At 38.9% G+C, this 72,089-nt stretch overlaps 3 protein-coding genes across 3 annotated transcripts; 2 read left to right on the forward strand and 1 right to left on the reverse strand.

The window, feature by feature from the left end:
• Positions 1-29,171: 29,171 nt before the first annotated feature.
• Positions 29,172-40,339, forward strand: LOC107800690 (uncharacterized). The gene is made up of 12 exons (XM_075256202.1): positions 29,172-29,857; positions 31,127-31,353; positions 32,889-32,956; positions 34,374-34,448; positions 34,617-34,966; positions 35,173-35,241; positions 35,351-35,439; positions 36,363-38,438; positions 38,837-38,914; positions 39,057-39,168; positions 39,595-39,645; positions 39,781-40,339. The coding sequence occupies exons 1-12, from the start codon at positions 29,477-29,479 to the stop codon at positions 39,832-39,834; spliced, it is 3,630 nt and encodes a 1,209-aa protein (XP_075112303.1). The 5' UTR covers positions 29,172-29,476; the 3' UTR covers positions 39,835-40,339.
• Positions 40,340-41,238: 899 nt separating this feature from the next.
• LOC107800692 (small ribosomal subunit protein uS8mz) lies at positions 41,239-47,376 on the forward strand. The gene is made up of 3 exons (XM_016623916.2): positions 41,239-42,079; positions 42,256-42,416; positions 46,994-47,376. Exons 1-3 carry the CDS (start codon positions 41,950-41,952, stop codon positions 47,090-47,092), a joined length of 390 nt encoding a protein of 129 aa, XP_016479402.1. The 5' UTR covers positions 41,239-41,949; the 3' UTR covers positions 47,093-47,376.
• A 4,069-nt stretch (positions 47,377-51,445) lies between these two features.
• Positions 51,446-52,353, reverse strand: LOC107800691 (ESCRT-related protein CHMP1B-like). Its single transcript, XM_016623915.2, has one exon. It carries the CDS (start codon positions 52,220-52,222, stop codon positions 51,611-51,613), a length of 612 nt encoding a protein of 203 aa, XP_016479401.1. The 5' UTR covers positions 52,223-52,353; the 3' UTR covers positions 51,446-51,610.
• Between the last annotated feature and the right edge of the window lie 19,736 nt (positions 52,354-72,089).

The raw sequence follows: 72,089 nt of genomic DNA on the forward strand, positions 1-72,089 counted from the left end.
TATAAATTTGAATAAAGTATACATGTTTAGCATAATGTTGCTTATTTCTAATACTATATCTGATATCAGAATTATTTGTTTTCTATTATTAAATTTATTATTTGGATACGTTAATCTGATTTTTTATTTAACTTTATAATTACACTTGTTCAACCAAATATGATAATAAAAATTATACTGTCATTATGCTCTGGTAAACAAATATATCACTGTAATTTCTATACTATATAATTTACCAGAGTATGTGTTCGCAACGAATTTTCGTAGTGTGGAAAATAAACTGCAACAAAAAAATAATATGAAGAAAAAGATATTTTATTGATAAAATAATGCGGGTACAATTCTATTTGTTCCCTTGATTCTCCTCTATAAAATTCTCCGTAATTCGAGGGCTTGAGAAACGTCTTTCTCGAATGTAGGACGATGCATACCTCCTTGTGACGTATTTAATCGCCAAGAACGTCGAGCAGTACTTTGTTGTTTCGGTTTGATCTCCGGGAAGAACTTCGTTGACCACTCCTTTGTAGAAGAACTTTGCACTTGATGATTGATCTCTCTGTTTGCGGATGCCTTTACCAATTGCGGAATGCTCTCCTCCAACTCTGAATCTCCTCCAGAGAGTTATGTAACCCCTCTATTTATAATGGTAGAGGATGGACAGTCTAGCTACATATGAACTCTCTTGCTCAATTCTGATTGGTTCACGTGAATCATCAATCTTATCACATAAGCTATGTGATAAGCTTGCTTGTGATTGGCCAAGACATGTCATTTTAGACATTTGGCAACTCTTGATTGGTCACTATTTTCAACTGAGATTGCCACATAATTTAACACGTGACGTCATCTTGTTGGCTTTGAGTTGACTGGATATGCCATGTCACTTGACATATGGCATGAGCCTGGGCCTTAAGATGAAATGGACCTTGGGCTTGAAATTAAAAATGGACTTATTAATTTGTGAAGTCCAAATTATTTATTCGACCCAAAGTAATTTAGAATTTACTCCAAATTTTGTATGTACCAAATTTAATAATTTTTACATGTCCCCTACTTCAAAGTTTGTTAAAGTAGACTTGATCAACTGTAAAAAAGAAATTTGAAGTGGTAAGCAACCCCTACTTCCAACCGAGAGGTTGTGAGTTCGAGTCTCCCCAAGAGCAAGGTGGGAAGTTCTTGGAGGGAAGGATGCCGGGGGTCTATTTGGAAACAGTCTCTCTACCCTAGGGTAGGGGTAAGGTCTGCGTACACACTACCCTCCCCAGACCCCACTAAGTGGGATTATACTGGGTTGTTGTTGTTGTTGTTGTTGATAGAGCCAAGAATCTTATTGTTTAGATATTGCTCGACTCTATTTCTCACTAACTGGCACTTTAAAATTGCACACAGTTAAGTAATTCGCCGAAATTCTCTTTAAAAAAAAAATTGGCAAAGTCCCAAATACAATCCATATGTTTAGCGCATATCTGCAGGTATATGAATGTCCAACTTCCACATTAGGATTATTTGTAAGGACTTTATTAGATCATGCTTGGAACTTGTAAGTAGGAGAATTTGGCTCCACTTGATTTTAACAACAAGTCAATATCTTAGTGCACATTACAGCTCCCCACAGTAAATCAGTTGCAACAGTGGTTTAAAGACTTATATTAGCATGAGACACAACTGCAGCTTCAGAAAGATAAGCTTCTACTAAAATTGCAATTTTATCGGTTCCCAATGTGTGTGCTGTTACCGTATTTCATTCGGATTCGATTTACAAGTAAACTTCTTCTGCGCCTACAAAAGGGAGTCAGACCTATCCTGTACCATAACTCAATTTTCAGCCTTCCACAGCCACCGTCAGCCTCGTTCCATTTTTTTTCTTCTGAAGTTGGATGCTGCGCAAAAATTAAGTAGCAACCTTTATAGTTAATCCTGCTGGTTTCTTGGTTGGAGATCCCTGTTGCTGTCTATAGTCCACCGAAGAAGAATGTGACAGCCGGCTCTGTTGGAGATAAACGTGAGTTTATTGACGATGGAACTGAAGGATACATCACGGGCAAAAAAAACAGCAGTGACGGTCGATATTGAAGCTTGACGAATGTGATGTTAGGGACTTAACACATGATTTATTGGTCGAGGACAGAGATGCAGATCCTCCATCTCAACTTGACTTTATTTTCCTAATCTTAACCTTTCTTTGCTCACTTTATATTCATGCTGACTTCCCCTTCTTCTTTTTTTCAAGGTGGCCAATGGAAAATTCTTGTATAGATTTCAAACCAAAGCGGTGCTCGAACATTTGATTGCCTACAATGTGCTGCTGGCGATGTTTGCCATGACGAATTGAAGCATCGTGCCATTGGTACCGATACTTACTGACAAATTGAAACTTCATGCCGTGATTCCAATCAATCATGTGGAATCAACAGCTTCGTATCGCTGGTAACGTATCTACAGATTTGAAGGCTCATGAAAGAGTACCAGCGGTCTTCGATTTGCCTAAGAGATGCACGAGATGCCTATATGACTTGCAGCGAAACACTCGTCTATTTATTGCGGCTTGGCTAGAGAATCACATGAAGTATCCTTTCAATCTCGGCGATAAAATCCCTACTTTTGGAGGCTTCAAGAGACCGTATTTCATCATTGCCGAGCGAACATGTGCCATATCGCATCTTTGCAGGTTGGCTAGAAGGACAACTGGAGTAGGCCTTTCCAACTTCAGCGAGCAAGCACCTGGCGCGTCTCTGCTACTTTGACTTTATAGCATTTCATGCTTGCATTGAAAAAATCGTATCTCGACCTAGGAGTGTCCAAACTGCAATCCGCTTGGTTCTGCAGAATCAAAACTTGCACCACAGCGACATATCCAAAATTTAGGGCCAAATTCCATCAGGATAAGTCGAAATGAACTTTTGAAGGCGATGCACAAGTCTGTCATTTCGGCTTCACAGCACTGCATGCTGTCATTGGAACGTACATATCTCAAGCTAGGAACGTCCAAATCGCTAGCCGTCTGAGCCACTAGAAAGAAGATTCAGAGATAAGGAAATCCACAAAATATCATGGAAGGATTCCTAGCAGATTAGCCGCAGCAATATTTTGAAATTCACCCATCTGTCTGCCGAACTCGTTATTCAGCTTTGTGTGCACTCGTGGAAAAATTCATATCTTGACCTACAAGTGTCGGAATCGCAAGCCATCTATGCCATTGGAGAGAACACTACAATTACTGCAACACTCGAAGATATCATGAACGAACTCCTTTCGGATTGCCCGCAACAGTAGTTTGAAATTTCTCCTAACGTCTGCAACATCGGGAAGATAAGTTCGAGACCTACAACACCTGAAAATATTGCGGCAAGAAATCCTTTTAGATTGGTCGCGATATTACTTTGAAGTCGCTCCTGATCGATGTCTATCTTGCGTTTGTTTCTGCTTTGCACACTCCTGTCGAAAAGTTCATATCTCGAGCTAGGACACTCTAAATTGCGATCCGTTTACGCCGTTAGAAAGTAAACTCATAGAGCTCCAATACATATGAGTTTCGTGGCAGAACTCCTTCCTAGCTAGAAACAGAAAATTCTCAAAGTCCACCTAGTTGCCGTAACTTTCAGATTCGTGTAGTTCCGGCGAAAAAATCATATCTTGAGCTCGGGGCCTCCAAATTGCAAACGGTTTGTGTTATTACAAACTAGACATCCAAATCTACAACATATAAAATGTTAGGCGCATAACGTCTTCAAGATGGGCTGCAGTAGTTTTCCAAATTTGATCTCGTTGTCTGTCGAGCTTGCTTTCCAGCTCTATGCTCTCTGAGTTGTCCTACAAATACTTTTTTTTCTTCTTGAAATTGACTCTACAGTTTTGCATGTAGTAGCTTTGGCTATATGCGTCAAAATCTTATCGCTTCATTAATTTCTTTTGCAGACTCGCAAAGAAGCTCAAAGAGTCCGGATATCAGACCGAGGTATCATACAAGATGTGGAGCCACCCCTTCACCAACTATTGCACTTGATTTGTTGATAATCTTGAAGTTCATCAATGGCGGATCCCATGGTGATTGGGACCTTCAACCAACAATTGAGGATAGCATCGAATGTGGAGACGTCATACAGACTTGGAAAAGCATTTAGACACGTCAGCAACAAAACCTAGTTTACGATCATCTTCATGATTTAGGCTTTTGTGTAGAAAAATGTCTAGTTCCTGTTGTCTCTACATTTTTGGATGTATCAACTTTTGTAATATTGAAGCAATAAAACATCTTTTATACTTCAAAGCAAATGGTCTCCTTTTCCTCATAGATATGTGTCTCTGCACTTGGAAGAATTAATGTAATGATCTCATGATGCCAAACTTTTATTTTTTTTAAAACTCATGCGACTGAACTTAGAATGAAAGTCTAAACTGCCTACGTACCTCGGTGAAGAGGATTAAGTCATAACGTAGTTCAAAGGGATGAGTTTTTTTTGTTCTTTTTATGTCCTAATTTTTGCCTAGGCCGCCTCTCACGAGGTTTTCAACCTAGCGGACTTTTTTTTGGCCGTAAACAGTTTAGACTCATGTGGGCCAGGAGTGTAGCAACGTGCAGTTTAGGCTCATGCATCAAGAAGCGTCATGACTTGCAGTTTAGGCTCGTACGTCGAGGAGCATAGGTGACTTTCATAGGAAGTGCTGCTTCAGAAATTTTCCGTTGATCAGACCAACTCTGAGACCATCATTATCGACAATTTTGTATGCTCCACTTGAATAGGCTTCCCTCACAACATATGGCCCATCCCATTTTGAGGTAAACTTGTTGCCTATGCATTTGTTGAGGATTATGGGTCGTTGAATAGCTAGGACTAAGTCTCCCACTTGGAATGATCGTGGCCGCACTTTCTTGTTGAAGGCTCTAGCTAGTCGAGCTTGATAGCACTCCAATTTTTGTTGCGCTTTCAATCTTTTCTTATCCAATGCCTCTAACTCTGCTAGGCAAAGTTGAGCATTCTCTTCGGACATGAGTCCTTCTTGGATTGCTATCCGCAATGATGGAATTTGTTGCTCCAACGACAGGATTGCTTCTACGCCATATACCAAAGAGTAAGGAGTTGCTTGTGTAGCAGTTCTGAAGGTTGTCTGGTATGCCCACAAAGCTTCACCAATTCTCTCATGACAGTCTCTCTTGTTATTTACAACAACTTTCTTCAAAAGGTTACCAAGCGTCTTGTTAAAAGCTTCAGCAAGGCCGTTGGCAGGTGCATTATACATTGAAGACTTATGTTGCTTGAAACCGAACTTCTCGCATAGACTCTTTATGAGCTTGTTGTCAAATGGCGTTCCATTATCAGTGATTATGTATCTTGGTATGCCATACCTAAAAATTATATATGACTTGATAAAATCGACAGCAGTTTCCTTTTTCACCTTCTTGAGCGACAACAGTTTCCTTTTTCAGCCCATCTAGAGAAGTAGTCTGTAGCGGCCAATATGTACATATGTCCCTTTGATGACTTTGGAAGCGGTCCAACAATGTCAAGTCCCTATGCATCAAAAGTCCATGAAGCTACAGTTGGATGAAGAGGCTCTAGAGCTTGATGGATGTAGTTAGCATGAAATTGACACGCTTGACATCTTTTGGCATGCTCCATGCAATCCTTCACCATTGTCGTCCAGTAATAGCCCATCCTCTTAATGTGAAAATGGAACTTGGGACCAGATTGATGTGCTCCACATGAGCCAGAATGTGCTTCCTCCATTGCTTGGCAGGCTTCTTCTTTGTCAAGACATCGCAAGAATAGTCCTTCAAAAGAGCGGCAAAACAATGTCCCCTTATAGAAGATGAATCGTGGTACTCTTCGTTTGATGTATGTTCTTTGTCGCAGATCCTCAGGTAACTTTCAATGTTCAAGGTACTCTATCAGTGATTTCCTCCAATCTTCCTCTTCAATCACTCGAACAGACGTATGATGGCTTTCGTTGATTTGAAGATTAAGAAGTCTAGGAATAACCTATCGATGACACACATATACCTTTGTTGACTCATTCTCTCCAAGTGCCATGGTCGTGGCTAAGTTAGCCAAAGTATCTGCCCTGCGATTCGCTTCTCTTGGGATATGGTTTAAGAAAACTTGGTCGAATATTTCAAGCAAACCAGAAGCATATTGATGGTATGGCAAGAGATCTTCCTTATTTACCTCTTAACTCCCCAAAAGTTGGTTGATGATCAACTTAGAGTCGTCGTAGATCTCTAATTGTAGAATCTTCATGTCTAACGCCATTTTGAGACCGATGATCAAAGCTTGGTACTCTACGGCATTGTTGGAGCATGTTTCACCTAAAACAAAGGAGAATGGCAAGACTTTTCTTTCTAGAGAGATCAACACAACACCTGCCCCCGTACAGTTACGACGTGCGGATCCATCAAAGAACATTGTCCATGGTGGTAGTTCTTCAATGAACGAAACGTCTTCATCTAGAAACTCATCCGAAAGCTCCCATTCCGCTGGAAGAGGGTGATTAGCCAGAAAATTAGCTAGTGTTTGTCCTTTCACAGCCTTTTGAGGTGTGCATGTGATCTCGTATTGGTTAAACAATATGGACCATCTTGCTAGGTGTCCAGAAAGAACAGGTCGAGTCATCACGAACTTCACGGGATCTGCTCGAGAGATGAGTTTGATGGTGTATGCTTCAAAATAATGCCTTAGCTTCTTTATCGCATAAAGTAATGCTAAGCATATTTTTTCAATAGGCGTATAGTTCAACTAAGCCCCTATCAGAGTTCGACTAAGGTAGTACAAGGCTTGTTCCTTTCCTTCCTCATTCTCTTGAGCAAGTAATGCTCCAAGTGAACGTTCTTGTGCCGCGATGTAGAGTATCAATGGCTTCCCAAACATTGGCGCCCCTAACACATGTGGATTTAACAAGTATTTTTTGATGCTTTCAAAAGCATTTTGACATGACTGATCCCAATGAAAAGGGATATCCTTCCTCAATAGGTGATTGAAGGGTTGACATTGTCCGGCCAGATTAGAGATGAACCTCCAGATGAATGCTAAGTTTCCTTGGAGACTTCGAAGCTCCCTCAAGTTCTTTAGCTTGGGCATTTTCTGGATGGCGTCAATCTTTGTAGGATCAACTTCAATTCCACGATGACGCACAATTAAGCCAAGAAACTTTCCTGAGGTAACTCCAAATGCACACTTGAGTGGATTCATCTTCAGGTCGAATTTTCTTAACCTTTCGAAAACAATTCAAAGGTCTTCAAGGTGGTAACGCCTACTCTTCATCTTCACCATCAAGTCATCGACGTAGCATTCAACCCTTTTATGAAGCATACCATCAAAGATGTTTTGCATCGCACGTTGGTAGGTGGCACCAGCATTTTTCAGACCGAAGGGCATCACCTTGTAGCAATATATCCCTTTTGGAGTTTGAAAAGCAGTACACTCTTCATCTTTTGGGGACATTTTGATTTGATTGTATCCGGAGGACCCATCCATGAATGACATAGCTTCATGCCCTGTTGTAGCATCGACCATGAGTTCAATAATTGGTAGCAGAAAGTCATCTTTCGGACATGACTTGTTTAGGTCTCGAAAGTCAACACAAACATGTATTTGACCATTCTTCTCCTTGACAAGTACAATATTCGATATCCATGATAGGTACTTCACCTCTCGAATAAATCCCGCCTTGATAAGCTTGTTGACTTCGACTTCAATTTGTGGTACTAGCTCAGGTCGGAACATGCATTGTGACTGCTTCACAGGGCATGTTCCACTTTTGATCCCCAAATGATGAACGGCTACCTTAGGACTAAGACCGGGCCTTTCTTTATACGACCAAGCGAAGACATCTTTGTACTCAGTCAATAACTTGGAGTATTCCTCCTTCTCTTGAGGCGTAAGAAGCGCACTAATGGAGGTGGGGCATGGATCTTCTAGAGTGCCTAAATTGAGTTCCTTAAGCTCATCCATAGTTGATTGTTCGCCATCTTCTAGTTGAGGGGGAGCCTCGTGTACTTCATCATCAACGTCAAGGCATGGGTTATCTTCCACAATTATGTGATAGGATGTTTCCACAAAGTCTGACTTTTCTGTTTGACTTCCTTGGATAGTCGGCATGGCTTCTTTCTCTTTCTCTGCTTCTTTACGAGCCTGGCAAGTGTAAAAAATGGTTCTCCTTTGCACCTTCAGTGGACCATCAGTGGATATTGACAAAATAGACTTCCTCTTCATACGTGACGGGAAAGCACTACAGATTTCTTTGTCAGCAACAACTTCAAAATGATCCTCTCCTCATGGACTTAATCCTTATGTTTTACCAGTATCTTTCTAGATGGTAACTTCCTTGTGGTTCCCAAGTGACAAAAGACGGAGGTCTTTGAGGTAGTGAAAACTTCCTTTAGATGTTCGGAAGATACACGTTCACCTTTGTGACTTAGCCTTTTAAACACCGAGACGCGAGGGGTTGAGCCTCCAATGCGATCGAAGACTGAAGTCTGTTGTTTTATTTTCTTGCCCTTAACTTCCTTCATCTCCTGTACCAAGGTGTATTGTGATGAAGCTATCTCTTTGTTTCCCTTAGATGAAATTCGAAGAGGCTCTGCCAAACTGAATCCCAATCCATACTTTGGAGTGGCGACATAGTGCCCTTGCTTTCTCAACTTTATTTGGGACTCATTGAGCCCATGTATCTTTTCACCAATGACTTCGTTTTTGAGTTCTCCTAGTCTTGATGGATTGGAGAAGTCGTAACCAGACTTTTCAAGTAGTATGAAGACCTTAGGATCAAAGTGCCCTTTTATCTTATCAGCTTGGAGATTGCCTTTAGCAGATTCGCAATTCACAAATGGGATTTGTGCAATTGGGACAGTCATATGCTCCTTCAAATCTTGTATCTCTATGTCACTCATTTTCTTCTTTAGAGTACATTCCTGTAACAAAGTTTGCCCTTTCTTTCGACGCTCACGTGGAACATAGCGAAAAACTAGATGCTCCTTATCAATCTTTGTTTGTATGTCACCTTCAAATGATGATAGCTTAACGGAGACTTCTTCAGTTCTCTTCTTAGACTGCTTGGCGGCAGTCTATTGAGCCTCATTTTCTTCTTCTGAATCGACATCAACTTCATCGACTGAGGATGGTCTCTCCACTATCGATTCACAAGAATCTAAGTGGAATTTTGCGTCTGCAAAATATGACTCTGTCTCAGTGAAAGGCTTGGTGTCTGCATCAATTTTTACTATCTCTCCATCCCTTTTGTACTTCAGACATTGATGCAAAGTAGATGATACCTCCCTATTCTCATGAATCCAAGGACATCCAAGCAATAAGTTGTAGGATGTTTTAGCATCTATGACGTAAATCAGGGCGTTTGTCTTCATTTCACCAATGGATAATCTAACGCGGATCATACCTATGGCTCGTTGTCCTCCTTGGTTGAAACCTTGGATTGTTAAGTTACTTTTAGATAGCTCATCGATAGAGATCCCAAGCTTTTTTAGTACCATCTTTGGCATGATGTTGACAACTGAACCATCAACAATAAGTATGCGATTGAGATGTTGTTCCCGAATGGACCCTACAACAAACAAAGGTCTGTTATGTGGCTTAGACCCCAATAGCAAGTCATCATCCGTGAAGGAAATTGTTGCACAACATGTGGCAACTTTTTCGATATCATAATATTCTTGTGTTTTCATTGGAGCAAGCTCATCGTTGCTTTCCTTTGTTTCGTCAGTACCAGAAACTACATGAGTTGCACTAATGTAACCTCCATGAAGGAATTTTCCAAGAAAGAATTCATGCAATGTGATGGGCTTTCGGAACTTCGGCGATAATGCCCCATTAATCTTCTTGCTAATGGAAGATTTGATAATTCTTGGTGGGTGTAGCCTATCTGCATCACTTATTTTTGCTCTTGGCTTAGGAAGTGGTAGCCTTAGAACTTCTTGATGTCTTCGTTTCTTGTGAGTGACTAGAGTCCAACCCTCATTGTCTTTGTCTTTGGACCGAGTGTCCAGCTCTAGTGAACCTTCAAGAGTTTTCCTTGGAAGATCAACTTCAACGGGCTAGAAATTTCCAAATTGTAAGAAGGCAGTGCTTGACACGATCCGCAACCTTGAACACTCTTTTTCTTTGAGCGCGATACTTGCATGATTTGCTTCTGCTGTTTCATCCATGTCTATGATGATTTTTCCTTCACTTACAAGAGTCATGATTTTCTCCTTCAAGATGAAGCATTTCTCTGTAGGGGTGGCTAAGGACGCGATGAAACTTGCAGTATTTTGGATCGCCAACTTTACCAATTTCCTCTAGCATTTTTTATTCAGGGAGATCGATGACGTTCTTGGAGAGCAATTCATCAAGGATTGTGGGTACATCTGAATCAAGAAATGGATAAACCTTCGCCTCTAATTCCTTCAACGTGGGACGATGTTTCTCCTCTTTGGGATATTGACTTGGGGTCTTATCCTCCTTCACCTTTTGCTTGGTTGTGACATTCACGGAAGTTGCTTTCAATGCCATAGATTCTTTTGTTTAGTGCTTTGATGCAACATTTATCTTAAACTCCTTCTGATCAGCAAATGGAGATGCCTTTCCATGACTTGCGATGCTTAACTCCATGTCGTGCGCCCGCGTTGCAAGTTCTTCAAAAGTTCGCGGTTTGATCCCTTGTAGGATGTACAAAAGGCCCAAGTGCATTCCTGAATGCACATCTCCACAACAGATATTTCTGAAAGGCGATCCTTGCAGTCCAAACTTAACGCCCTCCAACGTAATCCACCACGGGCTCGTCCTTCCTTTGCTTGGTGTCTGCCAACTCTATCATGCTTACAATTCTCCGGGTACTGTAAAAACGATTAAGTAATTCCTTCTCAAGTTGCTCCCAACTATCAATGGACCCGGGCTCCAAGTCAATATACCAGTCAAATGCATTCCCTTTCATAGAATGAATGAATTGTTTTACCAAAAGATCACCATGTGTTCCAGCATTGCTACAAGTCTCAACAAAGTGGGCAATATATTGCCTCGGGTTCCCTTTGCCATCAAATTGATGCAACTTTGGTGGTTGATAATTGGTTGGCATGGTTAGACAGTCAATCCTCTTAGTATAAGGCTTAAAGTAGTACAACGAACTTTGCGATGGTCCGCCATATTGAGCTTTGATGGTATTTGTTATCATGTCTTGCAATTGTTGGACAGATAACGCCGCAACTGAAGTGGATTACTTTTCCTTTTGAATGTTGAACTTGGCAAGCAATTTCTTAATAGCCGTCTTTGGCGAGGTGAAGACATGTGAACGAGGAGGGACATGGCTTGACTCTCCTCTTGCATAGGCCTCTAATTTGTTCATGAGTTGAGCAATTTGAAGGTCTTTGTCTTCAATAGATTTCTTCAAGACTTCAATAGTCTGTTCTATCATGGCAAACTTCTCATCCACGTCAGTTGCGTCAGTCATTAAGGCATTGAATTTCATTGAAATTGGAAAATCCACCAAATCCTCAAATTCCCCAAGGTTGGAGGCTGTTTGAGAAAATTTGTCAAATAACAAGAATGGGGTGTTGCCCCCAAAGATTGTGGTTGCAGACGTCGTGTGAGATCTGCTCTTCTTTGCCACCTCCAAGGAGGCGAAGTATTCGGTCCCATCCAATCCACTAGCCTTGAACTTGCTTCGAGTGATTGGGCCAACATGACTGAGCTTAGCAGACGCAGCAGCAACAACATCTTTGCATGAAACATCACACTTGCGGAAGGCCATTGTAGCAGTAGATCTAAAGTTTGTAGTTTTCAACTTGCAAGAAAGACAAATGAAGAGCAGAATTGGTCCCACTGGGCGTGTCAAAATTTGTTCGCAACAAATTTTCGTAGTGTGGAAAATAAACTGCAACAAAAAAATAATATGAAGAAAAAGAGATTTTATTGATAAAATAATACGGGTACAATTCTAATTGTTCCTTTGATTCTCCTCTATAAAATTCTCCATGATTCGAGGGCTTGAGAAGCGTCTTTATTGAATGTAGGACGATGTAGACCTCCTTGTGACATATTTAATCGCCAAGAATGTCGAGCAGTACTTTGTTGTTTCGGTTTGATCTCTGGAAAGAACTCCGTTGACCACTCTTTTATAGAAGAACTTTGCACTTGATGATTGATCTCTCTGTTTGCGGATGCCTTCACCAATTGCGGAATGCTCTCCTCCAACCCTGAATCTCCTCCAGAGAGTTATATAACCCCTCTAATTATAATGATAGAGGATGGACGGTCCAGCTACATATGAACTCTCTTGCTTGATTCTGATTGGTTCATGTGAGTCATCAATCTTATCACATAAGCTATGTGATAAGCTTGCTTGTGATTCGCCAAGACATGTCATTTTAGACACTTGACAACTCTTGATTGGTCACTGTTTTCAACTGAGATTGCCACATAATTTAACATGTGGCGTCATCTTGTTGGCTTTGAGTTGATTGGACATGTCATGTCACTTGACACATGGCATGAGCCTGGGCCTTAAGATGAAATGGACCTTGGGCTTGAAATTAAAAATGGACTTATTAATTTGTGAAGTTCAAATTAATTATTCGACCCAAAGTAATTTAGAATTTACTCCAAATTTTGTACGGACGAAATTTAATAATTTTTACATGTCTATAGTATGTAATTATTATCTTAGTAATTACACATGCAGATAATTATACATGACTTTCTAAACAAACCCTTAAGATCTTCCCACTTATAATATATTATGATATAAAATATATGATTATTTTAAACAAATTTCCATTTTATAACGATGCAAAAATATTAAACAAATTTCTCTAAATAGAAGTATTTTGTTCATGTCGCTTCCACTTAAGTTTTTAGCTAATATGCAAAAATATTTAACTTGTGTTTAGGGATTGCACAAATAATGAAAAAGGCCTAATTAAACAAGTAAACCTTTGAAAATTTTAAATTAAGTAGGAAAATCTAGTATAGGACAGGCTCCAATCGAATTGAATCGAAAACCGAAGATTGAAGTTTCAAAAAAAAAAAAAAAAGGAAACCCCAAATTTATTTTGGTACACCAAATAAAATATCAAAAATTAATTTAAATTTTTCGAAAGTCGAATCGAACCGGTCAATACGAAAGACTTATATATAACCCATTTCAGTGCTCTTTGATTTTTCCTATTAGGATGAATGCCTCTTGGGCCGAGAAGATGGATATCCTTCAATAGATTTAAGTAAGAGAAATTTTCATAAAACACTATCTTTTAGTAGTAATTAGTCATCTATAGATACCATTTGCTATATACGGAATATAGATACCTTTTCTGTGGTTATAAGATGTATTTGATGTATTTAAGCTATTGTATTCATGAATACAGTAGCAAAAATAGGCGTGAATCAGGGAAGTCCAGCTAATTAGTTGTTGTATTCGAGCGTATTCGACTGTATTCATGGAGTGAAACATGGGTTTACAGCCGGATAGATTATTGTATTCAACTGTATTTACGGCGTGAAATATGGGATTACACTGTTTTTAAAACGGAAAGTGAATCAATTAACATAACAGACTCCTAATATAACTTAACAAACACAATTATAACACAACAATTTTGTATTTTTCAGTTATAAAAAAGATTTTCAACCGCAAAATACAATGAAATAGATAGAATATAGAAGGATACATTGAAATACAATGAGGAAAAAAGACACTGAATACAATGAAATATATGGAATACAACGAGATACATTGAATTACAATAAAAAAAAGATAGTGAATACAATGAAATACATAGAAATACAGCAAGATACATTGAAATGATCTTTAAAAAAAGGTAACAGAATCTTCAAATTGCTCAACCCCAAACTTCAGACGACCTATTTTAGTCGATAATTTTCCGACAACCCATCGGATTCCAACCATGATTCCATAAGCAATTTGAATGTATCTCGTTGTATTTGAAGATTCTATACACTTTGTTTGACTTTGATAAGGACATCACTTGATTACTTGCTACCGTGATTTGTGTGGTAAGCAAATAATGAAATTTATGATTAAGAATTTTGGGGGTTGTGATCATCCAATTAAAACCAAACAATCTTTCAATCGGGTGAACTCTAACGTAGCTGAAACTACCACCACAGACGAAGGTCCCAGAAGAATCCAAAACATAGAAAAAGCCGAAACCTATTATTCTTGTCTTGATTCAAGAATCCAACCAAAATCAAAGATATAACCCACCAAAATTCTCAAAGGCCAATCACACCACAGGCTTCAAATTTCTAAAACCACCAAATCGCAATAAAATCTTAGGGAACTTGCGGTGAATAGCAGGATAAGCCCCATATGCTGTGACTATCAAAATCAAAGCTTAAAGAAGAGAGATTTTAGGATCATAAACTTTAGACAAAGAGGTTTCTGAATTGGGTTTCTCTCAACCGGATGCGGGAGCCGGAGCAATTTCTGAAGTGGGCTTTGCACAAATATAGTGGAAGGAGGAGGAGATCGGAAATTTTAATGGGATGGGGGAAGAGAATGGGATGTATCAAAGTAGAAAGAGAAAGAAAATAGTGTAACTGATTAGCGTATTTAATGGCTTACGGCTAGGAGGTAACCAAAATTAAATATTTTGCTATAAACCTTAAAAGGTATCTGTAAGCATTTAAATTTTATCGGATTTAAATCCATAAAGTTATTTGAACTATATTTTAAATTCAAGATATATTGGTCCACATAAATATTATGGGTTAATATATAAATGAATTAATCATATAGGTCCAACATAAATGGATTAAATAAATAAGTCTTAATCCATTGGGCTAGCCCATTTAATTGGGCTAAAGTGATGAGCCCACTTCATTAAGCCCAAGATGTCATCTTTCTAGAGGCCCAGTTTGGTGTCACGTGTCGAATGACGTGGCGCGCCAAGTCAAACGGAAGAGTCAATAGGATCATGCCACGTGTCAAAATGACAAAGCATGCCAAATCACACTAAATGGTCAATGAAATCGCGCCACGTGTGCAAGTGACATGTTCTAGCCAATCAAATGCGGTCATGTCACACTTCAATTTAATTGGTCGGAAAAAGTTTGTTCTTATCATAACTCTTTCCTTCCACAACTATAAAAAGGGGTCTTCATAACTCAGAAAAGACACCAGAAGTTATAACAAGAAGCAAGAGAGAGCTCGTGGGTCAAACACCGCAAATTCCTCCACAAGTTTCAAGCTTCAAGCAATCAAGCTCAAGTTCAACAAATCAAGTCCAAGCTCAAGAACGAAGAACAAATCAAGTTCAAGCTCAAGAATGAAGAACAAATCAAGGTTCAAGGAGTGCGAGTTCAAATCAAAGTTCGTGCTAGTTGAATTCAAGATTATCGTTCGTGGCAACAAATATAGATTCAAGATCAAGATCAAAGGCCTTTGAACTTATTACAATTGGAAAGAAGAATCAGAGGATCCATAGAGATTGTAACACTCAAATATTCAAAATGAAATATTACGATTATTGCAATATTTTTCGGTCTTAATTTTATTTTCTTGACGCAAATTTATTGTCTACAAATTCTGGCACGCCCAGTGGGACAATCTCTACTTCTCATATCAACTTTTCAATCACCAAAGTCCAAGAACATTGAAATAGCTTCAAAGAAAATCAACTCTGGTTCAACTTCCACCAAGGCTGCTAACTCCAGGTTCTATGCTGATGTGGAAAACATCCTCGATGTTACCTTCGGAAGCTTCGGGCCAATTACGAGGAGCAAAGCAAGCTCTTTAGGACAACAAGCACCCCAAGTTCCGTCCGCGCCAACCCCTGTTTTTGGATCTTCATCCTCAAAAGGAGCAAGATCTTCCACAAACGTATCTGAAGGAGGAAGCGATGTTGCTGAAAAGATCAAGAAAACTCTTGCTCTGCTTGACCTCTCTGGATCCAAGCACTCTGTTGTGAAGGAACATGATAATGATTCAAGTGATGGATCCTCCCCGCTTACACCATATAGCGTGAGCCAATCAAGGATCCATGCTACTCTCTATCGTCCACGACAATCATGCAAGCCATGGCGACAAAAACTTCATATATAGAGGAGCAGTTGGCAAACTTGATGGAAGTAATTGCTGGCTTGACCAAATGCATGCAAAATCAAGAGGCTAGAATTGACAAGCTAACAGACAGGGTGGGAATCTTGATGGAAGAAGAATCCACTCATGCATCTAGCAAGCTCCCAGAAGTTCTAGAGAGTGACTCTCTCCCAAGACAAGCAGCATCCACTAAGGCTATCTCTGTCTCATCTGAAGGGATGATTCCAATCGATCAACTGAAGCAGTTCATTGAAGGAACTATTAAGAACAAATATGAAGTTGCTGCGAAATCCTCCCTTACATATGCAAAGTCGTACACTGCAAGGGTCGATATGTTGAAGATGCCTGCTGGCTATCAACCTCCAAAGTTTCAATAGTTTGATGGTAAAGATAACCCAAAGCAACATGTTGCGCACTTCGTGGAGACATGCAACAATGCTGGGACTTATGGAGATTACCTCATCAAGTAGTTTGTCCGCTCGCTAAAAGGAAATGCTTTTGACTGGTACACGGACCTCAAGGTTGGACCTATCGATAGTTGGGATCAACTAGAGCAAGAGTTCCTCAATTGCTTTTATAGTACGAGACGTATTGTGAGTATGATAGAACTTACAAATACTCGTCAACGAAAGGGGGAACCAGTTATCGACTTTATCAATAATTGGAGGAATGCAAGCCTCAACTGCAAAGACAGGATTAGTGAAGCTGCAGGCATATAGATGTGCATCCAAGGCATGCATTGGGGATTGCGCTACATCTTGCAAGGTATTAAACCTGGCATATTTGAAGAACTTACAACTCGTGCCCATGACATGGAATTGAGCATGGCCTCCACTGGAAATGAATAGGCTACCCATCTAGGAACCTCGCAAAGGGAATGACAAGCAAGAAGTCAGGAAGTGGGGCAAGTTCGTACCCAAGTCTGAAAGCAAAGAAGCTATGAATGTCAACACGTCACCTGTGAAGTTTACGATGAAGGAGGGCAAGAAGCAGAGTATGAAATCCACTTCTTTTCAATATAAGCCAAGTGGGAAGCTAACTCTAAAAGAACTGCAAGAGAAGGAGTACCCATTTTCTGGATTCTGATGTGCTAGCCATTTTCGAAGAACTCCTCGAGTTTAATCTTATTGATCTTCCGGAGATGAAGCAACCAAATGAAGATGGGAAAACAAATGACCCAAACTACTGCAAATATCATCGACTTGTAAGCCACCACTTGGAGAAGTGCTTTGTCTTCAAGGACAAAACCATGGACTTGGCTCGCGAAAAGAAGATCATGCTTAAAGATGAGAAAGCAAGCACAAACCAAGTCTCTATCACCTTTGGCTCATTCAGTCTGGATGAATTATGTGGTTTTAAAGAAAATAAAGATGAAGAATTACTGGAGAGCGACAAAGCTGAAGTCAATCAACCTGATGATGATGAAGTTGGATATTGGTGACTCGTCGTAGGCACCGCAAAAGGATCCCACGAAAAGAATCAATAGAATAACTAACAAGGAAAATGATGGTAAAAAGACCAAGGAGATGGAATCCAGTTAAATATTTGAAGAAAGAAAAAGTGGAGGTGCACCATCCTCAAAAGCCATGACATCCAATGACCTTGGAGGAGTTATTACCAAGTTGGTTCCGCACGAAGATTTCCCATGAGGGCATTGATGCCTCTTGTTGCCATGTTGACAAAGGGGAAGAAAAGAGTGATGACCTACCATTGGCACCAGCTTCGGAAAAGCCCATAGAGTCCACTCCTCAAGAAGTTAATGCTTGTGAGGAAAAGGTCATGTTCACAAATGACGATCTTTTGCTAGGTGACACTCCTCATAACCTCCCATTGTACCTGGTTGGATATATGCGTGATGAAAGGGTAAATCGAATTTTAGTTGATGGAGGATCCTCAGTGAACATTTTGTCAATCCACACTGTGAAAGAACTTGGTATTCCCATGAACGAACTCTCAAAAAGTTGTGTGATGATCCAAGGATTCAACCAAGGGGGGCAAAGAGCCATAGGCGCGATCAGGCTGGAAAACCATTGAAGATATGCAATCAAGTGCATGGCTACATATGATCGATGCAAAGACTTCATACAACGTCTTGCTTGGAAGGCCTTGGATACATGAGAACAAAGTGGTTCCATCTACCTACCACCAATGTTTGAAATACTATGAGGGTGAAGTCGAGAAGAAGATAGTTGCTGATGATAAGTCATTCACTGAGGTTGAGTCACACTTCGCCGATGCAAAGTTCTACTTGAAGAACCGCATTGTGAAGGAGCTAAAAGTTGATGGTGGCATGAAAAGCAAGAATGACGAGCCCATAACTAAAAGAGCTGAGGTAACTATTGGTAAAGCCAAAGCTGTTACTGAGGAGGTACACGCCAACATGAATAAATCTCATAAAGGGGGTATTGCCTCTTATGGCAAAAAAGTAAGTCGTGCGCTCCAATATGTCCCTAAAAGGAATAAAAATGAAGGTGAATCATCTAATCTCCAAGCTAACATACTAAAGGAGTTAACTCTTCCAGTCAAATGAATTGAGGCAGTAAAGTTGTCCTCAGTGCCGCTTGCAGGATTTGTGGCCCAAAATCGTTGGCAGAATGTGGCACTCCCTACAAAGCGAACAGATAAAGGTTTTGATCCTAATGCTTACAGGCTATTTTCAAAAGCTGGATACAATCCTAATGAGCCGTCAAAGTTAGGGAAGCTACCATCAGAAGCTGCAACGAGACAACCACGTGAAGGTTTGAGATACAAGCAACCGTCACCAGTGCGCATCTCAATAAGAAGGGTGAGTAACAATTACATCACTGTAGAAGATGAATTTGCTGCTTCTAACAGACCTTCTGTCTTTGACCGACTTGGAAAATGAACTGTGAGAACTTCCGTGTTTGAGATATTGGGTCAATTAAAGAAAGGGAACAAGTTCCAGAGAAATTTTCAAAGCATAAGAACACCCGCTCCACCCAAGATCCAAAAGATCTCTAATGATTTCCAAAGTTTGGTTCCTTCAAGAATGAGGCGACAAACAAAATTTATGGTTTCATGTGAAGAAGTACTAAAGGTAAAGCCATATACTGTGGTCTACACTAAGGAACATGATGAAGATGAAGAAAGTGTAGGTTCTTCGTATCATGTCACTATACAAGGCGAGAATGGTGTTCCGTCTTCGATGGAGGATAATGCAGAATTGGAGCATGTTTCACTATGTTATCACATATCCTTCGACGATGGGGACCCTCAAGGAGATGAAGATGCGAAAGATGTTCCACCTGAACTTGAAGAAGGAGTGAAGACGACAATTGATGCCTTAAAAGAAGTCAACCTTGGCACCGATGAAAAGCCAAGACCCACCTGCCTAAGTGCTTTACTAGAAGCTGATGTAGAGAGCACTTATATTGAGTTACTCAAGGAGTTCAGAGATGTCTTCGCTTGGAGTTACAAAGAGATGCCTGGCTTGGACCCGAAAGTAGCAGTCCATCACCTTGTAGTCAAAAATGGTGCTCGCCCTGTTAAACAAGCTCAAAGGCATTTTAGGCCAGACTTGGTTCCCTTGATTGAAACAGAAGTTAACAAACTCATCGAAGCTGACTTTATTCGTGAAGTCAAATACCTAACATGGGTTTCAAGTATTGTCCCTGTAAGGAAGAAAAATGGTCAGATTCGAGTGTGCGTTGACTTTAGGGATCTTAACAATGCGTGTCCGAAAGATGAGTTCCCGCTTCCCATTCCAGAACTAATGATCGATGCTACTACTGGGTACGAGGCAATGTCATTTATAGATGGTTCATCGGGCTATAACCAAATACGCATGGCACCAAAAGATGAAGAACTTACTGCATTCCGTACCCAAAGGGTATTTATTGCTACAAGGTAATGCCTTTTGGCTTGAAGAACGTTGGTGCTACTTACCAAAGGGCTATGCAGAATATTTTCGACGATCTTCTCCACAAGAATGTAGAATGCTATGTTGATGACTTGGTTGTAAAATCAAGAGAGAAGGGCGACCACTTGAAGGACTTGAGGTTGGTATTTGAATTGCTCTAGAGATACCAACTTAGGATAAATCCATTGAAATATGCCTTTGGAGTTACTTCTGGAAAGTTCCTTGGTTTCATTGTCCGACATCGAGGGATCAAAATTGATCAAGCCAAAGTGGATGCCATTTTGAAAATGCTTGAGCCTCGGTATATCCATAAATTGAAAAGTCTGCAAGGAAAGTTAGTTTACCTTAGGAGATTCATCTCGAACCTAGCTGGGAGGTGTCAACCATTCAGTCGCCTTATGAAGAAAGGTGTCCCTTTCAAATGGGACCAAGCATGAAGTAATGCCTTTGAGAGCATGAAATCCTACTTGATGAAGCCTCTAGTTTTAGCAGCCCCTATACCCGGAAAACCATTAATACTATACATTGCGGCACAAGAAAGGTCTGTTGGAGCACTGTTGGCCCAAGAAAATAGTGAAGGAAAAGAAAACTCTCTTTACTACTTGAGCAGGATGATGACACCGAACGAGCTGAATTATTCACCAATTGAAAAGTTGTGTTTGGCGCTAGTCTTCTCAATTAAAAAGTTGAAGCACTACCTCCAAGCTCATGTTGTTCGTCTTGTTTCTAAGGCAAATCCTATCAAGTTCATGATGTCAAAACCTGTCCTTAGTGATCGACTAGCAAGGTGGTACCTCCAGTTTTAACAATTTGAAATTGTGTACATCCCTCAGAAGGTTATAAAAGGACAAACGTTAGCGAACTTCTGGCAGATCACCCTATACCTGATGATTGGAAGCTAACTGACGAACTACTTGATGAGGACGCCACAGTCATCGATGTTCAGCCTCCATGGAAGATGTACTTTGATGGTGCTGCACATCGTGGAGGAGTTGGTCCTGCTGTAGTATTTGTCACTTCTCAAGGTGAAGTTCTGCCCTACTCTTTTAGTTGACACAACTCTGCTCTAACAACATTGTTGAGTATCAAGCACTAATACTTGGGCTCGAAATGGTTGTCGAAATGAAGCGGTTGCAATTGCAAGTCTTTGGTGACTCTCAATTAGTGGTCAATCAGCTTTTAGGTAGTTACAAGGTCAAGAAGCCTGAACTACGCCCATATCATGATTACACTAAAAAGTTAATGGGGTGGCTCGATGATGTGACTATTCATCATGTGTCAATTAAAGAAAATAAGAAGGCGGATGCTTTAGCTACCCTAGCTTCATCTTTAACCCTGCCTGATCAAGCGCAAGTTACTGTCTGCCAAAAATGGGTAGTACCGCCGCCAAGTGATGCTGAAGGTGAAGAAAATGAACTCAAGCATCTTGTTGCTGTTTCTAAAGTCGAGAAAGAAGAATGGCGACAACCCATTATCGACTACTTGTGCTATAGAATACTTCCAGAAAATCAACGGAGAAGAACTGAAATCCGTCGTCATGCACCTCGCTTCCTTTACTACAAAGATACCCTATACAGAATATCATTTGAGGGAGTACTCTTGCGATGCTTAAGGGAAGATGAAGCACTCCAAGATTTGCAAGAAGCGCATTCTAGGGTATGTGGGTCACACCAGTCTGGACCAAAGCTCCACTTTCATATAAAAATGATGGGGTATTATTGGCCAACGATGGTAAAAGATTGCTTGGACTATGCTCAAAGATGCAAGGCTTGTCAATTCCATGCGAATTTTATTCACCAAACTCCTAAAGTGTTGCACCCGACTGTGGCATCCTGGCCGTTTGATGTTTGGGGATTGGATGTTGTTGGACCACTGCCAAAGTCCTCTGGTGGGCACCTATAAATCCTGGCTGCAACCGACTACTTCTCAAAATGGGCTGAAGTTGTTGCTCTCAAGGAAGTAAAGAAGGAAAATGTTGCAAATTTCATCCGAGTAAACATTATTTATCGCTTTGGCATTCCTCGCTACATAATAACGGATAATGGAAAGCCATTTGATAATAGGTTGATGAACAAGATTTGTGATCTCTTTGGCTTCAAGCAACGTAACTCTTCGATGTACAATGCTGTCGCCAATGGTCTAGCTGAGGCATTCAACAAAACTCTATGCAACTTGCTAAAAAAAGTCGTCTCCAAATCCAAACGAGATTAGAATGATCGTATGGAAGAAGCTCTATGGGCATATAGGATGACTCACCGCACGCCAACACAAGCGACTCTTTATTCACTGGTTTATGGAGTCGAAGTTCTCTTGCCACTTGAGCGTCAAATACCTTCATTACGACTGGTTATTCAAGAAGGGATCACTGATGAAGAAAATGCTCGACTTTGATTAGCAGAGTTGGAGGCTCTTGATGAGAAGAGGTTGGGAGCTCAACAGAGTCTTGAATGTTATCAAACTCAATTGTCTCGTGCCTTCAATAAAAGAGTTTGCCCGAGATCCTTTCAAGTAGGAGATCAAGTCCTTGCCATACGAAGACCCATAATTACTTCCCATAAACCTGTAGGTAAGTTCACTTCAAAATGAGATGGGCCATATGTTATACAAGAAGCTTACTCAAGTGGGGCTTACAAGCTGGTTAATGCAGATGGCATGAGAATCGACCCTATCAATGGCAAGTTTTTGAAGAAGTATTATCCTTGAAGTTACAACGCTCCTTGACGCATGAGCCTAAACTGCATGTTGCTACACTCCTGGCCCGTGAGAGTATAAACTGTGTACGACCCAAAAAAAAGAAAAAAAAGAAGAGAAAAGTCCGCTAGGTTGAAAATCTTGAAAGATGAGGCCTAGGAAAAAGTTAGGACGTAAAAAAAAGGAAAAAAATCTACCCATTCTAAACTACGGTATAACTTGATCCTCTTCATCGAGGTACGTAGTTAGTTTAGAGTTTCATTCTAAGTTCAGTCGCATAAGTTCAAAAGATACATATTGCCCCAATTGTTGTCCGAGTGAAGTATGGAGGAATGCAAAATCAAGTTGAAACGCCATCCTCTTGTTGAACTTTGATATCATTTGATTTAAAAAGGGGCAACCCTCCATGGTAAATTGATATCTTCAATGGGTCGATTTTAGGAGGATGTCAAGTATTTGCATTGAACGCCAGGGATTCTCTATGTCTTTAGGTTCACCAAACCTTCAAGTTTTTTTGGTCTCCAAGTCCGCCCTCTGCCTTAAAAAAAAGGGAAGAGAAGAGAAAAGAGGCGTCAAAAGGAAACACAAGTATAAGCAAAAGATTGCTTGGCACAACGTTTCAAATTCAATGAGACTTGGATCCAAGATATTTGTGAGAATCTGGCTCTTAAATTTCGATTGATGGCAAGTAATACATCTTCAAATCTCGAGGCTTCCATACTAAGATGCAAAAGTTTTGGTGAAGTCGCACAATCTGAAATCGACAGCGTGTCAGAATTTTACATTAAATTTGGAATATTATCTGAAACTATCCTTAAGGTATTAAATTTTGTAATCTGGATATGATTTAAATTTCGAAGTTTGGTTTTCGAAAAATCAAATAGTTCATAATTTTGACATTTCTACACCGAGATATGAATCTTTTGGTGAGACTGCGCAAATCTGGAATTGATAGCTTAGTGCAATATAAAGTTGAGTTCAAAATATTATCTGGGATGATTCTGAAGTTGTTTGATTGAGAATTTTGGATATGTTCTAAATCTTGAAGTCTAGTTTTCTTGAAATCAAATGGTTTGCAATTTCAATATTTCTACGCCGAGATATGAATTTTTTGGTGAGACTGCGCAAATCTGGAATTGATAGCATGGTGCAATATAAAGTTGATTTCAAAATATTATCTGGGATGATTCTGAAGTTTTTTGATTGAGAATTTTGGATATATTCTAGATCTTGAAGTCTAGTTTTCTTGAATTCAAACGGTTTGCAATTTTAATACTTCTACACCGAGATATGAATTTTTTGGTGAGACTGTGCAAATCTGGAATTGATAGCATGATGCAATATAAAGTTGATTTCAAAATATTATTTGGGATGATTATGAAGTTGTTTGATTGAGAATTTTGGATACATTCTATTCTTGAAGTCTAGTTTCCTTGAAATCAAACGATTTGCAATTTCGATATTTCTACACCGAGATATGAATTTTTTGGTGAGACTGCGCACATCTGAAATTTTCAATACGGTGAAATCTAAAGTTGGTTTCAAAATATTATCCGGTGCGATTCTGAAGGTTTTTGATTCTAAGTGTTGGATATATTTTAGATAATGAAGTCATCAAACGGTTCATTATTTGGACTCTCCCACGACAAGATATGAATCTTTTGTTACAAGCGCGTAAAGCTGAAAATTATGCGACTAAGATAAAAGTCAAACAATGTAAAGCAAAAGAGAAGCTGAAATATTTAAGCCCTCGAAGTCACCAAGTTGAAGTCTTCAAGTCCATCGGTATTCAAGTTGAAGTCCCCAAGTTGAAATCTTCAACTCTGTCGGTCTTCAAGTTGAAGTCTTCAAATTCGCCGATCTTCAAGTTGAAATATTTAGGCCCTCCAAGTCTCAAAGTTGAAGTCTTCAAGTTTGCCGATCTTCAAGTTTCAGTCTTCAATTCGCCGATCTTAAAGTTGAATTGTTTAAGCCCTCCTAATCTTCGAGTTGAAGTCTGCAAAGTCCGCCAAATTTTCAAAGTTCTCCAAGTGTTCAAGTCGATGTCGTCTTCAAGTTGAAGCTTTATAACTTTCCAATCTTAAGGTGGACATATAAGTCCCTTTGCACCTTAAGTTGGCCTCTTCGTGGGTTTGTCCTTAAAAGGAACTATAACTTTCCAATCTTAAGGTGGACATATGAGTCCCTTTGCACCTTAAGTTGGCCTCTTCGTGGGTTTGTCCTTAAAAGGAACTATAACTTTCCAATCTTAAGGTGGACATATGAGTCCCTTTGCACCTTAAGTTGGCCTCGCCGATAGTCGGGTCGCTTTGAGAGTAATCTCTCCAATAGTCAGGTCATTTTGATAGTAATCTCTCCGATAGTCGGGCCACATTGAGAGTAATCTCTCCGATAGTCGAGCCGTTTTGAGAGTAATCTCTCCGATAGTCGGGTCGGGATGGGTACTCATCCCTTTACACCCTAATATTGTTTTCTTCATGCATGTATCATCATTAAACAAGAACATATCTTTCTCGCTTGACCTACAAAAAAAAAGACAACAAAGAAGAAATTACAAGAAAAGAAGAAGAAATTACCTTCGCGTTAATACTTTTGAGTCCACAAAATAGACTCAAGTGGCTTGTAAATACTCCGAATTAGATATTCTCGATTGGAGCATGCAACCATATATATATATAGATGTCAGAGACTTCTTGCAAGAGTATATTAACGATGTAGAAGTTAGATTATACAATTGGTCTCCTAGATGGATTCAGTTAATGGTGACGGGTTGGTTGCTGATAGTGCAACGTCGATTGGCTATTTAGAGTTCAAGTAGGATTTGGAGGCTTTCAAGCATTCCTTATATATTCGGTGATTGAGGCAGCAGTGTTATATGGATAGATATCTTCTGATCATGGATAATCACATGCCTTGGTGGTGCAAATTTCTATGTCAAATTAAAATGAAATCTTTTCTTTAATATAAAGAATGACAAAAGTTTTTACAAATTTGTCCTACGTGATGGCTAATGTTTGGTCATAATATATCTTTATGCATGCCATTAGTAATATGAAAATTATTTTCTTGATTCAAGGAAATAGAAAGTTCGATTCCGGATAACTTTTAAGAGGACAACTGTCTTCCATGTGTACTTCAAGACCAATTTTTGAGTTTCGATTAGACTACACTCCGATTAGTCTTGAAGCGGGGCATTTGTAAGTATTTAAATTTTATCGGATTTAAATCCATAAAATTATTTGGACTATATTTTAAATTCAAGATAGATTGGTCCAAATAAATATTATGGGCTAATATATAAATGAATTAATTATATAAGTCTAATATAAATGTATTAAATAAATAAGTCTTAACCCATTGGTCTAGCCCATTTAATTGGGCTAAAGTGATGAGCCCACTTCATTAAGCCCAATATGTCATCTTCCTAGAGGTCCAATTTGGTGCCACGTGTCAAATGACGTAGCGCGCCAAGTCAAATGGAAGAGCCAATAGGATTATGCCACAGGTCAAAATGACAAAGCATGCCAAGTCACACTAAAAGGCCAATGAAATTGCGCCACGTGTGCAAGTGACATATTCTAACCAATCAAATGCGGCCATGTCACACTTCAATTTGATTGGTCGGAAAGAGTTTGTTCTTATCATAACTCTTCCCTTCCACAACTATAAGTAGGGGTCTTCATAACTTAGAAAAGACACCAGAAGTTATAACAAGAAGCAAGAGAGAGCTCGTGGATCAAACTCCGCAAATTCCTCCACAAGTTTCAAGCTTCAAGCAATCAAGCTCAAGTTCAACAAATCAAGTTCAAGCTCAAGCACGAAGAACAAATCAAGTTCAAGCTCAAGAACAAAGAACAAATCAAGGTTCAAGGAGTGCGAGTTCAAATCAAAGTTCGTGCTAGTTGAATTCAAGATCATCGTTCGTGGCAACAAACATAGATTCAAGATCAAGCTCAAAGGCCTTTGAATTTATTTACAATTGGAAAGAAGAATTAGAGGATCCATAGAGATTGTAACACTCAAATATTCAAAATAAAATACTACGATTGTTGCGATATTTTTCGGTCTTGATTTTATTTTCTTGACACAAATTTATTGTCTACAGTATCTATAGAATAGGTGCAAACCGATTTAAGTTTTGTGCACAAAACGTATAATATTATAGGCCATTTATATATTTTTATAAGTTAGTTATCATTTATTTAAGTGTGATTGATTATATTAAAAAGATTATGCAGTAAGTAAATAAAGCTTAAAGTCTTTAAATTTGTTGCCGAAACTCAAACTCTTCTTTGTTCATTCACGAATAATTAAGTGATATTCTCATTATAGTTTTAAACTATTTAAATAAGCTACATGATTTAATATAAACATTAGATGGTGCATGGGATTAATGACTTTTATGATGCCATGCTAGAGTATATTATAATAGCTGATTGGTCGCTGCATTGTTTTTTTGATTGCATTAGTTAATGATTGTGACGAACTCATCCCTTACAATTACATAATCCTCTTGGATTGTGGAAAATTCGGTCAAAATCATCAATTTCACCATAATTTTAAGAAAAACATAATCTTAAAAGTGAAAATACAAAATTATATATGTTTTAAATTTACTCATATATTATTCCGAATTGACAAATATATTATGTCATTCGTTAGACCTTTAGTATAAGTTTATTCGTGTCGTAAGGACATAGTCAAGTTTTTGCCATTGACCGCTCTTAAAAATCTAACTTCAGAGCAACTTTTACTTGTAATAATATTTGTCCCCGCAATGAAATAACTTATTATGCTTCTCAAGCAATTAGGAAAACTGCATGATTTCAATTTCCATCCTAAATATGCAAAAATGAATCTGATCCAATTGGAATTTGCAGATGACTTACTCTTATTTTGTACAGGGGATGTAATTTCTGTTCATATGCTATTTGATAAGTTTCAAAGTTTTTCTAAGGCATCTGGTTTGGTTGCAAACTTGAGCAAATGCTTTATTTACTGTGGAGGTGTTATACATGAGGTCTAAAATGATATCCAGAAGCTCTTGGGATTCAACAAAATGGGAACTCCATATTAGATACTTATGGGTCCCTCTAAGCACCAACATAGTATATATTGTTCAATGCCAGCCTCTTTTGGATAAAATGTTGGGAAGGACCAAGTCCTGGACTACTAGATTCTTGTCCTATGCTGGAAGATCCCAATTGATAAAGCCAATGTTGTTCTCTATAAAGGTCTTCATGGGGCAGATCTTCATCTTACCTAAGAAAGTTGTTAAAGTCATAGAAGCTACTTGTAGGAATTTCCTTCGAACTGGTGGTATTGGGTTGTCAAAAAAAAGCTTTGTTAGCTTGGGATAGGGTTTGTTATCTAAGGTCCGCAGATGGTTTAAATATTCTAGACATTGCAGTTTGGAGTAAAACGGTAATTAGTAAACTGTTGTGGAATATTTGTAGGAAAAAAGATAAACTTTGGGTGAAATGGATTCATTGTTACTATGGGAGGAATAAGAATATGTTTGAAGATGTCCCGAAGCAAGCATCTTGGATTGTTCAGAAGATTTTGAAAGCCACAAAGTACTTTAATGAAGCAGGCTATATATTGAATGAGGTATAGGGTATGGAGAAGTTCTTTACAAAACAATTTTACTTGAAGTTAAAGGTTACATTCCAGAAATTAGCGTGGAGGAAACTTGTGTGTAACAACCAGGGTCTACCCAAATGGATTTTCATATTGAGAATGGCTGCACTTGGGAGATTGTATTCAAAAGATAGATTATTCAAGTGGGGTGTGACTCAAGATCAATTCTGTCCCTTATGTGAGCAAGACCATGAAAGCTTGGCCCATTTATTCTTTACCTGTGAGACCACTGCACAAATTTGGACGAAGCTGCTCAACTGGATAGCTGTCACTAGAAATCCAATGGCTTGGGAAGATGAACTATAGTGGGCGATGCAACATGCTAGTGGGAACAGTCCAAGACCTGAGATATACAGAATGCTACTAGCGACTGCTGTTTACCATGTGTGGATGGAAAGAAATTATAGAGTATTTCAAAGCAAGCAGTTGAGTATTGAGGTATTGACAAGACAGATAGTTCAAGAAATCCATTTTAGAGGTTCAATGAAGGTGAAGATTGTAAAGCGGCTGGAGAGCTTAAACTACTACCCAACCTAATTATTTTGGTATTGAGATGATCTTTTTGCTATTTTAGTTTCTAAGCTTAGACGGAAGGCTAAGACTTGATGTCCAACATTCAAGGTTTGTATTTTGTACATAACTCTAATTTGGGTAATAAAAATCTAACTAATTACCAAAAAAATATATATTGAGGGTTAAATTTGAATAATATTTTTATAGAATTTCGACAAGTAGAATCAATCAATTTCAGGCCAGTACTTTCAATAGCAAAATAAATAAAAGCAATTTACAAAAGATAAATATTCGACCAATCCAAAATTATAACGAAAAGCAAATTATATAATTTTATATTAATATGTGGACAAATTTGCACCTTTTTCCTTGTAAAAAACACCAATCGAGAGAAGAGAGTGCATTTTATACCAATTTTACGTTTAAATTTCACTAGCCTCCTCAGTTTCCTTCCATAGTCTTTACCTATCAATGATTAAAAAAAAAAATTCGAATAATCAGTTTTTTCCCTGTACAGTTCTCAACTTGCACGAGTTATCGATTTTATCTAAAAGTAAAATTAGAGTAAGAATTGTGGGCCCAAATTAAAACTAAAATCCCAAAACCCAAATTTGTGTAATCGTCGTCGGCTCCCCCAAATATCGCTGGTATTCGGTATCTCAAGTTCCGATTCCCCTTTTGTCAATCTATTTTCGCATCATTCCAAACGTAATGTACGGAGGTTCCGGAAAGCTTGGCCGTGGCGGCGGCGGCGGAAGCGGTGGCCGTGGAGGTGGCGTTGGGAAGCGCAACATCCAGTCCACGTTCCAACCGCCGCCTCTCAATAGGTCAACCGCCGCGTCTGGCGGTCGCCTGTCACTGGGCGGCGGTGGAGCTGCCGCACCTCGAAACCGCAACAGCAGCAGCGCGACGGGTCCCACTTCCTCTAATGGAGCGGAGGAGACTTTTAGCCTCGTCACTGGGAACCCTTTGAATTTTGCAATGATAATTCGGCTGGCGCCAGATTTAGTGGAAGAGATCAAGCGAGTAGAAGCTGAAGGTAGTACAGCTAGGATCAAATTTGATACCAATGCCAATAATTCCTCCGGAAATGTGAGTTTTCTTGTTCACTTTTGTTTTACAGATCTGTGTGCAACATATTTATTTGCTATTTGATGGTTTTCCTTTTTGTTTTTAGGTTTTATCTAAGTTGGATTAGTTGAACATATTGTGCTTAACTGGATACTTATAGTGCAGTGGAGAATATGAGAGACTGCTAAAAGCATTTGTTGATTTTCAGTTTAAACTTTGCCATGGGCTGTTATGCTTAAAAACTGACTCTTATGTTACATGAAGATGGAACATAAACACTGTACTGCTGGTGTGCAGCAAAAAAGCTTGTAGCACTTCTAACCTCTAGCGACTGGTGCGAGTCAATATTTACGTCTATTTTCAAGACTTGCAGGTTACCTACTTACCCGTAACAATAAGACTTTGTATCAGGGGCGGAGCTCGTAAGAGGGGAAGGGGTTCAATTACATCCCCTTCATCGAATATTTATATTAGGTAAATAGGTAAAAATTAAATCTTTAGGTTCAAAAGTTGCTTTAACTTACAAGTTTGAATCCCAACTATGACATTCTATTTTTTTTTTGGTAATCCCCTTATGGCTTCGCCACTTCGGTTCATAGGTTACCTTTCGTTTGAAAGCTATGCACTTACCAAATGTATCACTCCAACCTTGTTTGCCTGTTTTCTTTATTAGATTTCCTCTGTAACAGAATAGGAAAATGAAGAAACAGAATACCCTATTTTTGGGCAATATGATTTAAAGGCCTTTGAAATGGGGAGATGTGCTTCTTAAGGTGTCCATTTCAAGCTATTTACTCCATGATGCTTCCAGTGTTTTTGTTATCTATCCTTCTAAATTGTGATTATGTATTTGTTCTTTAAAAACTCAAACCGAGGAGCCATTCTTGTGAGAAGCAAGGGATGTCGTGAACGGTGGAAGGTCACAGAGAATTGGCCTATTCATAGAGTGATCCTATGATAAGACTGGCAGTTACATTTTAGTGGTTGTGTTTCGTAGATATTATACTACACTGCCATAATTATATATCCTGACTTGCATCTGAAATGCCACTAAACGTCACTTCTGTTTGTTCCTTTTCTAATATACACTTTTGTATTAGTTGCTTTGAGGTGTTTGGTTGTGCTCTTTATTGAATTAATTTATGAGTGCCTCATTAAGAACTTATGACCTCTTTCACTTTTATAAAAGAAAGAACTTCGACATCCTTTGACTTGATCTTGAACTCATGCTTGGCAATAATGTTACTTTAGTTAAGTATAATTGGATGTGATTTGCCCACATTGTATCAGGTCATTAATGTTGGTAGTAAAGACTTCAGATTCACATGGTCGCGGGAACCTGGAGATCTATGTGATATATATGAAGAACGTCGAAGTGGTGAAGATGGAAATGGTTTGCTTGTTGAGTCAGGTGGTGCTTGGCGAAAGTTGAATGTACAGCGCGTTCTGGATGAATCATTTAAAAACCATGTTAAAATGCGGTCAGAAGAAGCTGAGAAGAAACTTAAATCACGCAAGTATGTTTATTGTCAAACTCTTTTGTTTTTTTTTGGATAAGGATTTATTGTCCAACTCTAAAATGACATGAAATGGTTGATCGTTGTAGCTAGATATATTAGATTTCTCTACATGATAGTGCTCAACTTAATGATATGCAAATATATAAATTTTAGTGCTTTTTATTTGTTTGGCAAGCGGGAAGGGTATGATTAAGGGCATAGTGAGGATTGAGTTTTGCAGTTTTAGGATTCAAGGTGGGATGTCTACCACAGCTACCGCTTAATTCTTGTACAATCAAGTTCATATCTAATTATGTGGCTTTCCTGACCCGTTTTCTTGTTTGCTTTAATGTCTATCTGGGTTGATCTGCTCTCTCTCTCTTGGAGTGAGTGTCTAGGCAAGGTCACTTTAAGCTCATTCAGCGATTTCATGGGATAATGGTTTTGTCCACTCATTTTACATGCTCTTTATTCGACTCTGCTGCTCTTTATTCGACCCTATCTAGTTAGGCTGAAGTTCTGTGATACTGTGTTGAGCTAGTGGTACCACTGTTATCGACGTTTAATTGTCTTTAAGATGCAGCAGCTCACTTCCTTAAGTAGAAGACTAATTTAAAGGCTTTTTTTTTTTTTTTGGTTGAGAAGGTAACATATTTGCATATTAAAATATAGACTACACAAAAGCTATGAAGTCACCCATAATTACACTGTGGAATGCAGGAAAAAATAACTCCTAATCCTTTGTCTTCTTACAAGGATTCTAAAACATCAAAAATAGATTCATGATCTTTCAAAAACTTTCCTTTACACCAAAAGTATATAGGAATTAAACACTTCATCTTCATCTTTTGGATGTTACTAGATTTGTCTTCAAAGCATCTATGCTTTGTCCACCATATGCAAGCTGGGAGAATCCTCCATCTCTTGTTTTGTCCACAACATAATTTAAAAGCTTATGGTATCAAAGGAAAAATTATAGGCTTACAAAAATAAGTCTTTCTCTTAAAATATTAAGCATTTTGCAGTTAGAATTTATTTTTGATGAGAGAGAAAGATCCTGTCTCAAATTTTGCTAAATAACTTGCTAATAACTAGTTAACAGAAAAGTATGATTGATAAACCAATTGATGACCACTATAGTTGGAGTAACAACATTCATATCACTAACCCATACTCAGATTTTTCTTTTGTTGAAAGAAATTAGCTTGGGATTGTTGTTGTTGCTCACTTTAAGAGAAAGCCTATGGTTGATCAAATGTACATCTTAGCACCTTGGTACATGATCTAAAGTGTGGTCTAAGCGAGGGCCGAGGTGAATTGCTTAGCCTGTGGTGCACCTAGCTTGAGGGCTTATGTGTGCCTCAAGCAAGTCTTTGGCAATACTGTTTCTGATGATGCAATGCAGAGGAAAAATGTTTTAAGGCTTTTCCGATGCTTTGGAGAAGTTTTGTTCTAGTTAAATAAATAAAAGATTCTCTGTTGTTTGTACCTTAGCTGATATTTGATTTTCTCATTCTGTCTTTTATATTGATATTTTTGCATCTCTAAAACAGAGCCATTGTTTTGGACCATGGCAATCCATCCATGAAGAGTCAGGTGAAGGCAATGGCTGCAGCTGAAGGTACGCATCGTCATGAACATTGAAATTAAGCATTTGATAATCGCTTTTCTGATTTACCTTGGTTAAAGTCAGCTAGATTGCCCTTAAGTTTCACATATGATTCAGTCATTTTCTTGTACATTTTTCGCATCCTCTGATGCCAATGTAATAACATTTTACCTTCTCAAAAAAAAGTCCTGGTAGATTGCTCCTAGTTGATTATTCCTTCTGCATATTGAAAGGATTATAAACTTGATGGTTATTGGAGGTAGAAATGCTTCTGGTATTCATTTGAGGATAACACTACCTAGTAATGCAAAATCCTCAGAATATTTGATGGGCTGTGTGCATTATCAACTTGAAGGTATACGAGAGAGGGATGCTTCTGATATCCCATTTTGACTTTCTATTTAATGAGCCAAAAGAAAAAAATTTGATGTAATCAACTATGAAGTATCTGGTAGTCATTATGTATATTTGGCTTTACGTGGAATGAAAGGAGTAGGAGATTGATCCATAGTTATGAGAGAGATATTAGTAGTTTATCTTCTCAAAAAAGAGATATTAGTAGTATAAGGAGATCTTTTCTATTTAATGCATTTGTTGGTGTAGGAAAGAATATTTGTGGGATCTGTGGTTAGATCATTGGATTAGCTTGTTCGAGAACCATTGTTGAGTTTGCTTTATATTTATTTTTCACACCAACTTGGTATAATCAATGAATGAAATATTGAGAAAGAAAAAATGAAGATTCTAATAGTGGCATATCGGCTATCATTCTTGGTGTTCAGTGCTCATGCTATCCTAGTATCTTGTGCTACTCGTTATTTGGAGCTATAGCATAAAACTTCTTTTTGATGTATGTGTTTGGTTTACATGGATTCAGATACTGTTATTGTGTGGTAACGAGATAGGTAACTACAAAGTTACGGAGTCTTGGGAAACTTCTATTGCTATCCAATATCAACTTTATCCAATATAGGTATCTCTCATTTCTGGGCTGTTAAAGAAGGTCGAGAATAGCAATATTACTAAAACCAATTTTCATAACATTTTGTGGCAGCAAATCTACTGGCAATGAGAAAAAAGAACCTTATTGCATCTGTTAAAGGTGGAAAGGATAAATTGTAGTACCTTATCAAACAACAGCTTAAACGCAATAGCTAACACAACAGTGAAACGGTGGCTTATAAGAAGAATCAATTTTAGTAACCTATGAAACAGCAGTCGTTTAAACGCTATAGTTAAGCAGATGATGTGTAAGCTTGATCTTCAGGATGATGATGTGTAAGCTTGATCTTCTGTAGTGTCTCTTTTGTTTATTGAACATATACTATGGAGAACATTAGTTTTCTCTGGATGAATGATCTATAATGATGGTATATGTTTAATTTCTGATATTGCAGTTTGATGTAAATCTAACTCTTTGTCTCTTCAGCCAATCCATGGAGGATGGGTTTCAAGCAAAAGAAAGAGCCTCCTTTCAAAAAGCGAAAGGCAGAACCACCTCCAGGTAATTTGGGAGCTGAAGTTTAGAGGTTTCTTATTAGATGTTTTCTGCTAGTAGTCCAGTCAGTTTATTTCATGTCCAGGTGTTGGAAAGGAGGGATGTCTTGAATATAATTTCACTGTTTTGATGGTGTTATGTTTCCTATCTTTCATTGAACTTTATGAATTGCAGGGGGGGCTTACGGATCTGCTTACAAATCTGGCTCCTCTGCAACAACTCATTCAAAGGGAAAGCCTTCTGCTTCACCTTTGTCTTCTCCCCCTGAACTATCTGGTGCTCCAGCATCTCCATTTGACAATGCCAATCTTTTGAAGGGCCAAATTGCTGTGGATGATGTGATACCAGCTCAAACCATGGCTAAGGCTACTAGCTCTGACAAAGAAATTCCTAGCAAGGTGACCACAAGTTCTTCACATGATAAAGTAGGGCGTAAAAGGCATGCAGGCTCTACGCCTACCTACCTGCGTAGCATGTTGATTTCTCTACTTATGGAGAACCAGTCCAAGGGGATGAGTCTTAAGGTAAGCATGTGAACTAAATTGTACCTTTGTTAATTTAGCATTGTGTTGTAGGAGGTAGAGTGTAAGTTTAAAACAAAGAAGTCCATTTTCCTTTGGTTGTTTTTTTTTTGGTTGACATGGAGTACTTGTTAAAAATTCTTAAGTACATCTCTTTACTGCATCAGCTTCTTGTTTTTTTTCCGCTTAAAATATCTTCTGGGTTTTAGGCACTGGAGAAAGCTGTTGGAGACACATTCCCGAACTCAGCCAAGCAAATTGAGCCCATTATAAAAAAGGTAAATGGTAGATGAAATTGCTGTAGTTCTGCTGAAAGAAGAAAAGATAAGTGAATAATATTCTTACCACAATAGTTGTAATATTTTACACATGCATTTCTGGTGGTAGATTGCTATATATCAAGCTCCAGGAAGATACTTCTTGAAACCAGGAGTGGATATAGAAAGCTTCCCGAAACCTGCCCCTGAAAGTGGAAGGTACAAAAAATTTTCGGGCTCTTTGTTCTTTTGTTTTGTCTCTTCTATTTGAAATTAAAATAGTATCTGTCAGAGACAAAGTTGATCTGCATTCAGCACGTCTGGTTAAACTGAAGTCTCGGTAAGTGTACCTGTAGGAGCACGGGAACTTTCTACCAGAGATAAACTTGGAAGATGTTTGTGAAAATGATATTAAACAAAAAGACCTTGGCATTTTACATCCATTTTGAGCTAAAACAATCAAGGAACATATGCATTTTTTTGACGTTACAAAGGTTAAAATGTGCTCATTAATTTTGCCCTTCTTTTGGGATGCTAATTTATATGTTTTGACACTAACGTACAAGGATCATATCTGTATGTATTTGTTTTTGGCCAAATTCCTTGGAGGGTGGAGAGGTGGGAAGATTATTTTCTGATCGAGAGATTATTTTCATTTCCTATTCATGTTTCATTTGATGATCCTCTGTATTGTGGTCATGAACTATTTTCCTTGAGAGCAGAACACCTCCTTCCACAGTAAAAAGATCCACGCACGTATGATCTTTTCCACAGTAAAAAGATCTTTCTTCATTAAAAAGAAAATTCATGCATCTATGCACACACAGTCGGACATTGGTCAGGATGTATTTTCTTATGGTTTTGGTTTGTAACCCAATCGCTTTTGCTTTAGTCAGTTGATTGTGCTCTTTAATATGTTTCCAGTATCACCTTTTTGATTATTATAGGTATGGCAGACATCAATTTAACTTCTCGTTCTAACATATCTCTTTTATCTTAGTGCTGCTGAGGACCAGACTACTAGCTCTACTATGCCTTTGATAGGAAAATCATTCTTCTGAAAAGATATATTCTTTGATTGAAATGCTTGATTCCATGTTAATTGAAAGTCCCCTTACCCTGATGTTTTCTGCTCTTAACAGTTCTCCTGAAGATCATTGTCAGCCATTATCTGCCCCCGATAAATTTGACCAGCTACCTGCTCCAGAACCGGTCTTACCTTTAAAAACTGATAGCAGTGAATTGGAAGAGGGGGCAGTGAGCGATTCTAAACCTCAAGAAGCATATGATGCCATGGAAAAAATTGATATCCTCCATCATTCACCTGATCGAAGTGTAGGGCTGGCTAATAGCTCTAGCTCTAGCTCTAGTGATAGTGAAAGTGAGAGCAGCGACAGTGGAAGCGATAGTGGAAGTCAGAGTAGAAGCAGAAGCCCAAGTAAAAGTGTAGCCAGTGGGAGTAGCAGTGACAGTGAAAGTGATGCTTCTTCTAATAGTAAGGAGGCATCTGATGAGGATGTTGATATCATGAGCGATGATGACAAAGAGACAAATCATGAACCGCGAGCTTCTGAACAGGTTCAATGCGGAACTTTGGATTTTGAGCCAGGTCAATTTAAGGTAGGTGAGAGGGACGATCTTAATGTTACGGATATTGTGGAAATTGAGAAGGACTTGCCTCACGGCGACCAAGTAGCTCAAATGGCTGTTATTCCTGGCTCAGGTCCTATGAGAGATAATGAAAAACCTGTAGAAGAAGTCAGACCTTTATCGTCTGATAGGCATGAGGATAAACAAAGTCAGGTCCAAATGGGTGAGCTTCATCATGAAGCACAAATTGTTAGTTACCAAAAACATCATAGTGAAATTGGAAGTGTCGACAAGGATAGCTTCAAGCATGAGCCATCTGGGGGTAGGAAAAGTAAATCTAAACGAGTGCGTGATGAAAAACGTTTAGTTGATAAAGCAGACAAGAATAAGAGAGTAAAAACTCAGAATGTTATTCAGCATCAAAGTTCTGGTCATAGGAACTCTAATTTTGTAGAGAGTTCACACTTATCTCCTGATAAGCCTTCAGAAGGGCCTTATAAGGGCCTTAATATGCAGCAGATGGATAGAACTTCCAGGAAGTCTGCTTCTGAACTTTTGCAGCCAGACCGGAGATCTGTTGATTTCACTGCAAGGGGCAAAGCTCCTACTGGTTCTGAGAGGCCAATAAAACAAGGTGAAAGCTCAGGGCATACCACTAAGTACACTGAAAGAAGCCTTCAAATGAATGAAGGGCTCCCCTCACAGAGAGACAAGGTTAGTAGAGAGTCACAAGATGAATACGACTTTGTTAGTGATAAAAGGGAAAGAAAAATTCCAAAAGATGGTGTTGGGGACCAGCAAAGAACATCAGTCGATTTGAACCTCAGTAAGTATGACAGCCCGCTGCCACGAAATTCTCCAAAGGATAATATGTGTAATACAGGGAAATCATCTTTCATGAATGGACGTGGGCACATGCTTCAAAGAGAGCTTTCAGACCTGGAGTTAGGAGAACTTCGGGAGCCTCCGCCACAGGAAACAGCTGGGTTAAACAAGCAGTTTGAGAGGAAAAGTTCTTTTAAAGGAGAGAATAGACCAACAAGTTCAGATTATTGGAATTTTGAGTCAACTAAAGGAAGAACTACAGAGAAGAATGTAGCAGAGTTTAGAAGATCATCTCCTCTCCAGTCAAGCGCTGTGCCTTCTGGGGCTCCAAATGGCTTTTCTAAGAGGAGGACCCCTGAACGTCATGCTGAAGATTTTACAAGACCTCACCAAAAGGTTTCACAACCTCAGCCTCAACAACCCCATCCTAGAATTAATCAGAATGATATTGGTTCCCAATATAATCAACCAGTGGAAGTGCATAATGGTCGGCAAATTGAAGTAGAAGGGAGATTAGGAACTGGTCAGGAGGTCCATGGAGACGCTCGCAAAAAAAATTCTGCTGGTGCACGAGAACAACATGACCTAAAACATGGTGTACTTCCAGCATCTGCCAAGGAGAACAAAGGGCAAAAGTCCAGTTTGGCTGCTGAGGTAAATGATAGGCATAAGGATGCTTCTTTACTGGTGAGCTCTGAAGGTCATCAAAGGATGGGAGAGTCTTCTCCTGATGAGATGAGTTCGTACTCCAAGTATGAAAAGGAGGAAGCAGAGCTGAAGGGACCAATAGAGAATTTTGCCCAGTAAGTATTTCTGCATTTACTTTAGTAGTGGAGACACCACTTTGGAGCTTGTTGAAACATGCAGGCATACTCTCAGATTCAATTGATACATAAAAGAGAGTACACAAATGTGGTTTTCAAGTGATATGCTTCAAGTCGTTTTCATTGTTGAAATTTTTTATTTCTTGAAACCTTTTACTGAAAAAAGAGAGTACACGTGTAGGGTCAAGTAGTAAATGTGTTGGATAATTGAGGTCGTTTTCATTGTTGAGACCTTTGTTCTCTAAACCATTAAGTATTAAAAACGAGTAGAGCCTGTTGTGTTGAAGTTATTAATGCCTTTTGTACTTCCTATTATCTTTTTGGCTGGAAATCTTTATTTTTGATGCTTCTCATATATCAGTTTATCCATGTTTCAGGTATGAAGAATATGTGCAGGAGTATAGGGAAAAATATGATAGTTATTGCTCCATAAACAAAACATTGGAGTCTTACAGGTTTGTTGCACGAATAGATTTATGCTTATTTCTCAAAGTTTAATGGAGATTATTTCTTGTCAACTTTTTTAACCAACACCTTTTGCAAACAGTTTATTTTCAGTTTTAGTTAGTCTAACAATTATTGGGATAAACTCTTTAGGAATGAGTTCATGACACTCGGCAAGGAGCTTGAGGTATCTAGAGGAAGGGACAAGCAAAGATTCTATGACATGTTGGGACAGTTAAAAGATTCGTATCGTAAATGTGGATCAGTAAGTTTCCTCCTCTCAATATGTTTTGTGGTCATGGATAAGCAGTTGGAGATTATACTCCAACATTTTTAATGTTGATGTCTATTATGTTTCTAGACTAATGGTGATGCCAGCTCTAGTTCTCTAGCTCAAAAAATCTCTCCTGCATTTTTTTCAATGCTTTTGGATGCAAGTATTAAGTGCCTTTCCGCAGGCTATTTCTGGATGACAGATTACCTAATGGCTGAAATAGTTTCAATGCCCTCTGTAGAGACACTTTCTCCATAGTCCTGTTTACTTGGATAACCCTTTACTTTTTCATTTGACTCCTTGAGCTGGTTTATTAGATGTATCTGTTCACTTGCCCATGTGCCTTAGGGTGATATACTATAACTGTACTTTCTCTGTGATGTCTGACTCATTGGTTTTACAATTTAAACAATGCAGAGACATAAAAGACTGAAGAAAATATTTATTGTGCTTCATGAGGAATTGAAGGTACTTATCGGACCATCACTTTTGAACCTTATTGCTTCATTTTCCTATGATCCCTAGTAGTTTTTCTTTTCTCTTTTTTGCCTTAGTATTCTTCTTTTTCTATACAATTTCTGAATGCTTCAACTTGTTGTGCAGCATTTGAAGCAGATGATCAAAGACTTTGCTGTTTCATATGCCAGAGACCGGTAACCAGAAAGATCGACTTCTAACTCATTTTTGGCCTGTTAGGGAACCCGGAGTGCTCGGGGATTATCTCCTCTATAATATGCGGTGGTTAACTCGTTTGGTGGAGGGGCCAGCAGAAAGTGCTCTGTCCCATTTGTAGATGAAATGAATGATGGTGACACCACAAGAGTTGACAGAAAATGTGAAGATACATTTGGAGCAACGCAAATGTAAATAGAAATGTAGAGTGCCTTATTTTTTTTCCTTTTTCAATTCTTTAGCGGGGCTTGTGTCCCAGTACATTTTTGTGTATATTATTTATGGAAGTTTTAGTGTGCCTGATACGTACAATAATGACTCCTGATTCTAGGAATCGCCCTAAGGGCTAATTTTCCATAATGTTGTCATCATAGTAGGCTCCTATAAAGTGGAGAACTACCAGACGTTTTGGTTTCTTAAAAGTTTTGTTCGCCATTTGTAGTCGCAATGAAACACGTAGTTTGTAATATTATGTACATGTTTCAGTAAACAGATTAGAATTATTATGCTTTACAATTTCAACAATTTCTTTTTTAAAAGTATTATCTTGCTTTTCTTTATTACAAGAAAAATGTTACAAGTGTTAAATTATGAATAAATGCTCAACTTAAAAAAAATAACGCAATAACGGAATATCCTATGTATTTACCACTGCTCATATCTTCTTTTTATCTTTCCAAATTGAATTTTTTTCAATATACATATTTTATAATTGAATTTAAAATACAAATAAAATTTTATTTACGAATAAAGATGTAATTAATGATTGAAATCCCCTTAAATGCTATTTTCATTGAAAAGGAAAAAGAAAAGAAGCCGGCAAGATTGAAAAACCAATTGGGGGGGGGGGGGGGGGGTTGGAGGGGAGTAGAATCTACAAAATGGGTTCGGGGGAGAATTACACTATATAGCCGCTCCCAAAATAATAGTGAAAAGAAATATATATATATATATATATATTCTATAGGTTATATACAAAAAGTATACAAATTTTTTACACTTTTTCGGGACATTTGCATCTATACCCGCTTTTTGTGTCACGTTTTAACTTGTGTCTGCTTTGCAAAAAAAATTGCAACCGTACCTGCTTTTTCGCATAACTTTAGCATACGGGGCTGAAGTAGCAAAGGCAATCACGCAAAACTTCAGCATTCTAGTAGCCGGGCATGAAGTTCAGCTATAGAGCTGAAGTTTTTGTTTTGTAACTGGCGAACTTCAGCTCTAGAGATGAAGTTTTTGTTTTGTAACTGACGAACTTCAGCTCTAGAGCTAAAGTTTTTATTTGTAACTGGCAGTTTTTGTTTTGTAACTGGCAAGCAGCCGAAGCTTTTGTTTTGTAACTAGCGAACTTCAGCTATTTCACACCTTTTCTCTGTTCCTTGATCACGTGCAGCTGATGAGATGTTATGGTTGAAATTTTCTTGAATTTTGGCTTCGGGCATTAGATGGCAACATTTTCTTAGTTTCTTCCAGTTCTAATAACTTCTCTTCCAATAAAAATTTAGTATCATTAAGCTTCATATGGACTCGTAACCTCAGCCATTCAAATCATTTTCCTCTATTATTCCGTTTCTTTCCTCAATCGATTGATCTCTGCTCTATCCAACGATATATGATTGGCAAGTTCTTCGCAGACTCGTTCCAATGCTTTTCTCCCTTTTCTCTCTTCAGACAACTCTCTTGCAAACATCCCATGAACTAAAGTTCCATAGCAGCACCAACATCAGCAGAAGAAAGAAGAAGGAGAAGAAAACGAAGGAGGAGAAGAGGAAGAGAAAGGGGCTGAAGTTATTTAAAAATTGGGTACAAATTAAAAATTTTTAAAAAATGGGCATAGGTTAAATGACGCGACCAAATAGGGCGCCATGCGTGCAATTTTTACACTTTTTCTCGGCTACCAAATAAAATTTGGAGAATCAGCTGTCCAGTGGGTTCTTTTCTTAGCCCATTCTGCATCACGGCCCAATCAAAATACATAGTATCTCTCGGGTCATACCGATGAAAATGGCCGAAGCAGGTTGTGGGCAAGGGTTTTAGGTTGAAGGGCGAGATTGGAAGTGGAACATTTACAGTTGGCGGAGAAGAAACAGTAAAGTGAAAATGGGGAGGAGAATATTGAATGACGCATTGAGGACAATCGTGAATGCAGAAAAGAGAGGCTTTGCTTCTGCTGAGCTCAAACCCGTCTCCAATGTTATTTCTAATTTCCTCCAAATCATGAAATATCGAGGTATTTAATTAGCGATTCTCTTTCACACTTGTAGTTTTGAGCTCTAAAACATTCAATAAGTTTTGGTAGTAAATTCCCTTTTGTGATGCTTCCTCCAATTTGAGAGAAATCAAATGACTTTAGGATGTTAGAATTCACGGGGCTGCTTATATTTAATTTATAGCTACTTTTTTCAGGTTATATTAAGGACTTTCAAGTACATGATCCTCATAGAGTTGGTAAGATAACTGTTCAACTGCTTGGAAGGGTCAATGATTGTCGAGCTCTCACCTATAGACAGGATATCAAGGCTGCAAGCATTGAGCAATATAAAACACGCGCCCTACCAACTCGTCAGGTTTGTGGTTTCCCCTTTATTAAGGCTCTTTTTTGTTCATGCTATTGAGCTCTCATCAGTTATAAGAAAGCCATCAAACATGAGCTGATTCGCTGTTCGTTGAGTTTTGAGTTGCACTATTGAAGGCTTTGCTTTGTATAATGTAATTCCTATTTTATATCATTTCTCTGTTGATTGCTTTGTTCGCCAAATGCTAATCTGTTCTCCTTCTCTGCTTGAATATGTTAGGTCTTGGGCCATTCTCTCCATTTCTGAGCATTTCCTACATTTTGTTTATGTTTTATTGCTTACATTTCTTTCTCCTTAAATCACTTTATCAGTAAAATCATTTTGCTCTAAACTTTCTCCCATTTCAAATTTATCCTATTGGGTGTTTGTGTTATCACATTTTTGAAAACTAAATGTACAAATGGGTCACAGTGGTAAGCTTTTTGCTACTTGAGAATGCTTCTTGCTATTGCTAGAGGTGTTTTAAGATAGTTCGTATTATACATTGAAAGTGAAGAAGAGCATAGCCAACAATCCCAATTGAAGCCACAATGTTGTAAAAGATGATCCACATCCTCATCATTTGCACAAAACTAACAATTATACATCTCATCCTCAACTTTTCAGCTGTTAAGATTACTCAATCTCACCTACAAAAAAAATGCAACGCTTTTAGGAGCTTTAATTTTCCATATGGGTGATCGGATAAGTCTTGAATGGCCTCCACTGAACATAAAATTTCTAGGGAACTTCACCAAAAGGCTCGAAGGGGATCCTTTCCATATCATCTTATCTGCTTTCAATATTGCGTAAAGTTGTAAAGTTGTGATAAAATATTTCTGCCTCATCAAGTTCCGAAACCTTGAACACTTCTTCTGAAGTATACTTCCATGATGGCTGTCTTGCCTGGACAAGAGTATACTCATCTTGAGTTGCGAGAGTAGCTTCCCTAACTAGCAAGTATTGTAGTGACAGCTTGCAGTGAATCTTATTATGCTCTTTATAAACATTTTAGGTATGGTATTCATGTAATATGTAGATCTATATCATACACTACCAACCTTGAACCCTTAACCTAGTAGTTTGGAGAGAACTCCTCAACCACTATGAACAAGGATGGCTGGTCATATACTATAATTTCTCATCTTGATCATAGTTTAAGGTGCAATTAAAGAAGGTTGTACACTTTGATGTTTTATTTTAGGCGAAATACATAAACGGCCCCTTTAAGTTGTCCTTAACGATCAACCAAACACCTTAACTGACAACTTTACCATTTTTACACTTCAAGTGGCTATTAGGTGTACCTTGTAAACATCCGAGTCCGGCAAGCCATATACGTGAAGTACACTCGCTAATGACATGTCAAATGAACCAATTAAAGAATGACACATGTAAATTATAATTAAAAATTGCACAAATATAATTAACCAAACTCAAATAAATTTAAAGAAACCAAAAACATTTTTTTACTGTTACAGCGCCCCCTCCCCTTCCCCCCCCCCCCCCCAAAAAAAAAAAAAAAAAAACCTCTCACGTTAATTTCCTAGCAACTTTCAGCAAAATTTGGATGAGATACACATTATATCACCAAAAAGGATGGGATTGTGATCAGTAATCTAGAGGCCAAATGGTTTTAGTCTTTTAGAGGAGCTTGAGTTTCAATGAAGTATTTTTCGTTCATCTCATGCGTTTTACAGGATAATCAGATCTGGACATCATGTGTTGTACGTTGCCATTTAAGGAAACCTTGGAGGTCTTCTTCTCTGAAAAAATGGAGTAAGACCCAAAACAAAAGGCAACACTACAAAATACATCTGTCTCACCGGAAAAAAGGCCATAGCTTTTAGAGCACCCATCTCTCAATTTCTTTCATTTTTAACTAACTGAAACTCCACCTTAATACCTTGAAAGAGACCACTAAAAACAGTCATCCTGGCATCCATTTTTCTCCGGCGAACAAAACCTACGAAGTCGAAGACCCAGCAGCTGTAGCGATGAGTGGAAATTATCAAAAATGGGATTGAATTTTTGTGGGTGGTAAGTGAAATTGTTACAGTGTAGTCAGTAGTGGCTATTATTAATTATTACTTCCTTCGTTTCATATTAGATGAGGTACTTTCCTTTTTCGTCTGTTCCAAAACAAATGACACATTTCTAAATATGGAAATAATTCAACTTTAAACTCTTCATTTTACCCATTTACCGTTAATGAGAAGCTTTTATAGCCACACAAATGTCATGACCCCACAAACTTTTTACCACCTAAGCTTTTAAGACCACAAGTTTCAAAAGTCTTCTTCTTTTTTCTTAAACTCCGTGCCGAGTCAAACTACCTTATCTCATATAAGACGGAGGGAGTATTACTTTAAGATTGAAGAAGAGGAGGTGAATTAATGGTAGAAGGTGGAGGTGCTACTGTTGCCATATTTAGGGCAGGTAAATTTGGTGGTGAAGATGAAATATTTTGGGAAGAAAGTGAAATTAATGTGTGGAAAATAAAAAATATAGTGGGACCCACATAAAAATTATGGTGATCCACATAAAAAGTTAAATTTAAAAAAAAGGAAAAAAACTTAATTTTGAGGGATTCACGCACTTAGAACTGAATATAAGGCACAAACTTTGCCATGTCAACATGAAGGGTTCACGAGGTCATACTTAATAGCCACTTGAAGTGTTAAATTGGTAAAGTGGTCAGTTGAGGTGTCTGACTAATCGTTGAGGACAACTTAAAGGGGTTGTTTATGTATTTCGCCTTTATTTTAATATGTACTAAGTACAAATGTAAATCTACGCTCTGTAGGTGCTTACACCATTTAGCTCTTCAATCAAACTGCTCTTGGTTCTTGCTCCCTAATTGTAAGTGGAAATCTAATGCTTCCATATTTCTATTAAAGCTGCCCTGGTAGGAGGGGCGGGGGATTAAATGTCTAATTTATATGGTAAATTCTCATTACGTGAAAGATGCTAGAACTTTGCAGTTACAGGTAGATATAATACATATTCATAATTTCTTGTGGATGAGTTGTTTCCATATTCCTATAGAAAGCTGCCCTGGGGAAGGGGCGGGGAATAGTTGTCATAGTTGTTTAAGGAACTCTCATTACCCGAAGGAAACTAATAAGTATGCAGTTTCATGTATTCATGAAATGCACATATATAATTTCTCGTGACTGAAAAGTTTTCAATAAACGTGAACTTCTGAGATCTGGAGAAGAGTCGACCCACTTACCTTCATATATCTATCAATCACGTGCTACAAATAGTTGCAGTCGAACTAAGGTGGTATTGCAAAACCTGTTTTATCATGCAGTTCTTTTGCATATGGTATATCGAGGCAGGACTGGGCCAATGTATGTCTCTGCTGCACTTGCTTTAGAACCAATTTGTCCAACCAACAGATCAAACTACTACATCTTCCAGGCATTTACTCCCACTCGTTCTTTCCCAGTTTCTGAACATACCATCATCTGCACTCTCCAAACCAGCTACTACTGTATATCTATCCATTTACCACACTCCTAGTTACTTCTCAGCTGCTGCTCTTTCTTGAGTTTCTGCTGTGTGAAAAGAATATCCACAATTGTTGTCATTTCTCTCCCTTCAGGAAGGGGAGCCTCGGCGTAACTGGTAAAGTTGCTGCCATGTGACCAGGAGGTCACGGGTTCGAGCTATGAAAACAGCCTCTTGCAGAAATGTAGGGTAAGGATGCGTATGATAGACCCTTATAGCGGGAGCTTAGTGCACCGGGCTGCCTTTTTGTTGTCATTTGTTTCCCTTCAGGCTAATCTCTTTATTATCTTTTCCATCCAAATATAACCATTTTCAACCAATTTTTCTGTCTTCAGAAACTGACATTTCCCCTATCATTTTCTGTCCAAAAAGAACCATTTTGAGCCATCTTACTATCTTGGGACAGTGAAGCAGAGGAAGTATCTTTGACCAGAAAAAGCTCTCACTTAGACGTGCCATCTGGGTTTGCTACACCATTGTCCAATATTATAATATCCACAATAGTTTTCTATCAAACATCTTTGAGAACATTTCGAAGTGTTCAAATTTGCATTGTGAAAACATATCTTTAAGCTGCATGTTGTGTTGCGAGTGCGGGAGCCAAATTTGAGTTGCATGTGCATAGATTATGTTTACAGTTCTTTTCTTAGCATAGGCTACGTTTTTAGTTCTTCTTTGTCTTCTTTCCATTTTTCTTGTCCGTCAACATTATTTTATTTGAAGATAAGGAAAGAACACGATTTGATAAATCATCCATTACTGCCTTGCTTACATCCATCATTGATCTTTGAAGTTCACTAGACACATGTAAACCTTTTTAATCCCCGTTAATCTGTTATCCTATATGCCTTTTAGTGTGGTTTTGCTTTATCCTAATTATTAAAACCTTAAATGCTTAAGTTTTTCTTTCTTTTTTCTTTTTGTATATTTAACCTTCAGAGAAATGATCAGGATTCATTTGCTCTACAATCCATTTTTTTTTTTTTTTTCACCAGCTTCTCTAGCTCATGACCAAGAACTTATTAATGATTTTTATTTCCTATTGAGGGAATTGATTTCTTCCCTTCATGCAGTGGGGATATGTTGTAATTACAACACCAAATGGAGTTTTGGATCACGAAGAAGCTCAGCGGCAAAATGTGGGTGGACAAGTTATTGGCTACTTCTATTGAACACGTTAAAACATGGCTCAAAGTTGCCAAGAGTATTGTTTTACTGTCATCTGTTTTGTACATTGTGGCTTGTTGCTAGCAAGGAGGATTCATACAATCAAGCAGCTTTCCTTTCCCGACGCCCTAGATGAAAGTGAATTTTCCTTTAATAGGGAATAAAACATTAGAATTCCTGTTAAATTTCTTTCTTTGAATCGTACTAAGCAGCAGATGCTCTATTTAGCTGTACTTATGAGCTTTCGATGACATTTGGGTTGAGACTTTCGAGTCAAAAGGTTTCTTGGTGATCGGACTTTCTCCTAGGCAGTGATTGGCAAAATAGTTAAAAGAAAACAGTTAACCACCCATATTATCCACTAAAAAATGGGTTAGATAATGAACTTTTTAAAAATGAATAAAATATAAATAAGAAACATATTATCCAATGGATAACTAATGAATTTAACTTTTACATTTATAACTAATGAATAATCATATTCAAGAAGTCATGGATAATATGGTTACTCATATTATCTGACAGTAACCTGTTTTTTTATCCATATTAAATATGGGACGGGTCGGATAATTTATCTGTTTTTATAACCTGTTTTAGGACCGAACCATATCCACCCCGCCCCCGCCCCTTTGCTAACCGAACCATATCCACCCCGCCCCCGCCCCTTTGCTACTCCTAGTCTTGGGTGTAGTGTGTTGGATTTTAATCTGTAGAAGAGAGCGGGCGTGATTTCCACATCTCGCCCATGAGACAAAAGTCCCCCTCACTTTTTTTCTAGTTCTGCAACACGAATTTACTCGAGGATAAACAAAGCAACGTAAGCCTCCACTTCACACAGTACTATGGTTTTAGTTTCCTAGTATGAGATCTAATAAATAACTTACAACGTAAATTGGAATGCAAGATTAACAAACCCTACTAATCGATAAAATATTCAAAACTAAATATAGCCTTTCTGTGTCTACACTGTCACAGCCAATCCTGACTATACCAAATGTTTGCAGTGTTTCGCTCCGTTTCTTTATCCAGTCATTAAGCAGAATAGCATGATACTAACATTCTTTCTCAAACATAAAGATTTCTTACTGAAGTTAAGTGAGCAGGGGAAAAACATGAACAGTGGAAAGCATAGGATCTCTCCGCAAAGACAGCCTTCCACCAGTTATTATTATCAGTTATCAGCTACTCTTTTACATGATATCCAGACTACGGTAATGCTCTTCTCTGCCTTACATGTGCAAACTCTACTAGTAAATTAACTAGATGAACTGTAAAAGAACATTTATGCAATCCTCCAATTAAGACTGACGAAAAACAGTAACCGCTGTAGAATGTAAGTCAATAGGAAATGAATTTATTATCGAGTTAGTCAGAAGTTTCTCCCACTCTAGCTTCCCAAATAAAAATTTATGTATGCAGTATGTTACCCGCTTCCTCTTATACAATTCAAACCCAATTAAGTAGAACAGTCAACTCACTAGAAGTCTAGAACAATGAAGAGATATCAGATTGTTGTGTAACTTACCTGGATCTTTTGACACTAATAGACTAGCAAAGAAAACCTCCATAAGGCCCATCTCCCCTCATTCCAGGTTTAACACTATAAAGTTGCCATCAATATCATATGGCAAAAACTATTACGTCCGAGTCATGCACTACATACAAATGTTTCTAAAGCTATGATAAACTAAGGGAAACTGTTGCTGACTGTTTCCAAGATGAAATCAGTCCATCTAAACTTCTGAATTCAGCACGGACCACCAACCCATGAACATAATAGTTGGATCCATGACAGGAGAAAATCATTTTATAACATTCAATATCCATAATGCTTATGCTTCATCTATTCCTTTAGCATCATAGCCTCATGCATGATAGATGCTTCATGTCATTGAACAGGAAATTCTAAACGTCCACATGGAAACAAAAACAAAAAACTCTATGAAAAATTAAACATATTTAAAAATTAGCTTTGCTCGACAACCTCAAGCATATTAAACTATGCAAAAGTTAGCTAGGCACAATAAACCTTTTTGTTTTGGTTGCTCAACATGAAATCAGTCCAAATTAGTGGTGCAAGGACAAACCCTACCCATGGAACACTAGACTCCACCCAGTACATATGGCTCTAGCGGTCTTCCCTAACCCCCCTGAATCAGTAGTCCATATGGCTCTATAATCTCCTAATTATAAAGATTTCAAGAGTGGCATACACCATGGATTGAGTTCACATCAACAGCCCCTATTTTTGTCAGAGAACTATTCGAAGTGGATACAAACAAATGTGCAAATACTACAGTAATTAGCTACAACAGATTGCCATAAAAATATACACGAAATCATTTCTCTTGCAACGTGCACATAAAATGCACACTGACAAGTAGAACTTCTAACCATCTCCAAGCCTTTCTCACTCTACAATGTTATGTCTAACTGCATCAAAAGTACCACCGTTTGACTTCTTTGCTTCGTACCTGCTGCAGTCTATGCAGAATTACATGAAAACACTTTTCTATCTTAACACTGAAACATAATTTTATTACAGAAGTTTAGCATAAACCAGGAGCCTGAAAGGAAAGCATCTCCACCAGCAACTATTATCACTTAAAAGCTATCTGCCTGGATGATACCATGGACCTAGTTACACATTGAAACAAACTACAAATGCTCTTCCTCCTCTTCCCTCACACACACACACATTCTAACTAGTAAAATTAACAAAAATTGATCTGCAAAAGATCAATCAAGCTAAAGAACGACCAAGCAAGGTCATCTGTAAAACATACGCAACTAGGAAATGAAGTTATTAGCCCTAATTTTTCCCACTTCACACTTCCTATTAAAAAGATGCATTTATGCAATAGAACATCCACTTCTCTTTGTTAAGTGCCTTAACTGATAAGGCGGAAAATAACAAAACTGCAAAGGTATATCTAATTTGTTACAGTGAGAATAATATAATACAGTATGACCACTAGAAGCCTAGAACTACAAGAGCATATCAAATTGGTGTGTGGCTGTAGTTAACCAGGAATTTCAGCGGCGTACAAACTTGTGAAGACAATATCCATAAGCACCACCCCCTCCTCCCCCCCCCCTCGCAAAAAAAAAAACAAAAACACACACCACACGCAAATCTGCAACTCACCGATGCAAAATTTTAAAATTTTGTCAATATGTCAAGCTGCAAAACTATGACATCTGAGTCATGCATACTCACAAATGCTTTCACAGCTATGCAAACTAAACTTATGCAACAAAAAGGTAGATGGCTACTAAGACTGCAGATTCTTACAACAATAATGGTTCCTCTAGCCGGAAAAAATGGCGTCAATCCATTTGATCCGCTTGGTTTAGATTATTTCCATAGGCCAATAAGACGGTGTCTAGGATGACAACCAACTATCTTTCCATAGGGATTATCATTTCCAGTCTGGCTCTCGAAGACTCAATATCAGAGGAAGGTTTTTTGCAAATTAGTCCCGCATTAGTATCTGAATGTTGGAAAATATTCTAATATAATAGAGTAATGTTCGAGGCTCACTATCATAGGCGGATATAAAGTCCTAACTTGTAGATACAGATGAAATAGAATTATCTTTCTCTTTGAAATCCAGTAGATGTTGAAGGTGCAGTTGTTAAGACTGCAGATTCTTACCCACAACAATAATTCCTCTAGCAGGGAAAAAAAGAGAGGAGTCAATCCATTTAAAATTTCCCCACTTATGGGATTTCACTGGGTATGTATGTTATTGTTGTTGTAATCCATTTAACTTCAGTATTCAGTTATAACATTCAGTTCCATATTATCCATCATTTGTCTATTCCTTTATCATCATAGAAACATGAATAGCACAAAGTTGAAGTCCACGAACAGGACATTTTGGTATCCAAACCCCCCACAAACTGTCCAGGTGGAAGGAGTGCTAGAAGGATGTTAAAACCAATGAAAGTTGTTTGTAAATTAGCTTGACACGACAAAGATCAAGCTTGTATAGAACACAGCCATTCTTACTCTCCAATGCCCTCCCCCTCCAAAAAGAAACATCACCATATTTAGTTTCTTTTAACTGAGCATGAATTCATTCCAATTTAATTCCTCTGTTTCACAGAGATCAAGTAAACCAACTGGATAGCTTCGCCTTTACATGTAAAACGGTGTCATTTTCCAATACTACGAGGAGTGGTGGAACTAGGAATCCTAAACAGGATATTCATTTGAACCCCCTTCCATACCTCTAGCTCCGCCACTGACTACGAGTTCTGGGCAGCTATATCTACAAGTTTAGCTACAACACTACCAGACAATGAATAAATTACCCTTTACCAACAAGCACTTTAAATTATAGACACGCAAATTCTGTAAACCATTAAGGAGGGCAAAATAACTCCACCAATCACAAGAGAGTTAAATGCACATTAAACTCGTTCTTCTGTAGGAAATAGAGAGAACTGCACATACTATTTCACAATATACCAATTGGGCAGCCTCATTATTAACATAAAACTCAATAATTTCTCAATTACCCACGTGCCTTCAGCTCAGCAAGGCGCCTGGTAAGATCGTCCTCGTCCACTTTCTCGGTGTCCTTTGTAGGAATCGCATGACCAGCTGCTTGCGGAAGCCCAACAGAGACCTCAAGGCCATAGTCATCAGCCACTTGGTGCATAAGGCTGTTAACCTGGTCCTCTGGAGTCGACAGCGACGTACTTCCAGCCATAGAACTCTCCATAAACTCAGCTTGAACTTCCATATTAACGAACTGTTGCTCGAACTTGTCCATCGTCTCGGACATCTTCTGGAGATTACCTGTAGCAAGAGAAGACTCAAGTGATTTTACAATATTTCCCATTGACTTACTAATTGTGGTCATTTTCGCCTGTGTATCGAGTCGAGCCACAACGGCGTCGAGCCGTGAAGATAAACGGAGATAATTCATCTGTTCGCTGCGCTTGCGGATTGCGTTCTCGGCGTAAATTCTAGCGCCGTCCATGTTTCCTTTTTCGATTGCTTTTTTCACCTTAAGCTTCTCGGATTTTTCGTCTTTCTCGCATTTACGAGCTTGGCGTTGAAGGCTTTTTGATGTGAACTTGAGCTCCATGATCTGGTTCATCAATTTCTCTGTGTTTCCCATGGCTCTTAGATCTGGCAATAAACTCTTTCGAATTTGTGAATTATTGATGCAATTTGGTGGTTTTTTCACCTTCGATCGATCACCTTCGTTGAAGTTAGGGTTTGGAAACGGAGATATTTTGCTGGAAATTCCTTGGATACGGTATTTGTATATGCTAGTACTCCCTTACCGAGTAAAGATCATCTACGGTCAGAATCAATTGTAGCGTCGTTTATTTCAATAACCGGCCGTCAGATTAATGAAACACGTAATGGTGGGCCCCAATGGATGAGTCGACCGTTGAACGAGTTTACTTCTTTTTCCTAATTTCCTGAATTGACGTTGGTATTGCTTTTTTTATTTTGATTTTTTTTCGTTTCTAAACTTCGACGCGTTGATTTACGTTCTTCTTAGTCCTTATTTTGTTCCTAAATCCTGGATCCGCCTCTGTCTTCGAAGACGAAAATGAATATTTTTGCGTTCCTTCTATCTCATCTTGTTAGATCTATTTCGTCAAAGTATTAGTTTATATCATCAAAGATTATGGTGAAATAGTAAGTATTCTTTATTCTTAATCAACAATTTCGGATTCAAGTCCTAAAAAAGTCTTCTTTGGCAAGGAGCATTTTAAACCCAAAATGGGACTTCCATTCGCGAATCCAGATTAATCGGACCCTAAAAATGGTTCCACCTATCAGGTTGGAAACCAAAAAAAAAAAAAAAAATTATCTCCTTACAATGTTCAGTAAAAATTTATAGTTGTAGATTGAATGATTTAACTCCAAGCATAGCATATACATGGCAAAGTTAAGATTGATGCTCTATTTCAAAATTACGCTACATGTGAAATGTGTGTCATATCTTGTGTGCCTACCTGATGTTCTTTTTAAGATAGTCAATTACAGGAGATTCAAAACTCCAGAAAAAAAAAATAATGTGACTAAGATTTCAAATACCATCAAAACTTTCTTTAACATCACCAAGACACCAACAATGTAGGAAAACTCATCTACACTAGATATTTTTCTCAATAAGAAGAAATGGCAATATTCCATTTAAATTGAGCAGTGTCTATTAGAAAAACAATCTAACATCAGCTGCTATCTCACTGGTCACAAGGCAACTCATGAGTCTTCTTGGTTTTCTTTGCAGCAACTATGATTGGCTCTGGGTTGGAGGAATGGACTCGCAGATTATAGGAAGATCAACAAATACGTCGACAGGCATAATCCTGATGCAATTTGTTAAAATCGTACATAATATTTTTGGCTTCTGATTTGATTATGCGTTTTTATGTATGTATATACCGGATCTTGATGCTAACAAAAGAGCTGGAGTTTAGCTACCGCTAAAAAAGTTTTCAAATTTCACTTGAAGTTGAATTTCAGAAATTTGAAAAACTCGAAAAAGCTATTTTTCAAAATTTTCACTTTAAATCACCTACAAAAATTCAAAAACAGCTCCAAATTATATTCATGTCCAAACACAACTCTAATTTTTAAATATCATTTCACTTAAAAAGATTTTTTACTGTTTTCGAAATTTTACAATTCTTATGTCCAAACGCCCACTATGGCGTTCATGAGAATGGATTCACATTCCAAATTGAACAAATGTTTAGTCATTTCGTGTTATGGATCTAACATGGAGTCCCTTTTATGACATTCGCATACCAACTCAAAAGAAATCTTAGCTTTCTTGATAACAAATGTAGGTCAATAACATAAACAAGGTACTTTATTTACATACTTAAATATAGGATATCTTGAACTCCAAGTTGTCTTGGAAATTTTCATTTTCTAATCAAAATTGTAAAATAAGATTTCCCAAGTGTGTTTCTTTCATTGATAATACCTCTCTAATATATATACAAGTTGTACCTCTATAAGTAAGAAAACATATATGTACAATTTATTAAAACGATCTGACTACTTCAACTACGGAAAGATAGCTCTATGATCTGATTGCTATAACTAAGGAAACATATCCTTGTGATTTTGTAATATATACAAGTGATCACATAAGATCCTCCAATACTCCCCCTCAAGTTGAAGCATGAATTGTGAAAATTCCCAACTTGGTTAACAATTTATGAAACTGGTCATGACCAACAGCTTTCTGAGTATATCAGCCAATTGGTTCTGTGAAGATATAAGACGAGTCATGATCGTCTTTGACTGTACGTATTGCCGAATGAAATGACAATCTATCTCAATGTGCTTCGTATGTTCATGAAAAAAGGATTGGCGGCGATATGGATAGCAGCTTGGTTATCACAAAAAAAGAGAAACTGGGTTTGCATGTGTTACTTGAAGATCTTGTAGAAGCCGAGGTAACCAAACAATCTCACTGATAGTAGTGGCCATGGCTCTATATTTCGCTTCAGCAGAGGAACGAGAAACCACTGATTGTTTCTTAGATCTCCAAGAAATGGGTGATTTGCCAAGAAACACAATGTATCTTGTAGTTGATCGTCGTGTCATTAAACACCATGCCCAATCAGCATCGCAGTAGGCTCTTACAGATAGAGAATTATCCAAAGGAAGTAGAATCCCTTGACCTGGATTTCCTTTGAGATAACGTAAAACTCTATAAGAAGCTTCTAGATGTGATTGTCTTGGTGCATGCATGAATAGCTAATATATGGACGAATGATAGTAAGGTAAGGCAATTGTCCTAGCTGGCTTATGTTGCCAGAATCAAGAGAAAGCTTATGTTGTTGCTCCATGGGGAAGCTAGCTGGCTTGCAACCTGTGAGTCCATTTTCTACTAAAATATCAAGTACGTACTTGCGTTGGGTTAATAAAATGTCCGCGGGTGACCTTGCCACTTCAATACTAAGAAAATATTTGAGCTTTTCAAGTTCCTTGATATGAAATTTTGCATTTAAATGATCTTTCAGCTTGGATATGCGATCAGAATCATTTCCTGTAATGATGAGATCATCCATATATATGAGAACCGTCATAAAAGATCCTCCAGGATGAGACAATGTAAACAAAGAATAGTCTGCATGTGATTACTGAAAACCAAGAGAAAGTAAAGAAGTAAACTTATGATACCAATTTCGAGATGCTTGACGAAGGCCATATAGAAATTTTTGTAATCGACAAACTCTCTGCTCCTCCTGTTTTGCAAAACCTTGCGGAATCTTCATGTGGACTTCTTTTTTCAAGTCTCCATGTAGAAAAGCATTATTGACATCTAATTGATGAAGTTCCCAATTCTGAATCGGAGCAGCCGCTAACAGACAACGTACCATAACAAGTTTTGCAACAGATGCAAATGTTTCATGAAAATCAACCCCTCAATTTGAGTGTATCCTTTTGCTACCAAGCGTGCCTTGTAGCGCTCAATACTTCTATCGGGTTTATATTTCACATAATAGACCCATTTTGAGTCTATAACTCGTTTACCTGGAGGTAAAATCTGCAAAGTCCAAGTATGGTTGGCTTCTAAAGCAAATGTCTTTTGCTATGACCTCTCTCCAATATGTGTGCTTAACTGCTTGAATAAAAGATTTTGGCTCATCGGTGGATGAAATGGACGCAAAAAAAAAAAAACAGCATAATTGGAGGATAGTTTAGAATATGAAATAGAGTAAGATAAAGGATGTACCGTTGAGTTGGCCGATGGAGTAGATAAGAGCGGTTGATTATTCAACTTGGCAAAAGAAAGGGGCAAAATATAATCATATCCTGGCAACTTTTGTGAGACTTGTCTCGAGCGTTTACCAAGTGCAAGGCTAAGAGGATCAATACTATCAGATATATTAGTAAGATCACTACTATCAGTTGTAGACATGTAATTTTTCACCCTTCCCGAAATTTTATACCTTTTAGTGCTTAGATATTAGTTTTAGGTCTAATAGTACTATTTTGAATATTTTAAACTTTTTTGCTTTATTTTGTATTAAAAATAAAAACTACAAAAATATTTTCCTTTATTTTAGCTAATTGGTTTTGACTATCAACTTTTAATTTTTCTTACTTTTCATAAAATTGAAAAAAAAAACAATAGTAAGCAAGTTTTTTTAAAAAAAATAAATTTCATATTTTTATTTGTTTTGATTTTAAGTTGTACATATGAGTAAACATTGAGTAATATTTTATATTTTCTTTAATATAGCAATGTTAATCTTTCTTTTAAAACTTTAGATAAATAGTAGTATTTTACTTAGCTATTCTGCCTAAAAATAAAAAGAGAAGGAAATGATCAATTAACCAACTCACATGGCATACTACAATCAAATCCTTTTTACCTTTCAATCTACAATGACACACTCCACTTACTTTATTTTTTCATAAATTAGTTTTATTTTAGACATACACAATACACACGGTGCACTCTTAATTGTTTTATCTTCATTTGCCTCACTTCATCAGCACTCCACACATTTTCATTTTTATATAAGCATACTCCATTTTTATGAGAGGGGACCACACATTTTTTTGGATTTCTTGCAACGTCCTCCAAGCAAGAAGAATAGATAATGGGGACAAGACTTTGAGAGGAAGGGAGGATTTTTGGGAAAAAGAGAGAGTGAGTGGAAGACAATAGAAAAATTAAGCACTATTTGGGGCACAATAAAGAGAGGTCACAGACAGAGATGGGGGAGGAAAAAAAGGAGATTTTGGAAAATCATCAATCTCCTTCTCTGATTTTGGTCTTCTTGGAACAACCAGAAAAAGACAAATGAAAACAAATTCAGTTTAGCCCTTTTCATCTTCAGATTTTATTTTACTTTTCCATTTTTTTAGTTTAATTTAAATCCCAGAAAAATTAAAAAATATATATATGTTTCTTCTTTCCAATTTCAATTTTCGTTTTAAAAGATAGAATTTGATTGAAGTCCGAGTTTGGATTTGAAATTCCGGTGCCGATTCGAGGTTCGTGGCTTAGCTCGCGGTTTTTGCTCAATTGCGTTGCTGTTCTCGTTTTAAATTTTGGGAGTTGAAATCTCTGTATTTATTGAATTTTCATATAGTGGAAAAACTTACTCAGCAGGTTCAATTCTTTCCTCTTTCTCTTTAACTCGCTTACGAATTGAGCATTAACTGAGCCATTAGAAGATGGATTAATTATTGATGATTATGGATTTATTAATATGTTTCTCTTTGGTGATGATCGTGTCAATTGGTTTGTTCTTGTCACGACCCGAATTTCCCACCCTCGGGAGTCGTGATGGCGCCTACTAATGAGAGCTAGGCAAGCCAACTCTTACTACTTTATCTAATATTAGTAATAGCATGAAAAATGACTGAATGAAAATGCGGAATCCAACATAAATCTCTACCCAAGAACTGGTGTCACATTACTCACGAACTTCTAAGAATACTGAATACAATCGTCTGAAAGAAAATAATAAATTGTTTGTCTCGAATACAATGAGATAACAGACTAAAGTAATAGATAGAGGAGACGCCGGGGCCTGTGGTCGCCTGCAAGGCTACCTCGGTATCTCACTAGTCTGACTGCTCACACCCGCGTTACTGCTGCTGCTGTCCGAAACCTGTATCTGTGCAAAAGAGCACAGAGTGTAGTATCAGCACAACCGACCCTATGTGTTGGTAAGTGCCTAGCATAACCCCGGCGAAGTAGTGACGAGGCTAGGACCAGACAACCAAATAAACCTGTGCAGTTCAAGTATATATATAGACAACAAAGGAAGTACTGGAAGCAACCAATCAATGTGGGAGGGGGGAACATATTGTGGGGAGGTAACAATTTCAAATAGAAATATTCAATAAAAGAAGGAGACAACAAAGTCATAATATCAACAAGTATCAAAAGGAATCAACAATTTGCACGGCATCACCCTTCGTGTTTTTACTCTCTTCCTCACCCAAGCAATATATAAAATAAAATTGTACACGGCATCACCCTTCGTACTTTTACTCTCTTCCTTACCCAAGCAATATATAAAATAAAATTGTACACGACATCACCCTTCGTGCTTTTACTCTCTTTCCTCACAATATAATCAATAGATATCAGTACGGAATGGCACATCGTACGGCACGACATCACCCTTCGTGCTTTACACTCTTTCCTCACCATATCAAACAATACACGGCATCACCCTTCGTACTTTATCACTCTTCCTCACCCAAACAATAATTACAGATAAGGGGCAAGGAAGTAAACTAGATATTAATCGGGATTCCAATAAGGGCACAATAATTAACAATAAGATTCCTGACAAGGAATATATCAACAATTCCACAATTATCTCGGCAAGGGAATAACTCAATAATTCTTTCTCTTTCTTTCATTTCTTACTTAGTAATTCATTTTATAACTTGAGCCAACGCTCCTCAAATATTAAATATCACCATTTCTTTCACATGCACTTCATAACATATAGAAGTCATCATTTAATCATGGAAGATATAACAAAATTCGAATATTCACGATATAAGGACTCACGGTCATGCAAGACACCAACGTATAGATACTCGTCACCATGCCTATACATCGTACTCGACAAATGGCAAGTAGCAATTAAGACTCAACTCATATTCCCTCAAGCTAAGGTTAGACCAAACACTTACCTCGCTTTGCAACCGATTCAAAATTCCAATAAGCCTTTGCCTCGTGAATCCGGGTCCGAAATTCTCAAATCTAGTCATAAATAATTTGATTCAGTCAATAAAAATTATAGGAATTAATTCCATATGAAATTCTACATTTTTCATTAAAAATTCGAAATTGCACTAAAAATTCGGCCGTGGGGCCCACATTTTGGAACCCGACAAAAATTACGGAATATGAAACCTCATCCAACCACGAGTCTAACCATACCAATTTTACCAAAATCCGACATCAACTCGACCCTCAAATCTTCAAATTAAACTAAGAGGGTTTTCAAGATTTTCCCAACTAAAATCACCAATTAAGTGCCAAAACTAGTAATAGATTCGGGTAATCTAACCAAAATTAAGTTAAGAACACTTACCCCGTTATTTTCTCTGAAAATGTCCCAAAAATTGCCTCTCCCCGAGCTCCAATTTGTAGAAAAATGGAAAATGAGATACTGTTCATGGCCAGAATGTTACATTCTGCCCAGAATGTTTTCGGGGTACTGTTCACGCATTTTGCTATTCACGGGATACTATTCACATGGTACTATTCACCGGTACTATTCATGGGTACTGTTCACGGGGTACTATTCATGGGACTGTTCGCGGGGTACTATTTCTGCAATTTTTCTGAAATTTTCTGCAATTCCGAAATAACTCCGAGACACCTCCAAAACACTCTCGAGCCCTCGGGGCTCCCAACTAAACACATACACTAACTCAACAACATCCTATGAACTTAACCGTGCGATCAAATCGCCTAAATAACGTCATATACCGCGAATTAAGCTTTAAAATCCAAGAATTCCTTCAAATTTCATAAAACATCAAATTTTTCATTTTGAGTCCGAAACACGTCAAACGACATCCGTTTTCAACTAAACTTTACAGAAAGTGCTTAAACCATATATAAGACCTGTACCGGGCGCCGGAACCAAAATACGGGCCCGATACCATCACTTTCTAATCAAATTTCATTTCCATTTTTCTTAAATATTTTCAAAAAACAATTTTACTCAAAAATTCATTTCTCGGGCTTGGGACCTCGGAATTCGATTCCGGGCATAGTCCCATATTTTCCTACGGACCTCCCGGGACCGTCAAATCATGGGTCCGGGTTCGTTTACCCAAAATGTTGACCGAAGTCAAATTTATTCATTTTAATATCAAAACTTAGCAAATTTTCATAGAATTTCATATTTGAGCTTTCGGCTATGCACTCGGACTGCGCACGCAAATTGAGTTGACTGTAAATGAGGTTTTCAAGGCCTCAGAAGCTCGAAATGAATAAGAAAATAGGTGATGACCCTTTGGGTCGTCACATTCTCCACCTCTAAAACAACCGTTCATCCTCGAATGGACAGAAGAAGGAAGTACATGAGTCAGGGAATAGATGAGGATAACGGCTCCGCATGTCGGACTCGGACTCCCAGGTCGAAGCCTCGGGAGGCTGACCTCTCCACTGAACACGAACAGAGGGGAAACTCTTGGATCTTAATTGACGGATCTGCCGGTCTAGAATATCCACCGGCTCCTCCTCATAAGACAAGTCCTTGTCCAACTGGACAGTGCTGAAATCTAACACGTGGGATGGATCGCCGTGATACTTCCGAAGCATAGACACATGAAAAACTGGATGCACGGCTGATAAGCTAGGCGGCAATACAAGTCTATAAGCCACCTCTCCCACTCGCTCAAGAATCTCAAACGGGCCAATAAACCTAGGGCTAAGCTTGCCCTTCTTCCCAAATCTCATCACGCCCTTCATAGGCGACACTCGGAGCAATACCCGCTCACCAACCATGAAAACCACACCTCGAACCTTACGATTTGCATAGCTCTTTTGCCTGGACTGAGCTGTACGAAGCCTATCCCAAATTATCCTGACCTTGTCTAAGGCCTCCTGAACCAAATTTGTACCCAACAACCGAGCCTCTCCTGGCTCAAACCATCCAACCGGAGATTGACACCGCCTACCATATAAAGCCTCATAAGGACCCATCTGGATACTCGACTGGTAGCTGTTATTGTAGGCAAACTCTGCTAAAGGCAAGAACTGATCCCATGAACCTCCAAAGTCAATAACACAAGCTCGGAGCATGTCCTCCAATATCTGAATAGTCCGCTCGGACTGTCCGCCCGTCTGAGGATGAAATGCTGTGCTCAACTGCACTTGGGTGCCTAACTCTCGCTGAACTGCTCTCCATAAATGCGAGGTAAACTGCGTGCCCCGGTCCGAAATGATAGATACCGACACACCATGAAGGCGAACAATCTCCCGGATATAAATCTCAGCTAACCTCTCGGATGAATAGGAGACTACCACAGGAATGAAATGCGCTGACTTGGTCAGCCTATCCACAATGACCCAAACTGCATCAAGCTTCTTCCGAGTCAACGGAAGTCCAGTAACGAAGTCCATAGTGATTCGCTCCCACTTCCACTCAGGAAGCTCAATCCTCTGAAACAAACCACCAGGTCTCTGATGCTCATACTTAACCTGCTGACAATTCAAACACCGAGCCACGTATGCAACAATATCCTTCTTTATTCTACGCCACCAATAATGCTGCCGCAAATCCTGATACATTTTCGCGGCGCCTGGATGAATAGAATACCGGGAACTATGAACCTCCTCTAAAATCAACTCTCGAAGACCATCAACATTAGGCACACAAACTCGCCCTTGCAATCTCAAAGCTCCATCAGCTTCCAATGTACCTGCTTGGAACCTCCTCGCTGCACCGTGTCTCTAAGGACACACAAATGGGGATCATCAAACTGCCGATCACGGATACGCTCCAATAATGAAGAATGAGCGACAGTGCAAGATAATATCCGACTAGGCTCAGAAATATCCAACCTCACAAATCAATTGGCCAAAGCCTGAACGTCCAAAGCAAACGGCCTCTGACTGACCGAAATATAAGCAAGACTGCCTATACTGGCTGACTTCCTACTCAAAGCATCGACCACCACATTGGCCTTTCCCGGATGATATAAGATAGTGATATCATAATCTTTCAACAACTCCAACCACCTCCTCTACCTCGAATTCAACTCCTTTTGCTTAAACAAGTACTGAAGACTCTTGTGATCAGTGAACACCTCACATGTCACGCCATACAAATAGTGTCTCCAGATCTTTAATGCGTGAACAATGGTTGCCAACTCCAAATCATGAACCGTATAGTTCTTCTCATGAATCTTCAACTGTCTCGAAGCATAGGCAATGACCTTGCCATCCTGCATCAACACTATGCCAAGCCCAATACGAGAAGTATCACAATAAACTGTATATGGCCCTGTACCTGTGGGAAAAGCCAATACCGGTACCGTAGTCAAAGCTGTCTTGAGCTTCTGAAAGCTCGCCTCACACTCGTCCGACCATCTGAACTGGGCACCCTTTTGGGTCAACCTGGTCATCGAGGCTGGAATAGATGAAAACCCATCCACGAATCGACGATAGTAGCCTACCAACCCCAAGAAACTCCGAATTTCTGTAGCTGATGCCGGTCTAGGCCAGTTCTTGACTGCCTCAATTTTTTTCGGATCAACCTGAATACCCTCTGCTGATACAATATGACCTAGAAATGCAACTGAACTCAACCAGAACTCACACTTCAAAAATTTAGCATATAACTGACTATCCTTCAGAGTCTGAAGAACTATTCTGAGATGCTGTTCGTGTTTCTCTTGGCTACGGGAATATATCAAAATATCATCAATGAAGACTATCACGAACGAATCCAAATAAGGCCTGAACACTCGGTTCATCAGATCCATGAAAGCTGCTGGGGCGTTTGTCAGCCCAAATGACATAACCAAGAACTCATAATGTCCGTACCGAGTGCGGAAAGCTGTCTTAGGGACATCGGATGCCCTAATCCTCTACTGATGGTAGCCAGATCACAAGTCTATTTTGGAAAACACCTTGGCACCCTGAAGCTGATCGAACAAATCATCAACCCTCGGCAGTGGATACTTATTCTTGATTGTAACCTTATTCAATTGTCGGTAATCAATGCACATTCTCATCGAACCATCTTTTTTCTTTACAAACAACACTGGCGCACCCCACGGCGAAACACTAGGTCTAATGAAACCCTTCTCAAGCAGGTCTTGCAACTGCTCCTTCAACTCTTTCAACTCTGGCGGGGCCATGCGATATGGCAGAATAGAAATGGGTTGAGTGCCCGGAGTCAAATCAATGCAGAAATCAATATCCCTCTCGAGTGGCATACCCGGTAGGTCTAAAGGAAAAACCTTAGGAAACTCGCGAACCACGGGCACTGAATTAATAAAGGGGACCTTGGCATTAGAATCACGAACATAAGCCAAATAAGCCAAACACCCTTTCTCGACCATACGCCGAGCCTTCACATACGAAATAACACTGCGAGTAGAATAACCAGGAGTCCCTCTTCACTCTAAACGGGGCAAATCCGGTAAGGCTAAGGTCACGGTCTTGGCATGGCAGTCCAAGATAGCATGATACGGGGATAACCAGTCCATTCCCAATATAACATCGAAGTCGACCATATCTAAAAGCAACAAATCAACACGGGTCTCAAGACCCCCAATCACCACAATACAGAAACGATGAACTCGATCGACCACAATAGAATCACCCACCGGTGTAGACACATAAACATGAATACTCAGTGGATCACTAGGCAGAACCAAGTACGGTGCAAAATAAGAGGACACATACAAATACGTAGACCCTGGATCAAATAGCACTGAAGCCTCTCTATCACAAACCAGAATAATACATGTAATAACTGCATCTAAAGACTCAGCCTCTGGCCTGGCTGGAAGAGCATAACATCGGGGCTGGGCCCCACCACCCTGAACCATATCTCTGGGACGGCCTGCTGCTGGCTGGCCTCCATCTCTGGCGGTCTGAGCTCCACCTCTATGACCTCTACCTCCACCTCTAGCACCTCTACCCCCATCTCTAGCTGGCTGGGCGGGCTGTGGAACACCTGGTACCAATACCATGGCACGAGAACTTTGATGCTGAGAACTACCCGGTGCTCGAGGGCAAAATCTGGCAATGTGACCTGGTTCACCACAAGTGTAACAAGCTCTCGGCTGCTGACCTTGTCGACCTGAATGACCACCTCGGAAACTCTGAAGCGGTGGTGTACCGATAGGAGCTGATGGTGCACTGTAAGGCTGCTGATCAGAATAGTGCGTGTGAGAACCACGACCACCTAAAGTACCATAGGAAACCTAGAGATCTGACTGGAAGGGCCTGGGAGGATGGGCTCTGCCATACTAATCTCTACCTCCAGACGAAGTACCACTAAATCTGTCTGAATGACGGGGCCTCTTATCCGACCTATGAACACCTCCCTATGATAGAACCATCTCAACTCAGCGGGCCACATTGGCCGCCTCCTGAAATGAGATCTCACTCCTGGCCTCTTTGGCCATCTGAAGACGGATCGGCTGAATAAGACCATCAATAAACCTCCTCACCCTCTCTATCTCGGTAGGAAGTATGACGGGAGCATGGCGAGCTAGATCAATGAACCTGGTCTCATACTGAGTGACCGTCATGGAACCCTGCTGAAGGTGCTCAAACTGCCTCCGAAAGGCCTCTCGCTGAGTAACGGGGAGAAACTTCTCCAGAAATAACACTGCAAACTGCTCCCAAGTCAAAGATGGCAAACCGACTGGTCTAGCTAAGCAATAATCCCTCCACCAAGTCTTGGCGGATCCAGACAGTCTAAAGGTAGCAAAATCAACTCCATTGGTCTCAACGATGCCCATGTTCCTAAGAACCTCATGACAGTTGTCTAGATAATCCTGGGGATCCTCAGAAGATGCACCGCTGAAAGTGGTAGTGAAGAGCTTGTTAAACCTGTCCAATCTCCACAAGGCATCGGCGAACATAGCCGCTCCATCGTCAGGCTGAGCCACTACACCCGGCTAAACCACCATAGCTGACTAAACCACTAGGACTTGAACCTGGGGAGCTACTGGCTCCGGAGTGCGCGTAGCAGGAGTCTGGGCCCCTCCTCCAGCCTGAGAAGTGGCTGGTGCTACCGGAAGCAAACCCGCTCGGGTGACACTCTCCATGAGAACTACCAATCGGACTAGAGCATCTTGAAGAACTGGGGTAGCAGTAAATCCCTCTGGGACCTAAGATGGGCCAATCGGAATTGTCTGGGCTGGAACCTCATCATCAAAGTCAACCTGAGGCTCCACCGCTGGTGCTGTTGCTCTGGGCTGAGTTCTGCCCCTACCTCGGCCTCGGCCTCGACCTCGCCCTCTGCCCCTCGTGGGAGTTGCTGCTGGGGGCTCGGGCTTCTGAGCGGTAGATGAGGAAGCGCGTGTTCTCGCCATCTGCGAAAGAACAGAGTAGAAAGGCAATTAGTATTGAGGAACAAAACCGCACAACAAGAAAGAAGAAATGTGAAGTTTTCCTAACTCTATAGCCTCTAGGGATAAATACAGACGTCTCCGTACCAATCCCTCAGACTCTACTAAGCTTGTCCGTGAGTTGTAAGACCTATGTAACCTAGAGCTATGATACCAACTTGTCACGACCCGGATTTCCCACCCTCGGGAGTCGTTATGGCGCCTACTAATGAGAGCTAGGCAAGCCAACTCTTACTACTTTTTTCTAATATTAGTAATAGCATGAAAAATGTCTGAATGAAAATGCGGAATCCAACATAAATCTCTACCCAAGAACTGGTGTCACGTTACTCACAAACTTCTAAGAATACTGAATACAATCGTCTGAAAGAAAATAATAAACTGTTTGTCTCGAATACAATGAGATAACAGACTAAAGTAATAGATAGAGGAGACGTCAGGCCTGCGGTCTCCTGCAAGGCTACCTCGGTATCTCACTAGTCTGACTGCTCACACCCGCGTTACTGCTGCTGCTGTCCGAAACCTGTATCTGTGCAAAAGAGCACAGAGTGTAGTATTAGCACAACCGACCCTATGTATTGGTAAGTGCCTAGCATAACCCCGACGAAGTAGTGACGAGGCTAGGACCAGACAATCAAATAAACCTGTGCAGTTCAAGTATATATATAGACAACAAAGGAAGTACTGGAAGCAACCAATCAATGTGGGAGGGGGGAACATATTGTGGGGAGGTAACAATTTCAAATAGAAATATTCAATAAAAGAAGGAGACAACAAAGTCATAATATCAACAAGTATCAAAAGGAATCAACAATTTGCACGGCATCACCCTTCGTGCTTTTACTCTCCTCCTCACCCAAGCAATATATAAAATAAAATTGTACACGGCATCACCCTTCGTACTTTTACTCTCTTTCCTCACAATATAATCAATAGATATCAGTACGGAATGGCACATCGTACGGCACGGCATCACCCTTCGTGCTTTACACTCTTTCCTCACCATATCAAACAATACACGACATCACCCTTCGTGCTTTATCACTCTTCCTCACCCAAACAACAATCACAGATAAGGGGCAAGGAAGTAAACTAGATATTAATCGGGATTCCAATAAGGGCACAATAATTAACAATAAGATTCCCGACAAGGAATATATCAACAATTCCACAATTATCTCGGCAAGGGAATAACTCAACAATTCTTTCTCTTTCTTTCATTTCTTACTTAGTAATTCATTTTATAACTTGATCCAACGCTCCTCAAATATTAAATATCACCATTTCTTTCACATGCACTTCACAACATATAGAAGTCATCATTTAATCATGGAAGATATAACAAAATTCGAATATTCGCGATATAAGGACTCACGGTCATGCTAGACACCAACGTATAGATACTCGTCACCATGCCTATACATCGTACTCGACAAATGGCAATTAGCAATTAAGACTCAACTCCTATTCCCTCAAGCTAAGGTTAGACCAAACACTTACCTCGCTTTGCAACCGATTCAAAATTCCAATAAGCCTTTGCCTCGCGAATTCGGGTCCGAAATTCTCAAATCTAGTCATAAATAATTTGATTCAGTCAATAAAAATTATAGGAATTAATTCCATATGAAATTCTACATTTTCCATTAAAAATTCGAAATTGCACTAAAAATTCGGCCGTGGGGCCCATATTTCGGAACCCGACAAAAATTACGGAATATGAAACCTCATCAAACCACGAGTCCAACCATACCAATTTTACCAAAATGCGACATCAACTCGACCCTCAAATCTTCAAATTAAACTAAGAGGGTTTTCAAGATTTTCCCAACTAAAATCACCAATTAAGTGCCAAAACTAGTAATAGATTCGGGTAATCTAACCAAAGTTAAGTTAAGAACACTTACCCCATTGTTTTCTCTGAAAATGTCCCAAAAATCGCCTCTCCTCGAGCTCCAATTTGCTAAAAAATGGAAAATGAGATACTGTTCATGGCCAGAATGTTACATTCTGCCCAAAATGTTTTCGGGGGTACTGTTCACGCGTTTTACTATTCACGGGATACTATTCATAGGGCTCCTAACCAAACACATACACTAACTCAACAACATCCTACGAACTTAACTGTGCGATCAAATCGCCTAAATAACGTCATATACCGCGAATTAAGCTTTAAAATCCAAGAATTCCTTCAAATTTCATAAAACATCAAATTTTTCATTTTGAGTCCGAAACACGTCAAACGACATCCGTTTTCAACCAAACTTTACAGAAAGTGCTTAAACTATATATAAGACCTGTACCGGGCGTCAGAACCAAAATATGGGCCCGATACCATCACTTTCTAATCAAATTTCATTTCCATTTTTCTTAAATATTTTCAGAAAACAATTTTACTCAAAAATTTATTTCTCGGGCTTGGGACCTCGGAATTCCATTTCGGGCATACTCCCAAGTCCCATATTTTTCTACGGACCTCCGGGACCATCAAATTATGGGTCCGGGTTCGTTTACCCAAAATATTGACCGAAGTCAAATTTATTCATTTTAATATTAAAACTTAGCAAATTTTCACAAAATTTCATATTTAAGCTTCCGGCTACGCGCTCGGACTGCGCACGCAAATCGAGTCGACTGTAAATGAGGTTTTCAAGGCCTCGGAAGCTCAAAATGGATAAGAAAACAGGTGATGACCCTTTGGGTCGTCACAGTTCTTGCTTAAATCTTTTCTGTTGTTTTTGTTTTTAGTCAAAATGAGCTTGAAAGTGTGTTCTGGTTTGCAATTTTATATAGCTATGGTGTTGGATTCATTTTGAACGTTTGAAGCCAATTCACTAAGAAAATTACAGCATGTTGGTTTGAGATTCCTTTTTCGGTCTAAACTCTAAAACATAGATAGATTTTTTTTCAATAACCTTTATAGACTTTTAATGCAAGATAGAATCATTATATTTCCATGAATTTGTTTTACCACTGCTTGGATCCATCAATTTGTATCGAAAGTAACAAGCATGTTTCCTGAATGTTGTCTAAGCTAGTTGTGTCATTTGGTATTAGCTTAACTATTGCATAAGTATGTAGGTCTGTTTTCTTTGATCGCCCATTCTGGGTTTATTTTTGTCCTTTTAGAGTAATTTGCGTATTTGGAAGGAGTCTGGCTTGCCTTTGCATTACAGTTCCACCCACATTCATTGTTGAGAAAATATGGGTTAACTTAAATGAGTTTTACCAATTTCATGTAGTAACAATATCTATAAAAATGGTACAGTAGGCGCTTATGTCTTAAACGACTTGTATATGCATTCTGCTCGTTTCCTATTATGTGTGTTAGGATGATGCATTGACCTAGATATTTCATGTTATCTTTATATATGTTCCTTTATTTTGTCTTTGTCTATCTTGTTTCCCTTTCTTATGTGTTTGGTCATTGATAACACAATTTTGCTAGACATTTGTTAGATGTGATATTTATTTTTTTGTGGTTTGGTGATTTAATCAAATTGAATGGAGAAATAAGCCGAAGGTTTGGGGCATTAAAAAGAATGATAATTTGGATCTTAAATTTTCATTGCTATTGGTTATAGTTTTATTTTTCTTTTACCCCACTAGGAGCATGCTTAGGCCGACCACATTTGGGTAGGCAAACCTTTAGGACGTTTATATTTTAGTTTTGTTAAGGTGAGAGGTTATCCCTTTAGTCGATTGTATTATCTGGGGAATGCCCTGAAGTACTTTGTAAATATTTTGGAGGCCGTGCCGAGCTTGTGAAGGAAGCATGGTGTAATATCTTATTTTGTTTCTATTTTCATTTTTGTTTTTCATTTGTTTGTCTTTTATTTAGGTAGGGACAACCTTGAACCTTTTATGTCTATTTTTTTGTATGTGTTTTTACCTCAATTTGGATATTTTAAAAGCCACCTTGATCATGTACGTAATCGTAATTTTCACGTGACCTGGCACACCGAAACCAATGTTAGGTGGCAACTCTGAGTTAATCCTTTTGAACACCATCTTTTGTCACTTTCAAAATTGAAAAACCCTTTTGAGCTTTGCGAAATCTTTTTATTTATTTAAGAGGGTTAGTGAAGCAGTGCAAAAAAGAGTGTGACAGCTCTGGCGACTCTGCTGGGGAACTTTGCAGGTTCGAGCTGATACTGTGATCTTGTTGGCTTTTTAGAATATTTGGTTGAGGTTTTTATTTATTTATTAGTATTTGTTGTATTTGATTTTTATTTTTATGTTGTTTTATTATTTACTAGTTGTTTGTGTGTTCACAGTTTTTTCTTTATGTGTTACTGCTTTATAACTAACATCATTTACATAACCTCGAGTCAATTCTTTCTGCAACAAGTATTGGAGTACGCGTTGCGTACACGAACTCTTTGTTGAGTCACCCTCATTTTAGGAGGGTGATCAACTCAAGCTTATTTTGGGGGTGTGACAGCTCTGGCGACTCCGTCGGGGACTTTGCAGGTTCGAGCTGATACTGTGATCTTGTTGTCTTTTTAGAATATTTGGTTGAGGTTTTTATTTTTTTTAGTATTTTCTGTATTTGATTTTTATTTTTTGTGTTGTTTTATTATTTACTAGTTGTTTGTGTGTTTACAGTTTTTTATTTATGTGTTACTGCTTTATAACTGTCATTATTTACATAACCTCGAGTCAATTCTTTCTGCAACAAGTATCGGAGTACGCGTCACGTACATGAACTCTTTGTTGAGTCACCCTTATTTTAGGAGGGGGGCTGTCGAACGTATGGAGTGAGTGGAAAGCTTGAGCAGCCACCATCGAGCATACACTCCCCCGAATTGCCTTGTTAGTGAATCCCAAATGTAGGTCAGCCTTTAGATCATGCTTATTTGCATCATGTCATTTACCTAGCAGGGCTCGGTCCCAGGCACTGTATCCCTTTATAGGAGACCTATCCAAATTATGTCAAAACTGGCCCATGGCCCAAAAGGACATTCAATCATCCCTATGTGATACATGTTGCATCTTTGAGGGTAGAAAGGTCATTTGGCGGACTGATATTTGGGAAAGAGAGCGAGGTATAAAATGAATCAAGTATGACACAATTATTTTTCTTCTTATACAACTTTTTCAAGAAAAAAAAGCCAAAAATACGAAAAATGAAAAACCCAAAAAGATTATGCACTTTCCCATCATTTTCCAAAAATCAAAAAAGGAAAAAAGGAAAATTCAAAAAGATTTTACATTTTTCATCATTTTTTCAAAAAGACAAAAATATAGTTTTTTCCAAATTAGTTGCATTTTTTTAAAAGCTTTCTCCCATGTCCCATCTTCCCGAACTACGCATACCTGATTCTCGTCTTTCGGGGCGCGATACGGAGTCAACCCACATAGGGTCTGGTCTTCCTAGTGAGTCTTAGGTTCTTGGCTTCGGGGGTCGTAGCCAAATCTTGCATGTCTAGCCACTTTGGCCACGTCGGCCATTCTTGCAAAATGGGGTCATTTTCGCGAAAGTGGTTCAGTGATCCATGTCTTAGAATTTTAGTATACAACTAAATGTCCCGTTCCTTTAAGGCTCGTCCTTGTCGTGTTTGCGTCCCTAGCCACATTTGGCCATATCGGCCGCTTTTACAAAATGGGTCATTTCTGCAAAGTAATTTTTAAGGCCATGATTGTTGGGATTTTGAAGTTGTGTAAGCAGTAAATGGGGTATTTTTCATGCATTAGGGGTCCACTTTGTCGAGTTTGCACTAATAGCCACCCTCGGCCACTTAGGACATTTTGTAAAAAAATAGTCCAATCGTGTCTTGCATCTGTCCACTAGGAAGTGTTGTGGCGTCGCATAGTGTCTTGAGTCACTAACTGTGTTTTCTTCATTCAGGTATGGACCCACTAATTCGATCCAAAGTGTTGATGGTAGTGAAAATTCTGAGGAAGTTGGTCAGGTGGTGGAAAATATTTTCATTGTTAGAACAACACGAGCTAATGAATAAGTTGGGCACCCTCATTTCGCTTCTTGATATCACACCTCGCCCGAATTTAGTGGAGGCGATGTTGACCTATTGGGGCCCGCAAAACATGGTTTTCAGATTTGGGGAGTGTGAAATGACTCCTACCTTGGCAGAAATTTCTGGTCTCACTCGCCTAAGCTACATAGGTAAAGACATGATACTTCCTCAAGATCACTCTAGGACAAGATTTCTTAGCGACTTGGGCTTGAAAGACAATAAGCCTTTAGGATGCCTCGAGCAGTCCTGGATATCCTTGGATTATTTGTTTGCTATATTTGGATTACGGGATAGTTTTGACGTCTTTTGGGATGAGTTTTGCACAACCAAGGCAAAGATGCCGACTCGAAGCTTTAAACCTTGCTTTGTTGGGATTATTGGTGTTTCCTTTAGATGAGAGGCACATTAGCACCCATCTACAATCAGTGGTGATGACACTATTTCATGAGAAGTAGTGCAAAACCATTACCGTTGTACCAATGATCTTAGCAGATTATATCGAGTCCTGAGTGAGGTTAGGGGAGGTGTCATGTATTTTGAGAGAAGTAACCTTTTTGCTGCAATTGTGGATGATGGAGCATTTACACACGGCTTCCTTACTTTGTCCCATCGACCGTGCCTTGAGGGATCGAGTGGAATGCATTGAGCGTAGGATGAAATCTCCTAAGTTTACATACCCAGTAGGCGTTATAGCTTGGATTGAGTTCCTTGGTTTGAGGACAAATGGGAATGTTTTGTGGGCTTACCTTTTGCTACCTTTAGATGAGATTTTGGTAGGATGTCGCATGCAACCTTTCTTGGTGTTGATAGGACTTAAGTGTGTAAGGTCGTACACTCCCATTAGGGTGATGCGACAGTTGGGCAGGAGACAAGAGGAGCAGTCAAGTCTGAATCTTCGGAGGTACATCATGAATTTTAGCAGAAAGGCGCCTGACGAAA

The sequence above is a fragment of the Nicotiana tabacum genome, chromosome 6, assembly GCF_000715075.1.
Source record: "Nicotiana tabacum cultivar K326 chromosome 6, ASM71507v2, whole genome shotgun sequence".
NCBI classification, from domain to species: Eukaryota; Viridiplantae; Streptophyta; class Magnoliopsida; order Solanales; family Solanaceae; genus Nicotiana; species Nicotiana tabacum.

Bases quoted from the DNA above. Each gene is read 5' to 3' on its own strand.
- LOC107800690 (XM_075256202.1), top strand. From the start codon at position 29,477: ATGTACGGAGGTTCCGGAAAGCTTGGCCGTGGCGGCGGCGGCGGAAGC. The intron at 38,439-38,836 runs GTAAGTATTTCT...TCCATGTTTCAG, and splicing joins CCAATAGAGAATTTTGCCCA to GTATGAAGAATATGTGCAGG. The intron at 39,169-39,594 runs GTAAGTTTCCTC...TAAACAATGCAG, and splicing joins CGTATCGTAAATGTGGATCA to AGACATAAAAGACTGAAGAA.
- LOC107800692 (XM_016623916.2), top strand. From the start codon at position 41,950: ATGGGGAGGAGAATATTGAATGACGCATTGAGGACAATCGTGAATGCA. The intron at 42,080-42,255 runs GTATTTAATTAG...TACTTTTTTCAG, and splicing joins CCAAATCATGAAATATCGAG to GTTATATTAAGGACTTTCAA. The intron at 42,417-46,993 runs GTTTGTGGTTTC...CCCTTCATGCAG, and splicing joins GCGCCCTACCAACTCGTCAG to TGGGGATATGTTGTAATTAC.
- LOC107800691 (XM_016623915.2), bottom strand. From the start codon at position 52,222: ATGGGAAACACAGAGAAATTGATGAACCAGATCATGGAGCTCAAGTTC.